This window comes from Delphinapterus leucas, chromosome 13 (assembly GCF_059928025.1).
Source record: "Delphinapterus leucas isolate spDelLeu-1000000601 "Yukka" chromosome 13, BTC_Dleu_Yukka2, whole genome shotgun sequence".
NCBI classification, from domain to species: domain Eukaryota; kingdom Metazoa; phylum Chordata; class Mammalia; order Artiodactyla; family Monodontidae; genus Delphinapterus; species Delphinapterus leucas.
In genome coordinates, this window is record NC_143141.1 from 73,686,631 (window position 1) to 73,755,723 (window position 69,093).

At 52.8% G+C, this 69,093-nt stretch overlaps 1 protein-coding gene across 2 annotated transcripts; it reads right to left on the reverse strand.

Annotated features, from left to right (window-relative positions):
- Positions 1–18,199: 18,199 nt before the first annotated feature.
- KCNK3 (potassium two pore domain channel subfamily K member 3) lies at positions 18,200–56,837 on the reverse strand. 2 transcript variants are annotated; one of them, XM_089923374.1, is made up of 3 exons: positions 56,507–56,837; positions 56,048–56,110; positions 18,200–21,452 (listed from the first exon to the last, which is right to left on the reverse strand). In XM_089923374.1, the coding sequence occupies exons 1-3, from the start codon at positions 56,787–56,789 to the stop codon at positions 20,539–20,541; spliced, it is 1,260 nt and encodes a 419-aa protein (XP_089779500.1). In that variant the 5' UTR covers positions 56,790–56,837; the 3' UTR covers positions 18,200–20,538. The 2 variants fall into 2 exon arrangements, with proteins under 2 accessions (XP_089779500.1, XP_022429966.1); XM_022574258.3 differs by lacking the exon at positions 56,048–56,110.
- Between the last annotated feature and the right edge of the window lie 12,256 nt (positions 56,838–69,093).

Here is a 69,093-nt window from a genome sequence, read left to right on the forward strand (position 1 = left end):
AGTGACGGAGTGGGGGTTTGCTTGCACATTCTTCAGTCTCCGCCAAATCCGTGCCTTCCGCTCAGCGCCTCCACCAATCTCACCCCATTGCTCCTTTCTGCATTCGCCAGATGCTGCTCAGAGGAAGGCAGGAAGACCTCAGCTTATGCGCAGAGGCTTCCAGCTTTTAAAATCCTGCTCCTAGTTTTCAGCTCCCAGCTGCCCTCTGTCCTCATCTCCAGGCCTGTGTCTGCACGCCATGCCATGCGCGGTCACACCACAGGCTGGAGCACAAGGCCTTCAAGGATCTGCTTCAGACCCAGTGAGCACATTTCCCCGTTATTGCAGATCTTGCTGCTGGAGGTGCAGGGGGTAGGGCCTGCCTGCCACCTCCTCCTGCTTGCCCTAAGACTGCCTTGACCTTATGAAAATGACCAGTGTTGAATCACAAAAACTCTCAAGGGGCTGGACCAGGAAGACCTGACAGAGAAGGTGTAGAAGGGAGGTTCTGGACAAAAGTAAGATAGAAGGGGAAGGGCTATCCCAGAAGAGGCAATGGCAGTGCGATGGCACCGAGGTATGAGTGGGTGTGGAGTGCGTCTGGGAGCCGCAGACCATCCGGGAACTTTCCTACACTGTAGTCTATTCTTTTCAGTCAGTGGGGGAGTTGAGAGACGCAGAAAGGTTTCTTCTGAGCTTCTTGTCTTCAACATCACTAGTTTCATGTAAAGGAATTACTTCAGTTATCCAAAAATATTGACTTAGACGTTGAGGCCTGTAGAGATGAGTGAAACACAGCTTCTGTCCCAAGGGGTAGACCAGCCCGGTCCACAGCAGCTGCATAGCCCCATCCCTGTCGGAGCCAGTTCCTACAGCACAGTGACACACTCAGCGGGGCCCTGAACTGTGCTCCCCACGTGTCCAAGCCAAGGACACTGTCTTGAAATAAACATTACTAATGATTAGTGGTGTCACCTGCCTGACATGATGTCACAGTCTTTGTGTGTCTCCATAGCCACATCATAAAATGAATTTTAGTTTATCATGATGTTCTGACCATTCATCCAACTGCTATCTTTGGAGCCCAGGAGACAGAAGGATTTATTGGCAAATACACATGGAGTCCACTAAGTGCCAGGCCTGGAGCCAGGTATGGACCCCCAAAGCCAAGCAGGACAAGGTCTCTGCCCTCAAGGAGTTCGGGATTTTATGGAGGAGAGGAGTGAGCTCACCGGTAACCATGCGGCAGCGTGAGGGTGTGTAAGAGGCAGAGGGAGTTGGGAAAGGGACAGATTCCTCAAGAGGGGTGGGAGTAAGGGCATGACAGTGACAATCAGAGCTGTCCTGGATCAGCCACCCCGTCTGTGCCCGCCTGTGGAGAAGGCGGTTGCTCCAGGCAGAGGCAACCCTGCTGGACGCACGGGAGGTGGTGGCAGCCCCCGCATTGGGGAGTGACCTACACCGAGGTTCCAGGTGTCTGCCAGCCTGGCTAGACTACACTTTCCAGGTGAAAAGTAAGGTTGACATTAGTGTCCCCAGGTAGCAGCAAGGCATGGGGCCTCAGGAGATTGGAATTCTGAGAAAAGTCGAGAGGAATCAGGGTGGATATTGTAGGCAAAGAATGTCACTTGCCATTTCAGTAAACAAAGGATGATGGTCATAAAGCCCTCAGCCACTGCAGCCCCCCAACGGTGCGCCCTGAGGGGATTCAGGATGGAGAAAGCAGGATAGGTAGTTAAGGTGCATATCAAAGGAATAATTTTAATAAGTCCAGATTCTTGCATTGCCCCATACAAAGTAAAGCGCTAAAATCATTACCTTGAGATGTGTGTGTGTGTGTGTGTGTGTGTGTGTGTGTGTGATTAACAGTAATCTTTTGATGTTCAACCACAGGGTTTTTTTTCCAGCAAAAACTCCTCTATATCCTGGCCCCTCCCGTACCTCTTCGGAACAATTCCTCAGAGCTATCTGAGAAGCTGATTCCCGGGCTATAGTCCTCAGTAAGATCATCGAATAAAACATAACTCAGTTTTTAGGTTTTGTGTGGTTTTTTTTTTTCAGTCGACAGTATGTTCATACACTGGCTTTGCTTTTATTTTTGAAATTGTTATTTGATGAAATTCAGGGGTAGAGCTTAAGGTGTATTGTGGATACAAATTTGCCTCATAATTTTGGAAGTGCTGATTTCCTGGGCTAAATAACATGTTCCCAAACATATGTTGTTAATACGTTGTACTTGGCCTGGATCTCTGCCCTTCTAAATTTCTGGGGAGATCTGGTGTCGTTGAGGATGCTGCCCAGGGAAGCCACTGAAGACTTTGGTGGCTGGGGACAGCAGAGACAATGGGTAAGGTGAAGTGGGGCAGGGAGATTTGGGGGCCTCCGGGGCCTCCTCTCTTCCTCTCCGAACCTTTACGAAGTCAAAGGTGGGCCAGCCTTCTTTGGGTGGTGATCTTGTCCATCAGAGGAGCAGTTGTCTTCTAACTGCTCAGTTTTTATTGTCCTGACTAAAGCCTATAGCTTGCCCAGAGATCACTTGGAGTTATATGAAAGGGAGCAAATTTTCAGCAAAGGGAGGAAATTTACTGACCCTTAGGGGTGCCAGAGCCACAGAATCCTCATGTGTGGAGGGGGCGGTAGGTGGAGATAGGAATTTTTTCATGTACCCCTAAGAGGGCAGAATGTCCAGAAGTGGAATGATATCTGTGCAAGTTGTCCCAGGCTAGGGAGGAGAGGGAGGCTGGGTCTGCCACTTAGAGCAAAGTGACCGGGTTCAGTCACTCAACCATTCAGAGCCCTACTTTCCTATCTATAAAATGGGAACAATACAGTCTCAGCTTTTTGTGCAGAGGGAAGGATGGCAGATGTGGAAGTGCAGCGGAGGTGTGGGGGAAGTTAGTACAGCTGCTCTGAGGTCAGGGCAGGTCTAGCTAAGCAGTGCCAAGAAGGATCTCAGGCTGTGTGTTAAAAAGCACTTCTCAGGATTTTCATAAAAGCATGATACGGGCTTTGGGTCTTTTCTCTCAAAGTCTGGGACACTTGAACAAAATTGTGTGCTACCTTCAAGGAGCCTCTAATTTCCAGAATCAAATAAAATGCGTCCCTGCAAACTCCTGCATTTGTACTCAAAGATTACTGCCTGCCTGTGGCTTGTCTGAAAGACTGAACATTCTCCTAATCAATTTAATCACATTTTGGATCAGAAGAGTTATTTTACCCTGGGAAGGACAGTGATTCATTGAGGGACAGGCCAGGTCAGACATGTTTTGGTTTGAACAAGTTTTTTGCTATACGTCCTTGGGCCATTTCCCTCCTGTGTAGACTGCTCCCCTGCTAGAAGGTGCCCTCCTGATGGGCAGGTAACCAAACCTTAGTCAGGCTCCTGAACCTTCTCCTAGGCCCATCTGTGCACTTTCTTATAAAATCCAGTTTTATCAAGAACCCTGCTAAGTTAGTTTAACCAGAACCTGCCCCTCCCCCTGCCCCCGCCCCCGCTCCATATCTGAACATCTTTGTTATCTGATAGAGTTCCTCACCCTCCACCATCCCCCAGGGGATGTCTGATTACCCTGGCCTGTCTTCAGCAAGAATCCTATTATGTCGGTTTAGCCAAATGCCCCTTTACCCTTAGCCAAATGCCCCTTTACCCTGATGTATCCTCTTAGTAACTTTCCATCCTCTGACTGCCTCCCACCCCCACCCCCGACCTGTTACTAGGCTGTAAATTCCCACTTGCCCATGCTGTATTTGGAATTGAGCCTTGTTCTAGGCTGAGGTGTCTTTCCCCCTATTGTAATTCTCCTGAATGAAATCTGTTTTTATCACTCTAACTAGTGTCCGGCTCTGTTTTTTCTTTGACACAGGACTGGGTATCTAGTTGCCCATCTCTCTCGACGGGGTGGGCATTGCAGGGCAGCCATCTGAGACTGTGGCTGGAAAGAGGAGGGAGGGGTTTGGGAGGAGGAGGGCAGGGTCAAGATCTGGCTCCCTCCTGGGGGACACCCTGGAGATGACAGAACCGGGCCTGACAGGACCTAACAGGGAAGGGAAGGTGAATGGTCCATACCGGTGCAGATGGGCTAGATGTTGTTCATGAGCTCTTTCCGGCTGACTTTATGGCTGGTTTCTATGGCGACCAGAGATGATTAGATTAGGCAGCACCTGCTCCTTCCAGCTTCAGGCCCTCATAAGGTCATTCTCAAATCTTTCCTCTTTGCCTTTATTTCATAACATCATCTTTGGCCTGAAGTATTTAAGCTCTTATTATATTGGGTTTGCTGGTGTATGAGACCAAAATGAATCACAGCTGATAATTCCAGCAATGCCACTTCCAGGAATTTATTCTAAAGGATTTTCCGTATGAGTTTGTTAAAGCAGTGGATTGGGAACCACCTAAATGTCTATCGAAAGTATCGTAGTTAAATGGTACCTCCATATACCCCCACAGGGAGGGTAGGGTGGCTTTACAAAGGGACAAGGATGCTCTTTATATGCGGATGTACAGTGATCTCCAAGATGCCTTTTGTTTGTTTGTTTTGTTTTTGTTTTTTTTAATATTTATTTATTTGGCTGTGCCGGGTTAGTTACGGCACACAGGATGTTCGTTGCTGCCTGTGGGATCTTTGTTGTGGTGTGCAGATCTTTAGTTGTGGCATGGGGAATCTTTTAGTTGCTGCATGCAGGTTCTTAGTTGCGGCATGTGTGATCTAGTTCCCTGACCAGGGATTGAACCCCTGGCCCCCTGCATTGGGAGTGCGGTGTCTTAACCGCTGGACCACCAGGGAAGTCCCCAAGATGCCTTGTTAAGTGCCCTGTGCAGGAAAAGTTATCATTTGTGTAAAAAAGTTAAAAAAAAACTTTGTAAATTACAAAGATTACGCTGGACAGACATGTAGAAACTGATAATCCCAGAATTTGGCAGTAGAGGGCTAAAAGACTCACTTTTCATCACATACCCTTTTGCTACCTTTTGGATTTCATACCATATGTACCTTTACCTATTCAAAAATGATAAACAGAATAAAGGATGCATTGCCAGGAAGATGGTGCACCCATGAACCGGACACTTCATTTTCACAACTACCAGAATTGAGACCTTCTCCCAGACACACAGCTTCCCTGAAACTGTGTGGGAAGTTTGGGAAGCACCGTCTTGCTGCCCAAGAGCTGGGTTATGGTCCTGAGGACTGAATACTGACTTGCTGTGTGCTTGTAGGCTGGTCACTTCCCCTCTCTGAACTTCAGTTGGACCACCTGACAACCTAAGGGCCTCCCAGCTCCTGGGCTCTGCCCCTGCAGGTTGGCCAATACGAGGTTCACCACACAGCCACTAGATGGTGTGCTGCCCCTACTGCTAAAGGAGAGATGCTGAGGCTGGGGCCCATCCAGCTTTTTAAAATGTTTGTGAGTCAACGTGAGGAAACTTTAACATCAAAAAGCATCTGCCCCAGGAGTATCTTGGGCATTGTAAGGTAAGTGATTCAGAGAGATGCAGAATAACAAAAAGAGGGGCTGAGGACTCAGCTTCTCTTGGGGTCAAATGGTGGAGGGTGCAGTCAAGTGTCCTCAATCACGATGAGAGAGTGGACTGCTTAAGAGGTTGGCAGGACCCCAGGCCTGGCACAAGGTTTCAGACTCCCTGTCAGTTTAGGGATTCCTTGGCTGGGGCAGACAGCCTTGAAGGGCATGGGCTGTGGAATCAATGGTGGGCAGGTCTGTTGACCTCCCTGAGCCTCTGTTTCCCATTTGCAAAGCAGGTATAATAGTCATAGTTACCCTATAGGGTTGATCTGGCAAATAAACAATTATATGTAGTTCCCTTAGTAGTCTCTGACCTTGACACATCAGAAGAGCTCAGTAAATGTAGCTTTCGTGCATATAAAGAGTGGAGACTCAGCTGCGTCTATGGAGGACACCCCTGGGGACTGATATCCATGACCGAGCCCAGATGGAAGGCAGGAAGGCTTCTCGGAGAAGGAGGTTCCCCATGTGAGGCAGCAGTATTCTGAACTATTTTGCAGATGGAGCTAATCATTGCTGGGCTCAGAAGGCCTTCCCTAGCCATCCAATGTAGACGTTTCCCAGATTTTACTTTTTATGTGGACATTCGAGGAAAGTATTGCCTATCTTTGCTTGAAAGCGGTTCTGTTTAAATGTTATAAAATGTAAACGCTATGGAATAAGAAGGGAGGGTGGCCTTTTGAAGAAGTTTTTGGCCAAAGCCAGCATTTGAAATGGCTGGAAATCAGTAGGACTGTTAATGTGTAATTTTTAGCGACTCCAGGCAAACGACCTTTTCTGCACAGCAGAGATGGGTTTTAGCCTGAGGGGGCAGGCAGGGCAAGTGTGTCAGGGGAGGACATGTTCTCCTGAGGGAGACGTGACCGTGTGGGCGGGGGCATTAGCACCTCCTAGCTCTCTTTCCCGCTGAGCAGCTCCCTCAGCTATGGAGGTGCCTGGAGGAAGGGGCGTCCTTTTTCCCCACACGATGGGGGTGTTTTTCACCACATGAGGTTGTGCCTCCCAGAAGGGGCTCCTTTGATTCCACCAAGGGGAATCGAAACCAGCTTGCTTTAGGCCTGAGAGAGTCGAGTGGAAATAGGTTTTCCTTTCTCCAACATAGAGAGACCTGCGGGAGATCTTTACTGAAAGCAGCAGATCCCATCCTTTCTCACTTTCTTTCTCCAAAACAGTGCTTCCAAAAGGTTCCTGTAAAAATGCAGATTCCCAAGTTGATCGCTTGGAGATTCTCAAAGGGTGGGCCTGGTGAGTTGGTCCTGGCTGGCCTGGGCTGTCTCCACACCATCTGATGAGGGGACTCCTGTGTGAGGGGCCCTGGGGTGGGGGCCGGGGGTCAGCACTGAATGATCCCAGAAGCATGGGCTGGAGAGAGGCAGCCGAAGGACCACAGAGGCCCCATCGCAGGGCTGCTGGCTGAGCAGATGAGCTTGGGCAATTCCTTCTAGAAGCAAAGAGCAGCCTGGCGCAGGCTGAGGGTAGTGAGGTGCGGTGGGAAGGACACTGCATTTTCAGTCTGGGCTTTGCTCCTTCCCACCTGTGTGACCTTGAGCAGATCATTCAACCTCCCTGAATCTGGGCTCATCTGTAAAGTGGGGAGAGTGATTCCTGCCTTGTACAGTGCTGGCATCTGGTAGGTATTCAACAGTCGTGGCTGTTCTTTTCCCTGTAGTAGAGAATTTTCACTTGGCCATGGACCCCTGGGGGACAGGCTTCAGGGTATCTGCGTGTGCTGTGGGAACAGGGGATGGGGTGAGCCTATGCCCCTCGTAACTCTGCCCAAGCACAGCCTCTCCCTGCCAAGGACCCCCTGGGCCAGCCGGTCCGGGCGTCTCCCTGATTCTTATCCTCTCAGTTCAGCGCTCCTGAAAGTACAGATCCCTGTGACCGCCTCCTTGGTCCTTCTCAGGCCTCAGTTTCCTGATGGGTGAAATGAGGCAGGTTGAGCCTTTGGGGTTCCTTCTAACTCTGGTCAAATCTTGTGCAGTGATTAATTCTGCCCTAGGTAGACTGAGGCAGGGAAAGGCAAGCCCCATATGATGCTTTACAGCTCTGCTGAAGACGGGACCTGGGCCTGCGCTGACTCCCCAGCAGCTCCCAGTGCATCCTCGGTGACACGGGACATTGTCCGCATGCGAGAGTCAGATTTTTCCCCATGAACCGACAGGAAGGAAGGGAGAAGTGCTCTCCACAATTGTTAAAACCAGAGAGGCCTTTCAGGCCGAGACTGGCTCTGCCACTTTCCTTGTATGACTATGGACACGTTATTTCAGCAGTGAGTCTCCTCATTTACAAAATTGAAGGGCAGGATAAGGTGGTCCCTTTGGGGCCTCTCTGTAATGGCAGACCCATGAGGCTGGGACAGTTTGGTCCTACCCTGGGCTGTCTGTAAATTTCCTTGTAAAGATCCATCCTGTCCTCATGCTTTCTGGGCCCTTCTTGAGGTTGGCTTGGAAGCTGAAGCTCCCTCCTCCTAGAGGTTTTGGCTGTGGGACTTTAGACAAGTCCACAGGCCTAGCTGAAGCATGCAACCCTTATTTGTGGGGTTTGACCGCTTCACAGGTTCAGGGGGGAGATGAAGGGGTCAACTGTATGGTGATGCGCTGGGTATGGTAGATTACAAGGTTCATCTTAACACCCCAGGCAGCTGCTATTCATTTTTGATGCTTGAATTGAAAACAGGACGACAGCAGTCTGGTCCAGGCAGACAGCTGGCCCAACATCCTGGAAGCCCATTCATTTGCCCACCCCTACTCCCAGCCCAGAGCTGGCCCTGGGGGAGGTGGTCTCTTGGGGGAGGGACTTGGGTCTTCTGAGTTTCCTCAGCTGCTGGGTTGTGGAAGAGCCAAGTGGACATGTGGTACCTGCCTGCCCCTCCTGGCCTCATACACTCCTACAGGCCTGTGTTTCTCCTTCCTGCCCTGGAGGCAGGGCTGCTGGGGCTACTGCTGCCGCTGGAGGATCTGATCTGTGGGTTGGAAGCACCTGTGAAACATGAGGCCGGGGAAAGCCAGGGAGAGTCCATCACAGGGTTTTGAAAATCTTCCCCCTTCCTAGCTGTGCCACAGGCCCTCCTTGGCCTCCCTGGCAGGCAAGGGGAGTAAATTGTTCTCAGCTCTGGAAGCAGCAGCTGGAGCATCCCAGGCCCTCCCAGCTCTTGGAGAAGTGCCTGCTATGTGGCCCCTGCCACTCCCCTGTCCAGGCTGGTATAGAGATGGAGCAGTCCTTCCAGAGAGCAGTTGCATCCATCAGGACAGAGTGGAGGTCCCTGTACTTTGCTGCCAGGCATATTTTCTGAAACTCTAAATTACATGCATTGTTCCTTTGCCCTGGCTCCCTGCTGCTTGTGGAATAATATACCCACACACCCCAGCTTGGTGGATGCATCCAGGGTCCCTCTTCCACTCTCCTCCTCTTTCCCCTCTTCTTTCTCCCTCCACAGGTCCACAACCATCTTTTGATGCCTGTTAAGTGTAGGTACCTGTGAGGCTCCAGAGATATAACCACGAAGAAGATGGACACAGAGCTCCCCTCCTCAGCCCCACGCCCTCCCCATCCCAAGCAGCCCTGGGCTCTTCCCACTGTTCTGGATCCTTCTGAGAGCATTGCCTTGTCTGAGCCTTCATTCAAGCTCCTGTCTCTGCGGTGCCTTTGCCATTTGCTACATCCCAGCCTTCCTTCCAGGCTCTGTCAGGGCCAGCTCTACTCCATGCCCATCCCCTCCCCGGCCCGCATCAGCCCCCTCCCCTCCCCAGCATGTGTGCATACCTGCAAAACCAACAGCACAATCAAGACCGTGAATATACCCCTCACCCCAAATCTTTCCTGTGCCCCTTTTTAAAGTGCCCCTCCTGGCGCTGTAAACCATCGATTTGCTGTCTGTCCCTCTAGACCAGTTTACACTTCCCAGAGTTTTAAATGGATGGACTTCTACAGTGTGTCCTCTCTGTCTGATGTCTGTGATCTTTTGTGACTCATCCATGTTGCACGTATCACTGGTTCATCTCTTCCTGTTGCTGAGTGGTAACTAGTTCTTGGCGTGGAAATGCCCAGTTGGTTTATGCATTTACCTGCTGGTGGACGTCTGGGTTGTTCCTGTGTTTTGCTGTTACAAATAAAGCTCGGCAGCTTGTGCTGATGGGGAAGGAGCACTACTCGGGAGCTGGCAGCCCCCCCGGCTCTGTCACCCACTCCCTGTGTGCAGGACCCTCTCCTCGCCGAGCCTCAGCGTTCGCTTCTGGAACGTAAAGAGGACTCATGGGTCCTAAGGTGCCTCCAGCCCTGACAGCTGCTGTCTTTACGTGTCTGCATTGTCCCGGCTCCCAGTGCCAGCTCCACCCCACTGTGCTTATGGTGATGGGAGGGCCCACGCAGAGTCTGGGCCTGGTTAGGACCAGGGTGCTCTGGGCACAGCGCTGCCCAAGCCTTGCTCCAGAGCCCCGAGGAGGAAGCTCTGGTTCCTCGTCCGTTCCAGTGGCCTCAGGTGAAGGACTTTGGAATTAGAAAGGACTGCCTGACTTGTGCATGAATCCCCTGCAGTGTTCGTCCAGGCTCTGCTCCAGGGACCGGAGTCTTTGCCTCGTGTGGCAACCCCACTCACCGTTGGCAGCAGACAGCGGACCCTCAGGGTCTACCCGCCTTGGAAGCTGGGGGGCCCGGGCAGGGGAGGTGGAGCTAGGTCTGCCCCTGTCCTCCCTGCCCAGCTCACTGGCTCCCTCCCTGCCTCCCAGCAGCCCCAGCAGTGCCCTACTTAGACCCCAGGGAGGGGTCAGCCCCTCTGTTCCGCCAGCGATGGGCTGGAGGGGGCGGGGCAGCAGCAGATTCCTATCGTGTCTGTGGCGCCAGATCTGGAAGATTAATCCCAAATCATTCAGGTCTTGGGAACACTGGACTCGTTTCCCTGCAGCCTGATTTCACCCTCTCCCCCTCTTCCCCCCTCCTTCTCCCTCCTCTTGCCCTCAATGTGCTACTCCCTCCCGGGGGCTCAGGGAGGGCTGTGCTCAGGCTTACCCTGTCTTCCAGAGGCTGCCGAAGCAGCAGCCGGTCCCTAACTGCCTGGGAGGGAATCTGGGAAGGTGAGAAAACAGAGCAGCACAGCTACCCAGAGGGTATGGTGGCCAGTTTGGAAGGTGGAACCACAGCCTCGGGGTCAGAAACTGGTTCTGCCACTTACTGGTTGGTTGGGTGTCTTTAGGCAAATGGTGTGGCCTCCCTCACCTCCTCTCCTCACCCAGGGGGTGGAGACAATTGATGTGATGAGGGTTGTGATGAGGTTCTGGTAACACATCTAGCCCAGCTCCTGGCGCTTGCTTAATACATATTCTGTGCTCCACCCACCCCAGCCCCAGCTGACCTCAGGGTCCTGGACGTCAGCAGCTTCCCGTGGCAGAGCTCAACACTTAAGGTCATCTGAGTACTCCAGTGACTGCCCTCCCGCCCCCCCCCGCCCCCCCCCACACCTCAGGGACAGACCAGTTGCCTGAGAGAGGAGCTGAGTCTGAGCCGGGAAGGGGATGAATGGGCGGTGCTCAGCTCTGGGGCTGGGGCTGGGGTGTGGCTGGGCAGAGCTGAACTAAATGATGATGCCCAAACGAGGCGGTGGAGGGAGGGGGGAAGAGGGTGAAGGCTGAGCTAGGCGGGGAAGCACCTGCTATTTTCAGCAAGTCCAAATCCCCGGCCCAGGTCACTGACATCCCGGGAGACTGGAGAGCTCTGGACTGGAGCCTCATCACCTGTGAGCATTGTTTAAACAGACAGTTTTAGAGCCCAGATAAAAGGAAGTGGTAAGTGGCTGGAGCCAGTAACAGTTCACCAAGAACATGCTGGAATAAATGTCATCCTAAATTAAGGATCCTCTATTCGGTCTTGTTCTCTTTGATATTTTCATCAAAGGCTTGAATAATGGCACAGAAAGCTGGATTATCAAATCTGTGGGTGACACAGAGCTGGGAGAGAGCGGGAGTAGATTTAACAGCGGAACCAGGCTTCAACACCCAGAACATCATCAAAAGCCTGGAACCAACCAGATGAGATTCTAGTAGCGCTAAGTCAGCAAGATCTCGCACCGACATTAGGAAAAGCAGGGCTTCCCTGGTGGCGCAGTGGTTGAGAGTCCGCCTGCCGATGCGGGAGACACGGGTTCGTGCCCCGGGGTTCGTGCCCCGGTCCGGAAGGATCCCACATGCCGCGGAGCGGCTGGGCCCGTGAGCCATGGCCGCTGAGCCTGCGCGTCTGGAGCACACGGGAGAGGCCACAACAGTGAGAGGCCCGTGTACCACAAAAAAAAAAAAAAAAAGAAAAGCAGCTGCTCAGCTACCTCGCAGGAAAGATCTGGCTTGAAAGGTACATAACAGGCATTGACTTTTTCTCTTACCCTGGCATTTGCACACTCAAGGGCAAAGAGATGTCCTCAGTCTTCCCCGGCCTGGATAAATAAGCAGGACATCAGAGAGAGGAGGGAGAATCACTTTAGCTCTGAGTTGTCAATCTGGGGGAAGAGTGCTGTGGTTCCCTCCTCTCCAGCCTAGCCAGGTTGGGGCAGCGGGCTCCCAGGAATCCCTCATTGAAACTACCAGAAGGGGAGACAGCATCTTCTTCCCGGGTCGGATGAAACTTGCTGTTCCATCTTCCGCTTATTTGAACAAGGGTGAAGAGCACTGGGGAGGGGTGGCAGGGGCTCCTGGGGGCCGTCTGTACTCCCGCTGACTGGCATGGTCAGGACGCTCCACCCAAGGCTGCAGGGCCAGAGGAGGCTGCGGGGGGACCCCCACGGGTTAGAGCCTGTGGGGACATTGGGTTGCCCCTCTGTGGGACAGGGTGACAAAGAGGCTCCTGTGTGGGTTCTGAAAACCCCACACCGAGCCCTGGAGAGCCAGCACTGGGAGCCAGGCCACACGGAGGGCTTTCGTTGTCTTTTTTTTTTTTTTTAAGTCTTTATTGAATTTGTTACAATATTGCTTCTGTTTTATGTTTTGGTTTTCTGGCCGTGAGGCATGTGGGATCTGAGCTCCCTTACGAGGAATGGAACCTGCACCCCCTTCACTGGAAGGCAAAATCTTAACCACTGGACCACCAGGGAAGTCCCTCCATTGTCTTTTTTTTTTTTTTTTTTTTGCCGTACGCGGGCCTCTCACTGCCGTGGCCTCTCCCGCCGCGGAGCACAGGCTCCGGACACGCAGGCTCAGCGGCCGTGGCCCACGGGCCCAGCCGCTCTGCGGCACGTGGGATCCTCCCGGACCAGGGCATGAACCCGTGTCCCCTGCATCGGCAGGCGGACCCCCAACCACTGCGCCACCAGGGAAGTTCCTCCATTGTCTTTTTAATTCCTCTCCCCAGCCTGAGACTGTGGAAGGGCCAGAAATAGAAGGAGGGGGCTGGGGAGAAGAGCATGCCTCCTCCCCTTTCTAAGTCCCTTCAGCTGAAGGATGATCTATTCTGGGAACAGGGAGAATATGAGCATTAAAATGGATCTGAGATTAAAGTTTTAAACTGGACTAGACTGGCCTGGACTTCCTTATACCCAAGAGTGACCACAAAGCTCTGGGATTAGCCCCAGGTGATATTTAAGAGACAGGAATGGGAGACTCAAGCCAGTGTTGCTAAAGGCCGTGAAGGGAGGAAGAACAAAGCCATTTCTCCCTTGGGGTCCACCAGGTTCAGACAGTACAATAATCCTGTTGCAGGAGCCTGAGGGCCATGGGGCTTTCAGCTGCCAGTAATGGAAAACCGACCTGGGTCTTACACTTTTTGTCTCCTGTGACGAGACGGCCTGAGGTCAGGGGTTCCAGGGGCCCGCTCACTGTCATAGTGACAAATAAGCTCTCCACCTTCTCCTTCTGCCATCCCCACTGTGCCCATGATGTCTCCTCTCATGGCTGTCACTATTCCAGGCATCACACATAGACCTGGCAAGGTCCAGTCAAGGTAGAGTGGCATTTCCTCCCTTGTGATTTCTTTTAGGAAAGCCTCTCCTAGTAGCCCCCAGCAGACTTCTCTGAAGAACCCATTAACCAGAATGGAACACACTCGTACTAATTCAGTCTTTGGAAAGCTGCTTGAGGTCACCGTGATTGGCTTATTTCCTGGAACAGGCGTTGAGGGAGGGTCAGCACCTGAGGAATGTCTCCCTCTGCCATCAAGGCAGAAGGGCTCAAGGATGGCTCTTGATTAGGTAACCAGTAGTGTCTGTCACAGCGGTTCACACGACAAGCTCCGGGAAAGTTTTGCTGGGCTGCAAGCTTAGCGTGAAGCGGCTGCCCATATGTCAGATGTGCTCTTAGGTGGCGTTAATAGGAAGACCCAGAGCAAGAGAGGGGATGCTCATCACCTCTGTGCAGCTGGACCACACATGTGGGATCAAACTCCTGGGGAAGAAGTAACCTGAAGCTCTTCCAGAGAAGGGCTGGTGAGAGGTCTAGATGTACTGTTTATGGAGGTGTGGCTGAAAGAATAGGACATTTAACCTGGAGAAGACTTAGAGGTACCTGTCCATGTGGGGAGCCATCTTGAATCCTTTAGAGCAATGCCCGAAACAGAGGGAATTACTTCCTGTGGCTCCAGAAGGCACAGCCAGAACTGGAAGCAGTTCTTGTCTCAATAGAAAGGATATGGTCAATGTCTCCATGTGGTCATTAGAGCTGCTTTTCAGTGAATGAAGGGGCGGCCTCAGAGAGCAAGGGTCCTGTAAACCGAGGCTGTATGGCCTGGTAGGGAAGATGTTGAGGCAATTCTTATTTTGTGGGGAGGCTGGACTAGATGTATTCCAGGCACGGATGTGCACTGGAAAGTGCCTGAGCATTAGACCCAGAGGGTCCTGGGTGCAGCTTTGCCACTTACTATCTGTGTGACCTTGGGCAAGTCACTTAACCTCTCTGAGTCTTACCTTTCTCATCTACCAAAATGAGGGTAACAGCACCTGCCTCACAGGGTGGTTGTGAGATTTGTAAAGTCTGTGGCACATAGTAGGTGCTCAATAAGGAACATACCCTTGATTCTCGGGCATGTCCTTTACCTTTGGAGAGAGGCTGGCACAGTACTTCTGGCAGCCAAAAGTTTCCTTAGAAGTTTTGGTGGCCTGAGATAAGGGCAGAATGAGAGTTTTTACGACAAAGGTGAGGCCAAAGCACAACACAGCCCAGGCCAGGCTCCCTGCCCCAACGGCACCCTCAGTCTCCCCAGCTGGACCTGGAAGGACGGTACCTCTCAAACCCTGATGCTGGGTCCAGAACAAGCCAAGGGCTGTGGGCTTTCTTCCTACCACTCTGATCCGGTAGTCAGACCAGAATACTCTGTAGTCAGGGAGGACCTGTTCACGTGTTCCTTCTTCAGGGAGGAAGAGTGTTGACTTAGGGACTTGGCCTGGGTCAAAGTCATGACCTTCTCCCAGGGATCCTGTGGCCCTTCCAGCTGAACCACGGGGGCTGTTATTAAGGGCATTGTGCTGCCCTTAATCCAAAGTCCGTGGCTCTGGACAAAGTTTGCTCAGGGCTCATGGTGAAGTGGGTAAAATGTTCATGACTCCTTGTCTCCTTCTGCTAATAGGTTCTGTGAGTCACATCCACCTGGGCCTCCCCAACCCATGGGAACCAGCCTGGCACACTGTGGGGGACACTTGGGGCCCCGAGGTACTGGGGCACACAGGGAGCCGTGGCCCGGCACAACCATCAACAATACGGAATTGAATGTGGAACAGTGCCGGCTCTCAGGACCTTAAGTCTTTCTTTAGTTCTGTCATCTGTAAAATGGGAGCGTTAATTCTCACCTAAATCACAGAGTTGTCCAACGAACCAACGAGAGAACGAAGTGAGAGGGCTTTGTAAATGGAAAACGCCCTTAGCGTGGATTTTCGGGGAGCTCACGGCCAGAGAAGATCATGGAGTCAATTCCATCACAGCCCCCGTCCTAAGGGTGGCACTACCCACAAGGCCCTCCCCTGCAGCTGGGTGAGTGAGGGGCGGGGCTGTGCGTCTCCTGGTGTATGTCCAGATGTAGATGTGGGAAATTTCCAGCATGAGCGAGAGTGACTCAACCTCAGAGATTAGCAATTAGCAGCTTTCATCTGAAATCAGAGTCAGAGAAGGCTGGGCCCCTGCTCTGTGTGGGTGTGTGGGGAGGGAGTGTGGAAAGTGAGGCTATCGGATGCCAATCCTGGCTACACCGCTATCTTGCCTCTTGACCTTGAGCATCTCACTTCCTCTCTCTGAACCAAAATCCCTTCCTCTGAGAAAGAGGAGCTGGACCAGAAATCTAGAGGAGTGTGTGTGTGCGTGTGTGTGTGATGCTTTGCAAACTTTGACCAAGGTGATGGCAGTGCCTGAGGCTGTTGTTCCAGCATCATTGGGCAAGAGGAGGGGACCGTGTCCACTACAGACTGGGCTGTTCAAAGGCCCCTAGGGAAATGAAGTCTCGGCCTTCTAGGCTGAACCCAGCTTCAGGAGTGACAGGGGGGCTTAAGCTTCATGCTACTCAGTGCAGACGGCGAGGTGTGCCCTGAGGTGGGGCTGTTGCTTTTTTCCTCTGACAGTGTGTCTGTTCTGAAGTTCTTCCCTGGCCCTAGGCATCCCTTCCCTGACCTTGGCTTCCTGAGATAAGTTGTAGTGAAGCTAAAAGAAAGAAAGAGCTGAATGGTCCTATCTATGGGAGTGCGAGGACTGAAGATGGTACAGAATTTCTTGGCTGCATCAGGTTCTGTCATCTTTGAAGGGAGACATTTTTAGGTTATAGGCTCCCCACTCACCAAAATTCTGAATAAGAAATGACACGTCCTAAACAGCTCTGCGACTTCCACCAAACTTTTGCTGAAGACGTGGACCACCTGGGGACAGGACGCAGCAAGGTGGCTGAGAGCTTACGCCTCGGAGCCATCGGGCCTGGGCTCAAATCCCAACTCTGCCACCAGCCCACCGCCTGATCTTGGCAAGTGAGCTACTCCGAGCCTTGGTTTGAGCTGACGTGTAATAGGGAATAAAATATGTATTTCATAATGTCACGGCCTTCAGTTATAGAAGGACTTATAAGCTAAGCTCCTTTTGGAATTTATTGAGGGGGTAGGATCAAACTTCTCTCTTCATCAGACAGGTTTCACTAGATCAGCATTTCCCAAAGCGTGCTCTGTGGGACCCGGGGTGTGAGGAGACATCGTGCAAACAGAAGGGCTGGTGCTGGGAGTGATTTGGGGCAATGCTGTGAGTTTAAGCACAGGTAAACAGCTGGGTCTGCCGTTGGGCTTTTCAGAACCTTCACTGGGCTAAGATGTCTCGGGAAGCTCCACACTTGAGCGATGTGTGCAGTGTTGCCCCAGATTCATCTGACCAAGGAACTCTTTTCGCCACAAGGTATACCATGGGACACATTTTGGGAAGAGTTCCATTGCAGACCTTTTTCTCTTTCAGCTCCCAGGAAGCTTCTGTTTCCATTTGAGGCTGGCACAGAGGAACCACTTCAGTCAGAGTCTTGGTATATTTATACCCCACCCCGCTCTGGGGTGCTGGTTTTCTATTTTTGTTTTGCTGTACATATATTTTTTTAGTGCAGGGTGCCTCAGAGGCTGTGTGGAAGTGAGGAGGGTGGGGATGGCATCACCTGGAGATAAAGAGCCCACGGTAGGACCGAGGGCAATTCTGAGCCATTAGGAGCTGTGGGCAGGGGCTGGGGTTCAGGTCACTGCAGCCACGATTCTGATCACCCTTCGGAAGACTGGGATGACTGCAGCCCCTTGGGGAATTCCTTCGGATTCTGATTATCTCACCCTAGGCAATGAAGAAAGGAGGACAAGTGCCAGCAAGTTTATGTCCTGTAGGAACTGCTTAGGAAAGCCAAAGCGATACTGGACTGGCCACGGCTGACCTCAAAAATGACATCGTTTAACTCAGCTCTTCTAAGAAAGACAGAGGCAGATAGGCCGTGGGCAGGAAGCCCTGGCTTTTGATGAGGTGGTCTTGGGTGCGGTGAGCCAAGGGGAGCTCAGGGCCGGTTGTGCCGTGGCCACCCCAAGGGCCGAAGGCCAATCAGTGTGTCCCAGGGGCCTGCCTGCAGCTGCAAGGAGCAGCCAGGAGCACCGTCACACAAGGCTTGGCCGTGTCCTGCCTCCTGCAGGTGCCACCACTTCTTTCTTTGATCCCTGGATCCCCAGTCTCTCTCTGTATTTTTCAACTGACCTATGTGGGTGGGTGGGAGGACTGGGATAAAGCAGCCTTACCCACACTGCCTTTATTTCTCTAGTGTATTTCAATCTGCAGGGAGCAAACCATTAGTGGGGAGAGAAATCAATTTAGTGGGTTGTGACCAGCATTTTATAACGTGAACTAGAATAGAAAGTATTAGAATGCATTGGCTGTAGTAGGGGTTAGGTATTGTTTCATGAAAGAAAGACAGACGGGGAGATAGGCATGGGTTGTGGTGTCAAAGGCCACTGTGGATTGTGCTCAGTGACATCTGGAAGCCACTGGCTAGCTGATTCCAGGCGCTGGCACCTCTTCAGGATGCATCTGCTTCCGGGTCTATCCTGGGCTCTGGGGCCCAGTTCCAGGCTGTGTTGTCCCTCCACACCCAGAGGAAAATGTACCTGGAAGAGAGGTGCCCGCAATGTATCTCACCCCTGAGCTGTGTCTGCTGGGTGTGTCCTCAGACCCCAGAGGGGGAGTGGCCACTCCCTGGCAGTGCCAAGGGTACGCGATGACAGAGGCAGCTGAGCCTGACCCTGGTCTCCATGGACAGCATTTATTAGGCGCCATTCTCAGTGTGAAGACAGATAGGCAGGAGGGGCTGAAGGGAGGCCGTGGCAGCTGCGGCCTGTGGGGTCCAGGGGCTGCCCGGGGTGAGGGTGTGGGCGCAGGGGCATGTCACCCACACGTATTGCATATTCTGTGGCAGTGTGCCCAGGCATAAGGCATTGGGGAAGCAGAAAGGCTGCCTTCAGTGGGAGGGGGTGAGGGAGAAGCAACACCGGCCTTCCAGTTCCCTAGGAAAGACCTGGCCGGAGACCGAGCAGTCTGCCGTGCTCTGCGAGGGCCATTCGGCCTCCCTCCCCACCATCTCCCTACAACTTTGGTCATGGCTCCCTTGGGACTGACGGGACAGGACCCCTCGAGGGCAGGGTCGCACACCGGACAGAGGCACCCCAACATAAACACAGAGGGCAGCCCCGGGTCCTGGGCCCTGCTCTCTGCGGCGCCTGGGCAGCCAGGATGCTCTACACTGAGATGGCATTCACACACAGGCCAGGCCAGACTTCCCTCCCAGTGGTGCCCAGAGGCCGGAGCGCAGGGTCAGGGTGGGGCTGAGGCTGATCACGCTGGGGGCCTCCACTACAGCTTCCCTGAATGCCAGGGCTGGCCTCGCTCAGCAGTGTTAAGGAGCCGACACGGGAACAGTAAGAGGGGGCAGCTGGAGGGGGAGAGGCCCCTCACCCATCCCTTGATGCTGTCTGAGTCATGGTCCCAGCTCTAGCTCTGGGCCCTGACAGTGAAGCCCAGGGTCTCACCTCCAACTGCTGCTCTGTACCTGGGCTTCTGGGTTGCAGGTGGGGTAGGCAGGGGGTACACCTGGGAGGAGCGTTCCTTGCTGCAGCTATGGCTTATCTCTAGCTACTTGGGACACAGGCACCAACACTGGTTGTGGGGTCAGGGTTCACGTCCCAGGAGGATATGCCTGCCAGGTCTCTAGGCTGCTCTGCCCAATTCCCCAACTCCTAGAGCTCCAGCTCCTGGCCTTTCTGCTGTCAGCCCCAGCTCTGTTTATCTGGCCCTAAGGACTCCCCTGTTTGTAAGTAGGAAGTTCATTGACTGACTGGTCCTACCCTGCTTCAGCAGCCCACTGAGAGCCCTGCCTCGTGGCCAAGCAGAGGAGCGGCTGAGCCCAGCCCTGGCTCAGTCCTGGGCTCTGGTTCTGGTCTAAGGCCCAGTTGCCCACACAATGCCAGGGTGTGCAGGCTGGGAACTTTGCTTTCAAAGAGCGGGAAGAGGAGTCGAAAGAAAGAGCACTTAGGCTCAGAGCAAACAGCCTGGGCTCTTGCTCCACTCTGCCTTTTGCTACCTGTGTCACCTTGGGCAAGTCATGTCACCTGTCTGGGTCTCAGTGTCATCTGTAAAATGGGGATGACAACTCCTGCCCTGGTGACCTAACTGGGGTGTGGTGAGAATCAAACGAATGGGTAGTCAGGACAGGGTTTTCAAACTCATTTCACGGATCTAAGAGTCGGTTATTAGCAGCAGTGGCCAGTGATGGCAAGGAGGAAGTTTTCTGTTTGATTTCAAGGGCAGCGTCTGGAAGGCTGGACTCCCTCTGGCCCCACATGAGGATGTGACTGGAGGCCAGTTAGCTCTCACCTACCAAGGGGACCACCCTGCAGACTGTTGGACCCCTGCCTCCCCCTTCCCTTCTCCACCCCTTCTGCAGCCTGCCTGTCCTTGCTTCCATCTGCCTGCCCTCTGGGGACTAGCTTTAGGGACTGCTGGGTTTCCATTTCCTCCATAACTGCAAAGCCATGCAAAACAACACAAAAGGTAGTGGGAGACTGGGAGACACAGCTGGGGATGAGGAAGGGGAGTGGGACTGAGTGGGGTGACCTCGACAAAGACACCCTGACTTTTGGAGCCAAGGGAACGTGGGAGACCTGGCAGGACAGAGGTATAAATAGAGATGCAAACTTACAGGGAACACGAAGTTCCCTCTGTAAGGGACAGGGGGAGGGGTGATGGTCTGGTTACCAGCAGGGCCTCTGCGAACTGGGGAGCTCCTTATTTTTCCAAAGGGATCGGAGGCTCCCAGCTTCTGCCTTCCCTCCCCGACCCCCCCCCCCCAAAGTTTCACATTTCTCGGAATTTGCAGGGCGCAGATGCGGGCTCCAGGGGTCCTCAGAGCCCCGGCTCCTGCCGGCTGGTGCAAGCAGGCACAGTCGGAGATGGGGGGCGAGGGGGAGGGTGGTAAGGGGTGTAGGGGCGCCAAAGGCAGCTGGGGCGGCCTCTTCGCCGACCCCGCTGCTCCTCCGGGCAGGAGCCCCCCGCCCCGCCCTCGCTCCCAGGTGCTCCAGGCCCCGCAAGGCGTTCACACGGAGCTCCTGCGCTTCATGAGGCTGCGGAAGGTGGACAGGCTGTGCAGGCCCGTGGACACGGAGCTGATGGCGGAGCGCTGCGCCCCGCTGCAGAGGCAGCGGTGCGAGGGCGTGTCGCTGTAGCGGCCGCCCCCTCCCGGGGACGAGTGGCTCTGCTCGACGCACGTGTCGGACGTGGAGAGGTCCCGCGGGATGATCATGGGGATGGAGTACTGCAGCTTCTCGCGGCTCTTGTACCAGAGGCACGAGCACATGGACTGGAAGTGCAGCACCTCGGCGTAGACGTTGCGGAAGCCGCCGCCGCCGCCACCTGCCGCAGCCGTGGACGAGGCGGTGTCCGTGGTGTGCGCGCTGCCTCCCGCGCCGCCGGCGCCGCCGCCCGCCTGCCCGTTGCGCGTGAGCAGCGCGCGGTGCTCGGCGTCGCGCTTCTCGTCCTCGGCGTTCATGGTCATGAAGCGCAGCACCACGAGGTTGAGGAAGGCGCCGATGACCGTGAGGCCCGTGAGGATGTAGACGAAGCTGAAGGCCACGTACTGCGGCTGCGTCTGCAGCGCCTGGTCCTTCTGCAGCGCCACGTAGTCGCCGAAGCCAATAGTGGTGAGCGTGATGAAGCAGTAGTAGTAGGCCTGGAAGAAGGTCCAGTGCTCGTAGTAGGAGAAGGCCGCGGCGCCGATGCACAGCGTGCTTATGCACGAGAAGAAGCCGATGAGCACCATGTTGGCCATGGACACGTCCGCGCGCCGCATGCCCAGCCCCCTCTTGGCGCGGTGCAGCAGGTACTTGACGAAGGTGTTGATGCGCTCGCCCAGGCTCTGGAACATGACCAGTGTGAGCGGGATGCCCAGCAGCGCGTAGAACATGCAGAACACCTTGCCGCCGTCGGTGCTGGGCGCTGCGTGGCCGTAGCCTGGGGGAAAAAGGGGAAGAGGAGATCAAACACGTGCTACGGGGCTGCCCTTCCAGAAACCTGCCTCCCTTCCCCCTACTCTCCCCTGTCCTTCCCCAACCTCGCAGAGTCTGGCCTCTTTTTCCTTTGGCCGAAGAGAAGACGACTCACAGTTTTGGGTGCATCCTTGTCCCTAGGCACTGTGCTAGTTCCTTGCTGATGATTTCTCATTTACTATCATGACCACTCCAGGGGGTAGGTAGGAAGGAAAGAGGAAGCAGGGAGGGTTAAGTGACTTTTCCAGGGTCACACTGTTTGGAGGCAGAGCAACGTGCGTTTGAATTAGAGTCTGTTTGGCTTCAAAGACCCGACCATTTTCTCTACCCAGAATAGGAGCTGACTCGTGCTGCTGTTGGGAACTTAATCTAGAGGCAGCGTGGATAGCGTGAAACAGTACTGGCAAGTCAGTTGGGATACCTGGATTCTAGTTTAGTGTCTGTGGGCTTTGGACTTGTTCCTTGTCCTCTCTGGGCCTCAGTTTCCTTGACTATAAGGGGTGGAGGTTGGACTGAATGAGTCCTGTATCCTGTGATTCAGTGTGAAGGGAGGGACCCTGGGGGTCCTTGATGATTTCCTTGCTTCCAGCCAAAGCTTATGGGGGTAGTTCGCCCCTGGGGCCCACCAGTCTCCCAGAGGCAGCTGGCCCACCCGTGTCAGAGGAGGAGAAAGGAGACAGTGCCCTCCCCCCATGAATCAGTGCTCCAGAGTCCTCATCAAACCCTCTGTGGGGCCCTGGGATCATCCTCTATGCCTGGCCCCAATGTAGGGTCTCTCCTCATGGGGATGCGGCATTGCCTTTGTCAAAGCAAGGGCCCTGGTTGTCCTTCCAGGTGTTACTATCACCAGTCAGACAGTCTCAACCCTATCACACCCTACCATGCCCCTCAGCCCTCACCCAGCCAGGAGCCAGGCAGAGGCAAAGCCTCCCTCTGAGCCAACCATCACATGGCCTAAGTCAAGAGTTCTGCCTGGAGACCTAGAGAGGAAAGGACCCTAGATGGGAACTCAGAAGCCCTAGGCACAAGTCTGGCCCTGTCACTAGTGGCTGTGTGACCTTGAGCAAATTACTCCCCCTCTCTGAGCATGTTTCCTCATTTGTAAAATTATGTCTGCTGGTCCTGGCCCTGCTTCCTTCACTGAGCTATTAAGATATTTATTACTTTTATTAACAGGATTATTATAATAAAGTAATGCTTTCCATTTTTCCCACCTTTTAAAGCCTTATCAGAACTTAACCGAGTGCTTCCCTGGTGGCACAGTGGTTAAGAATCTGCCTGCCAATGCAGGGGCCACGGGTTTGAGCCCTGTTCCAGGAAGATACCACATGCCGCGGAGCAGCTAAGCCTGTGCGCCACCACTACTGAGCCTGCGCTCTAGAGCCCACGAGCCACACTGCTGAGCCCGCATGCCACAACTACTGAAGCCCAAGCACCTAGAGCCCGTGCTCCGCAACAAGAGAAGCCACTGCAACGAGAAGCCCGAGCACTGGAACGAAGAGTAGCCCCTGCTCGCCGCAACTAGAGAAAGCCTGCGCCCAGCAACAAAGACCCAATGCAGCCAAAAATAAAATAAATTTTTAAAAATTAAAAAACCAAAAAAATTAAAAATGCTGCTTCTTCTCTGCAGCCATCCTGGGTTGCTCACAGCTGGAAGTGATCCCTGCTTTGAGTGGCGCTGAGAATGTTCAGCTTTGAAGTCCAGGGCCAGTACTACCACCATCCCCTACTCTGTCACTCAGGTCCCCCAACTGTAAATACATATGTACGCTAAATACTAGCTTGGGGTGGGTGGGGGTGGGCACTGCTGGACTTTGTCATGTTCCTCCCTACCCCCCACCTCACTGCCAGCCATGACCATGGGCTATGCCCAAAATATGTTTGTTGAATTGATGGCAAGGCAGGATACCGTCTGCTTTGGTATGGGACCTGAATTCAAATCCTGACTCTGCCATGGACTGTGTGTTTTCTAAAAAAGAAAACCTCTCTGAGCCTTAGTTTCCACATCTGTAAAATGGAGCTCATAAGTAGCACCTGCATCACAGGACTTTTGGGGAGAAATAAGTGAGATAATGTGCATAACACTTAGCATGGAGTCTGGTACATATCAAGAGCTCAGTAACAGCTCAGTAACAGCTCACAATGAAGTGCCAGGTTTCCCTCACATTTCCAAGAGATCACCTGGGCTGGCAGACAGCTCATTTCCAGTAAACTTGGCATCTCTGTCAGCCTAAAGCCATGTGAATCTTAAAGCTCAGGGAGGTCGGGGGACTGCTGCCGGGGTGTGTGAGGCTGTGGGCCGCCCTTAGAATGGGTTCCCCTGCTCCCTGACCGTGGCATCTAGCTGGTGACTGTGTCACCCTTTGCCAGGGGCCTGGATAGCTGAGCTCTTGAGCTGCCATGCCTGGCCCGTCTGCACCCCAGCAGGGTCAGAACAGATTGTGCCCGCCAGCTCGGCCACAGCAGCCAGACCACAGCTCACCTCGACAGCTGGGCAGGCTCCGAGTCAGAGCAGCTCGTCATCCTGCCCTTCCCTGTCCCCCAGGCCGGCACAGCATAGGATGCGGGGGAGGGCACAGCACTGTGGCCACGGCTGAACAGGGAGAGGGAGGCATGGACCAGCCCCAGCTTGACCACAGGCTGGCTGTGTGACATTGGGCAAATCCGTTCCCCTCTTTGGACCTCTCTTGTCTGCTCTGCACTCTGGGGGGTTGAGCTACAGCTGTTAATCCCCACCCCGGCCACCACTGCCAGAGCTGCTGTCAGAAGTAAAGGAGAGGGAATTCCCTGGCGGTCCAGTGGCTAGGACTCCACACTTCCAATGCCAGGGCCACAGGTTTGATACCTGGTCTGGGAACTAAGATCCTGCAAGCCGCATGGCGCAGCCAAAAAAAAAAAAGGAGTAAAGGAGAGACTGGACGTAAAAGTACTTTGGAACCTGTGGAGTTCACGACAGAAGGAGCAGTGAGGGGACTCACAGGGGAAAGTCGGCCTGAAAGTGCAGTCCTGAGTGGCAGGCAGTCCCTGATGGGGTCAGGCAACTACATCCCAGCGTCAGGGAAAAGGACCCCCTCTCACCACCATTGCACCTCACCTGTGTCTGTTCATAAGCCGTAGCTGCCCCCCAGTCCACCATCCTTTAGGAAAACCCAGTGCCTGCCGGCCTGGCAGCCTCACTACCCGCTGTGGGCTGCCCACAGAGCCCCCCGGCCCCAAGTCTCATGCTCTGCCACGGCCACTGTCCTGTGCAGTGTTGCCCCACCTTTGGGGTCCGGTGCCCTCCAGGGCCCACCCTCACTTCCTACCACACGCTGAGGCTGCAGATCTTATCCTTCAGATACATTTTTTACTTTAATTCTCAAAAACTTGCTGCAAGGTCGTTATTATGACTATCTCCACTTTATAGTTGGAATAATGAAAGCTGGAGGAGCCTCGTGAGTTGGCCAAGGCCACTAGACTTTCTGACTCATCGCTCATTCTGATGCCTCAGAGCCAATTTATCACCCAGGAAGGCAATCAGGATGGGAAACTGAGACTCGAGAGGAGAGCAGTCCATTTGGAGCCTCGTCCTCAGCCACTGCCCTGAGCTGGATGGGGCAGAAATGGCAACAGGGGTGCAATGCCAAGGCATTCAGATGCTTCTCCAAGCATCGCGCCTAGGGTCAGCATGCCCCCGCCCCTTCGCCTGTTCTATTGTCACTGGGTGAAAGGGCGAGGGAGCTGGGAGGACCTGCTGACGTGGGCACCCAGCTTGGAGGGGTGCCAGCTGGGGTGGAGCCACTCCCAGGGGGCCCTGGAACTTCTGGGAAGTAACTGGGAGTTTGGCAAGGCCTGTCTGCCTGCCAGCAGGCCTGCTGCCTGCCCAGTGCTCAGGCTTGGTTTTTACCAGGGAGAGGGGGCAAAGGGAGTCCCCGTTTTCTCCTTCCTGTCCAGCCCTGCGCATCTCAGGATGAGGCGCTCCACCTGTCCTTGTGTGTTGCTGACATACACAGAGGCTACGCTCCGGGGCTGATTCTCTGAGGATCCTCCCTCCTAATACGTGATGGACTGACCAGCCAGAACTCACGCCCTGACCCTGAGACTCTCGACCCTGCCTCTCAGAGAGCTGACTGGGGCTGTTCCTGTCCCCTCTTCTCCCAGCTACCCTTCCTGAATCCACCATATGCTCAGAGCCAGAAAGGTCCTTACTGACCATATGGCCCAGTCCTTATATTGTACAGATGAGGCGATAGAGGCCCAGAGAGGGAGAGTGACCTGCTCAAGATCACACAACTAGTGAATGGAAGAGCCAGGACTATAACCTGGGATATTTCATTCCAAACTCAATGCTCTGTCCTCTGCCCTATGGCTCAGTATAACCAAGGTTGACCTGTTCATTCAACCAGAGCCCAGCAGCCCCTGCTTGGGAGCAACCCAGCTAGGAGATGGCCTAGAAACCTGGCTGGAGCATAGAATTTACCTGAGGAAGCCAAGTAGCTAGATTTAAAAATTATATGGCTGGACATAAATATTAATTATGAATATTTTGAGACAGTAGGAAAAATTAGGTGGGATGGGAGCCCCGGGGCCTTAGTTCTATTTTCCTCCCAATATCACCAAGGGCCTCAGAAACTGGCCAAAGCTCTGTCTTCCAGGGAGATACAGAGGGTTGGGGGCCATCCCTCCCTCTTACTGAACTTTTTCTCTCTGTGGACTATTTCCTTCTAGTCGAAGCACAAATAATCAGTCTGAGCCCTTGGTCGGGGCCTTGGCTGGATTAGACTCAGCTGTCTGTTCCCATTGACCTCACATACCCGCCAGCTTGAGTGCCTGACCTCTTACCCCTGGCCTAGCTGGCCACAAAGTTAGAAAGCTGACCACAGCCTTGGGTGGAAGAAAGAGCTTGGGACTAGGAAGCGGGAGATCTGGGGGTCTGACCTGGCCCTAACCATAACCAGCTTGTGCCTTGGGCAAGTCCCTTTTCCTCTCTGGGGCTCAATTTTCCTCATCTGCGACATGGAAAGACAGGACAAGATAAAGGGTTCCCACCTTTTCCCCCTGCTACGGATGCCTTTTTTGTTTTTTTTGTTCACCCACACCCATTCATACAGGCTAAATTTTTAAATATTTTACATATGAAGCATAATATGTTGATCAGTATAGTGTAGCTACTACCTAGAATAGGCACTGCATAGATAATTGTGAAAAAATGAATTATTTTCCCATCAAAATTAATTAGGAGCTCATTTCCCAGTCCGAACTTCTGATTAGCATGGGATAACTGATTCTGAGACTGAACTGTTATTATTATGCTTTTGAAATACTGAAAATGGATATTTCTGCTTTCCACGGGGATCTCTGCAGTTTAGTGGTATAGGTGAGAGCAGACTCTGGAGTCAGACAGCTTTCAGCTTTGGCCGGGTTACTTCATCTTCTAAGCGCCTCAGTTTCCTCATCTGTAAAATGGGAATAATGATGCACTTACCTCATAGAGTGGCTCTGGGGATTTGATGAGTTAGTTGACTTAAAATGCTTAGGACGTTGGGATCAATAAATATGAATCATTAGTATGAATATTTTGGGGAACATCAAAATTAGATGGTCTTTAAAGTTCCTTTCAGCACTGACATTCTGAGATCAGTGTTTCCCAAAGGTCATTTCCTGGAATACCAATTTCATGGACTATTAATAACTGTTGGATGAGAAAAGTGTTGCTTGGTTAAATGAAATTGCAGGAATGCTGAATTCAACTGCATTTGTTGTCATTTGATTTAAGTGGAGGCTTTATCAGAGCCACAGACGTGTTCAAGAGCAAGGTCAGTTGAAGTTGGGAGAATGTGCTTAAATTTTCCTGCTAGTATGACCTTGGAACACTTCTCTCACAGTGCATATTGCTGGACAAGTGTTCCTTGGAGCACAGTTTGGGAAACGCTCCTCTGTAGCAACAAGAACTCTAAGGTCCTTCTTCCGGGTCTCTGACTTTGAGATTCTCTGGTGTCCCGTCTCTGGTTGGCCCAGCCCTTCTGTAGATTAGAAACACACAGCCCTTGGCAATGCCTAGCTGCAACCTGTTTCTTGGTTTCCCCCGCAGACCTAGTTATCTAATGTAAATATGGCCCTGGCTGGGCTAATGTTTGCCCTGAGAGAAGATGGATGAGGTGACCCGTGGCCAGAGGTACCCAAAGGCTGTGCACTCTGGGTGAAGCTGGGCTGATGCAAAGCTTCACCTGGGGAGGGCGTGTGACCTCAGCATGCTGTCTGGGTCTGGTGGGGCAGCCGGAGAGGACTGGGGGCTTGAGGGAGATAGGGCAGCTCCAGGGGACTGGCTGTGAGACATAGGCACCCCCAAAGGAGGCTGACCTCTCCTGCTGGGCCTGCAGAGGGCACCTCAGAAAGGTCCACGGAGGACCCTGAGGCACAGACAGGGAGCCGCCCCCTTGATCTGGAGGTGGCAGCAGTGAGAAGCCAGGAAGTAGAACCGGAGGCTCCGCAGGGACCTAATTGGTGTGTTAAAGGAGATGAGGCGGAAGGAAGCTGGCCCAGGCCCTGGGAGGGAGGGAAGAAAGAGGCGCCCAGCTTGGTGGAGATGGGGAGGGGAGCGCAGGCCCTCTCCTTCCATCCTGCAGGATCCAGCTCAGACCTTGCCTTTTCCAAGAACCTTGGAGCGCCTCCCCAAAGGTGGAGGGACCCCTCCCTCTGCCTTGCTCTCAGGCCTGGATTTGTGCAGAGGAGCTCTGCAGGGCTCTGAGCCCCCGGAGGGCCTGCAAGTCCCCTGTGTCCGGCACAAGGCCGGGTGGGTGCAGCTGCTCAGATAACGCTGTTCAGCCCAGACAGCCCAGAAGTATGAGATGTGGATGAGAGAAACCTCCCCTAGACACCCAGCAGTCGGCGGCAGGAGGAGTGGGGTGGGGGGGTGGGGAATAAGAGGAGGGCCCTTTGTGACTCATAGCTCCTGCCCTCCCTGTGGCCCCCAGGACTCTGCAAAATGAAATCAGCCTTAGGGCCCAGGAGGAATCCCTTGCTGTCCCTGGCCCTGGCCAAGGCCTGAGCTAGGCCTGGGAAACCACTGGGGCCTCAAGGACCTGGGTTGGCAGGAGGGACCAGTGTGCAGAACTGGGTCTGGAGTTTGTCCCCCTCCAGGCCAGAGCGCCTGGGAAGGACAGCTCAGAGGCACAGCACCGCCCCCCCCCCGGCCCTGCCCCTCTCCAGATCCTCTCTTCCCATCCTCCTGGCTCCTCTTCCAGCTCTTGTCCCCACTCCCCACCATGGTCGTCCCCCTCCCCCTGCCTTCCTCCCCAGCTTCCCACGTGGCGGCCCACTGCCCTCTCCTCTGTCTCTCTTTTAGCTCTCTTCCATCCGCAGGTGCCCCTATGACTCTGGTTCAGGGTTCTCTGATGTAGGACAGCCCCCCTCCTCTGCCCTCCCCAGGCCCACATGGGATTAGGGGGAGCTGAGGGGGGTGGTGCTGGTGTCATGGAAAATCCCCGCGGCAGCCAAGGTCAGTGTTTGCAGACACAGCCTGGCCTGGAGCCAGGCCTGCCTCCCTGGCCAGCTCCCTCTGGCCTATCCCAGAGGCTGGCTTTGCACAGGGGCCCTCGCAGGCACCCCAGGGCTGCTCTGGGTGCCTGGGGCCAGGGGCCGCGGGAGCCATCTATCCTGGAGTATGGGAGACTATGTAGTTCAACTCGTTCATTTTATAGATGGGTAAACTGAAGCCCAGAGAGGGGCAGGGATAGAGCCAGGACTGAAATCCAGGGCGTTCTGCTCTAGCTCAGTCCTCGCTGCAGAGCGGAGCCCTCTGAAGTCTGTTCTGGTAGGACTAGGAATAGTGAAGGCTGTCGTAAACTTCCAGTAAATTAAGGGCTAGCTTGAGGTTGGGCTAGACTTGAGGTGGGTGATGGGGCCAGGGGAGGTAAACCCAGATGATCAAACCACAGTCCTTGACCACAAAACACTTTCCATGTGAAAGGGAATCAGATGAAACATCTCAGTGGAAGCACTTTGAAAACTTCAATGCCCTGCCCAAAGAAGAGGTTGCTATTACACAAATTATTAAGATGCTAGGCAAAGGTAGGAAATGTTTTAGGAAGAATTTAAGACAGCACCTGAGGGAGGGCTAGTGGTGGAGAACTTCAGTTTGAATATGTGGAGGAGGTGGTATTTGCCCTGAGCTCTAAAGAATGGGTGGGAAATGCAGGGTTCTGACGGAGGGGAGCTGTTGAAACAAAGACACAATGCTAGGAAGACACGTGGCATGTTAGGGGCAGAGAAAATTAACCCGAGGCCAACAGGCATGCTCACAAATGAGGGGCGGAGGGGGACGGGCAGACTCTCTCAGGAAGGCAGCTACACGATATGCCTTAAGAGCCTTGAAAATGTGTCTGCCCGTGACCCTGCATTGCCACTTCTAGGAATCTCTCCTGGGAAAATAACCAGAGATCGGAACAAAGATTTATGAACAAGGATGTTTATAGCAGCATTTTCATTGTGAAAAATTGCAAACAGTCCAAATGTTCGCCAATAGGGTTTGGTTAAACATATTAAGGTATATTTATGTGGGGGAATATAGTGTAGCCATTAAAGTGCTGTTCTTATGAGTCTCTTAATTGCATAGAAAACCACCATCGAAGGTTAAATACAAATGGTAGGATACAACCCTTTATGTATAATGGGATCCCACAGTAAATATACAAATATGAAAAATGCAGCTATACACACACACATACACACACATAGAAAGAGAAGCTGGAAGGAAATATACTAAAAACTTCCTAAGAGTTTATCTTTGAATCATGGGCTCATGATTACTTTTAATTTTCTTTTATAGATTTTATATTTTCTACAAAAATCTATTACTAAGTATAAAGAAATGAATTATAAATATTATAAACCTATTTATGAATAGGTTTAAACCTATAGGAATAGGAATAAACCTAATATGAATATTATAAACCTAACAACAAAAGTCCCGGGTTATTTGGAGCAGAAGGTAGTGAAGGCTGGTATGGTGAGCAAGGGCTAAAATGGGAAGAGCGTGGAAGGGGAGCTGCAGGAATCCAAATCTTAACTTGAAGACAGTGAGGAACCATTGACAGCTTCTGAGCAGGGGAGGTACACGCCAGAGAGGTATGGAGATGGATTTTCCTGGCATCCCTATGTGTAGGGGTGGGGATGGCAGTGGGAGATGCCAGGCAGGAGGATGCATCGGGAGGCCTCTGCATGGTCCCATTGTCAAGTGCTCAGGCCTAAAGTAGGTTCAGCAGGGGAGGGGGGAGGGGAGGAAGGGAGGAAAGAGGAGGAAAGGAAAGGAGAGGGGAGAAGGGAAAGCGTAGATACAGTGTGTGAGATGCTCTCGTGTTTGTGGATTTAAACTGTAAGGCCCACGAGGGCAGAGATTTTTGTCTCTTTTGTTACTACCAGATTCCTCACTCTTAGGAGTGCTCGGCACGTAACTGGCATGTAATAAATCTCTGCTGAATGAGTGAATCAAGGAAAGGAGTCATCAAGGATGAGCCTGAGGGTTGAATGGGATGGAGCCAGGGAGGATGGACAGAGCACGAGGCCCAGAACGGGCAGTGTCTCACACAACACAGGGCAGCTTCACTGGGTGAACCCGGGAGGGTACTGACCTGGGGGCTGTGAGGTCTGTTGTAGCCCAGCCACTGCAGCAGGTGGCCATGGCCCAGGCCTGTGGCCTGTCTGTATCCTATGACTAGCTGGATAGAACATGTGTGAGCTTAGAACTTGTAACAGATTGGATCTGGTGGGGTTTTAATTAAATGAATCCACCAGGGACAGTCTGGCATTGAGAAAGGAATTCTACAGCACAATTGAAAGTGGACTTGGCCACCTCAGCAGATGGCTGGGGTGCCAGTCCCCCTACCCCCACCCTTGTGCTTCTTGAAAGGCTGTGTCTGTAGGTCTGGCATCTGGCTGGCCTGAGTCCTACACTTACACTCTCTGGCTCTTCCTGTTTTGCCCACGGAGGAGAAGCAGGCACATGTTGGCATCTCCTTGTCAGACTCCCCCCAAAAGGGACTGAACTGCTCCCAACAGGAAGCCTTGCTGGGTCATGGGGGCAACAGTGGCCAGCCTGGGTGTTCCCTGTTGGCTGCACCGTGTGTCCTGGAGCTGAGCCTGCCCAGAGCCTGGCTGCCTGAAATCGCATCCTGCAGGCAGTGTTACATGCGGCGAGGTGGACCCCAGAGGGCAGGGTACGCACGCACGGAGTTAAAGAACACCCAACCAGGAGTCGGGGGCCTGGCTCCCATCCTCCTTCTGCCACTACCTTGCTGTAGGACAGGACTTGTTGAACTTTTTCCTGTAAATGGCCAGATAGCAAATATTTTAGGCTTGACAGACCTTATGGTCTCCTGCAACCACTCAGCTCTGCCATTGTCTCAAGAAAGCAGCCATAGACAATATGTAAATGAATGGGCATGGCTATGTTCCAAAAAAACTTTATTTACAAAAGCAGGCGGTGGGCCAATTTCGCTCACAGGCTCTAGTTTGCTGAGCCTGCTGTAGGGTCTTTGTTAAGGCATGTCAGCTCCTGAGCCTCTGTTTTCTTACCTATCAAATGGGAAGTTAGATTAGAAGGTTATTTCTTCTCAGACAAGTTATATTTTAGGATTTAATAAATTGCTAGCTCCCCCTGTTCCCCATACCACACACAGGCCCTGAGGATAGGGGTGAGTTCTGAGCAGGGTCTGGAGCCCAAACCTGCACGTGGAATTGGTATCCACAGCTCTTTGGAGGCATGGCTGCATTTTCCCATTTCTGAACACTGTTCATGCTCTTTTTTTGTCCCTGATGGGCTTCTACTCCTCCATCAAATTCCATTTCACAAGTCACCAGCTCTGCAAAGCCTTCCTTGATCCCACCCACCTAAACAAATCAGTGCTCCTGGAGCCCTTTGTTCATCACTCACCAGTCCACAAACATTCATCCATTCAACCAGCAGACGTTTTTTGAGTCCTTAATATACGTAGTGCTCTAAGTTCTAGAATAATAACTATTTCTGTGTTGCACTTAAGCAGCCCTTTGTCATTTACAAAGCAGCTTCTATACATTCTATTGTTTGAGCTCGAACAGCAATCTCTAGAGGAGGTATTTACTATTATTATTTTCTATTTTACGGGTGTGGAAACTGAGGCTCAGTGAGGTAAAGTGTTTTATCTCAGGCTATAAATGTTAGAATCAAACTTGAAATTCAAAGGCTCTTCTCTTTCCATTGTACTTGGTCGCCTCAGGACTCTCCAGGGCCGGATGGAAGTCAGAAGACCGGGGGTCTGCTTCCAGCTGTGCCGCTGTATGGTCACAGGTAAGACCCTGCCCTTCTCTGGGCTTGGGGTTCCTCTTCTGGGAGGTGGAGGAGATGTTCTTGAGGTCCTGTGACATTCTAGGATTCTGGGCTTACAGAGGGGTCACGTTCCCTCCCCTACAAACAATGAAGAAAGCAGTCATCTCGGTGGGACAGTTGGGTCCCCAAAGCAATGGCCCTGAGCCTCCAGGTGCATGTTAGGCCCACAGATGCTGGGGCCCTTTGCAGAGCTGTCCTAGTCAGCACTGAGCAGAGGCTGTGCATAGGGTGAGAACCCTTGGGCTGTCATGGGAAGGGGGAGGGTTGGAGATGGGCTGGTCCCGCTGAAGTAGAGGGGCAGCCAGAGCTGACTCTTCAGAGACAAAATTGTCCTCCCACCTCACCCCCCACACAGCCTCCCAGCACAGGAGGCCACAGAGAGTCAAGCAGGAGATGGCCGCACGTCCCTGCCTGAAGTCTTGTTGGTCCCCAGGTTCTCCCTTCTGACTGCTGAGCGCTAAAGGGGCCCCTAGCCCCGCCCCCATCTAGCCCTAGGGACCAGTCTCTGGAGCCTTTGAGCTTTTACTCCTTTTTGCTTCTTTAGCTGCTTCCTTCTTCCTTCTTTCTTCCTCTTTCCTTCTTCCTTCTTTCCTTTTCCTTCCCTCATCTGCCTGTTCCTCTTCCACCTCCTCCTCCTTTTCGTCTAATTTTGTCCTCTCAGTCTCCTTCTGGACTCTGAGGACAGGGATGGCGTCTTGTATTTCTCAGGAGCTCAGTGCCTGTCACCCAGTAGAGCTAATGGTAATGGTGATAGTGGTGATGTAGTAGCAGCAGTAGTAATAGTAGTAGATCATAAAGCTCACATTTGTGGAGCATCTGTGCACCAGGGACTGTACTCAGTGCTTTACATTATTTCATTTAATCTTCACAAAAACTTTATGGGGTAGATATTATCCCCACTTTGCCTATGAGAAAACCGAGGCACAGAAAGTTTCCCTAACTCATTCAAGACCCCACAGCCAGTGAGTGGCTGAGTCAGGGTACAGATTCAGACCTGCTGCCTCGTGCAGCCTAACCCGTATTAGTTGATTAGATGCTGCATCTGGAAGGCAGGTGCCTTGGTTTTGAGCCGAGGAGACTGAGCTGAGTGGCTGGGTGACAAGGCCACACAGGTGTGTGGCAGAGCCAGGGTGAGTCCTGCTCTCTTTCTTCCACATCCCAGTGGCTTCCGGGGTCTCTGGGCTGGGGTCAGGGATCTGGGTCCATGGCCCATCTAAGTGGGACCTTCATGAATTGCTCTTCTTAAGGTCGTTCTGGAAAAGTAATGGCAGCTTGTCCCCTGTCAAGCACGTGCTTTCCCCAGCTGTGATGCTTCCTCTTTCCAGCCCTTCTCCCAAGAGGCCAGACCCAAGAGTGTGCTGGGTCTCCCCAGAAGACGCCCTCCACTGGCTCCAGCCAGGCAGGAGGTGGTGGGAGAGCTCAGAGTCAGCCCTGGAAACAGCTAACGGGGGGCATCTGGGGAGGCTGAGTGGGCAGGAGGGGCCCCAGGGAGGCTGCAGCACTTGGCTGGTCTCGAAAAATCAGCTGGAAAATCACCAAAGCAAAAATGGCTTTATTCCCTCTTAGCTGCCCTTGATTGATTAATTGAACAGATATTTCTTAAGCACCTACTACTTTGTGCCAGGCACCAAGCTGAGCGCTGGGAGAGGATGCGAAGACGGGGCTGGCTCAGTCTTGCCCTCTGGGAACAGAGACAAGCCAGCGGGCAGGTGAGAGAAGACTGTCTCTGAAGTGAAGAGTTATCGCGGGATGTGGGGAGTCTATGTCAAAGGGGCCCTTCTGCGATGGTGGGACTGCAGGCACCCGGAAGCCAGGAGTCAGAAGGCGCGGCAATGTGGCCAGTGCTCCTGTGGCCGGGAGCAGGGCCTCTGAAGGTGCCCCTGGATATGGGGAAGCATTGCTCAGGGTGGTGTGAACCCCTGGCTGCTGCACAGAGCTGCCTGGCCCTGCCTGTCACTAGAAATTGGATCAAGGTCAGTGTCTGAGGCTGTACTCTCTCTCTCTTCCTACTTCCTCCTTCTCCTCCTCTTTCATCTTCTTCTCCTCCTTCTCCTTCCTCTTCCTTTTCCGTCTCCTCTTCTTTTCTTCCTCCTCCTCCTCCTCCTCCTTCATCTTCTACCATTTACTTTTTTTTTTTGTGGTACGCGGGCCTCTCACTGTTGTGGCCTCTCCTGCTGTGAAGCACAGGCTCCGGACGCGCAGGCTCAGTGGTCATGGCTCACGGGCCCAGCCGCTCCGCGGCATGTGGGATCTTCCCGGACCGGGGCACAAACCCGCGTCCCCTGCATCGGCAGACGGACTCTCAACAACTGTGCCACCAGGGAAGTCCCCCCTGCCTTCCTTTTTAAAACACTCACAGCCTCTGGTGATGCGTTGCTGGCTGCTGTGTTCCCACCCCATCCCCATTGCCTTCTCTCAGGAAGCCTTCTTCCTGTTCTGGGCCACAAGCATCCCCTTCTCTCAGCTCTGCACACAGCATCCATCTCTGCCACTCACTTGGCCTCTTGGCAGACGCTGCCTGGCATATTTACCCACCTCCTTATGCACAGTGATGCCTCTGTGAGCAAACCTGCTTTTAGTCAAGTCTGCCTGTGCAGAGTGAAGGTTGGGGGCGGCTGGCGCGGGGTGGGGCTGGGCCCTGGACAAGGCTTTTGAGAGACAGTCAGGGTCCAGGTCTGGTCCCCTGAGTGGGGACTCGCCTCCTGGCCTCCCCTCTGTGTAGCTGGGTCTGGGGTGGCAGGTGGGGACCGGGAGGGGATGGAGTGTAAGAGGAAGGAAGGGGAGAGAAAGAAGGGACAGTCACAGGCCAGAACAGAGCCTGTGCCTTCGCTGTTCCTAGTGCACCTACTAATAACTGGAACGGTATCAGGAACTCAGCCACCCTTGCAGCAATCTTCTCCAACTCTCACCCTGATTTTCAAGGTGGGCATTATTAACTCCATTTTGATGAGGAAACTAAGGCTCAGGTTAAATACTACCTGTCCAAGGTCATGCAGATAAAAATTGGAAAAGCTGGGATTCAACCTAGATCTTTTCGCCTTCAAAGTCCAGGCACTTTCAGGTGTCCCTGGGACCCTTCACTTTGAGAATAGAACATGGAAAATGTGTCCCGCTGGTCATCATCCTAAGACCACCAGAAGCCCCTCAGGGTAGGATCTGGGTCTTAGAGGCTTAGGGCTCTGCATCCATCCTGATGGCATCCTGCCAAAGGCCCTTTCTTCTGAGCCCCTCCCCTGCTTTCCGCCAGCCTAATGAACCCAGAAGTTGAAAGGCCAGTCCTTTCTGTCCCAGGGAACAGCTCCCTGGAGGTTCTCTTTAGAGATTCCTGGATGCATCAGTCAGGTCCGGAGCCAGACAGAGCAGGAGGTGAGGAGAGGAGAGGAGAGCTGGAGGGCAGGGGCCCAGGGCCCCCAGGGAGGCTGTCTGCGGTGGACATGTCTGGTGTGGCTACCCCCTTCCTGCCTCTTCGGAGCTGTCCTGCAACAACCCTAGTTAAGGATGGGCCCAGGTAGCACCTTTGTACCATGTGGCCCTGCACTACGGATTGGACTAGGGATGCATACCTGATCTAAGAGGACCCGAACTATCAGCTGGGTGGACCAGTCAGGTTGTCTCTTCCAGGGGTTGTGATGAGGGCTGAGTGGCTGGGTAGTTTTGGGGAGCTGAGCTGCAGGGTTACAAAGAATTGGGTCCTAACTGAGACCAGGGTGAACCAAAGCCACATGCAAGTCGGGGTTATTGGGGAAGAGAAGCCAGAGTGAACAGGAACAGCAGAGACAGGGATGGTGTGGCCTGAGAGAGATGGAGAGAGAGGCCTGGGCTTCTGACTGCGGGTCTTTGACACCAGCTAAGTGGTGCTGTTTCCTTTCAGAAGTCCCCTTTTACTCACACAGGTCCAAGGGGGCACGGTACCCTGGCTAAGCTCCAGCCGCTCCAGAAGGAGAAGCCAGGCTCCCAAGCACTGTGTTCCAGGTGTGTCTGGCAGAGTGAGCAGCGCAGCAGGAGGGCCCTGGATGAGTCTGGGGAGACCCATAAGGGCACTGCACACTATAGTGTTTAGGGGCATTCCTGTTGAATCCACGCAGCAGCCCTATGTGGCCCCTGGGCAGGGATGGTCTCCATCCGATGGCTGGGGACATTGAAACCTGGAAAGGTTGGTGTCTCACCCGGAGTTGGACCTGGTACCCAGGCCTCCTGATCGCAGGCCTGCTGCTTCTCCCATAACCCACACTGCCTCTCTGATCCCCTCTCTTATTAGGTAGCTGGGTGACTTTGGGGTTAGAAATACAGTGTGCAAAGTACCTAGTACAAGGCCTGGCATGTGGAAGGTCTCAGGAGGTGGGAGCTGTTGTTAACATTATGTTTTAAAGCACAGCTCTGAGCTGCCACCTACCACTCAGAAGCCTTCCTTAGTTCCCCAAATGCACACAATACATTCTAGGGGTTTCCTGGCCCAGCACGTAGGCTGTGCACAACCTAATGCACCCCCAACCTGGCCTGCTCTCTCCTGGCTCCCCCAACACTTCCAGTCCCCTCCGCGCCTCACCTCTGAGCACTTCCTCATGTTGCTGGGCTGCCTGGAGTTCCCTCCCTCCTCTCTTCTGTCTCCAGGGCTGCCTCTTTTGGGGCACCCTCCCCTGTCTCTCTGTTGGAAGAACGGTACCTTCTTCTGCCCCTGCCATTCTCTGCCAGGTATTAGGTTTTGCGTGGAGGTGGGCGCCTCTCCCACTGGCCCACCTTGCCCGGTGTCTGTGGTGGATTCCCAGCGGATGCATGAAGCTGGTCTGGATGCATGGGTTGGGTTTGGCAGGGAGGCCTTGGGCTTTGGCAGCGTGGCCCCCGTGGGCTCTGTCTCCATCACCTGCTTCCCACTCTCCTTGCTGGTCATGGCTGGTGGCCCAGACAGCTCTGGGCTGGCAGGGAATTTGGGAGTAGATGCCAGGAGATGTGAAGGAGGTTTTTCTTAGGCTCAACACCCTGCCCAGGGCTCAGGAGCTCAGATGGTGTAGGTTGGCACAGTGCCCAGGAGGAGAGGGACTCCAGGCAACAGGGACTTCAGCCTGAAGCCAGCTGCCAGGACCTTCTCTCCCTCTGAGCCAGCCTGTAGACATGGTGTCCTCACCCCTACCACTCACACATGCATGCGTGCACACACACGCACACGCACACACACACACGCTCACTCCAATACCCCGCATGTCCCCCACCGTGGCCTCTTGGCATGACCCTGTCCACCATCCAGGGCAGAGAGTACAAGAACCAGGGGGGCTATAGGGTGGACACACCCAGGAAGCAGGAGAGTCTGCCCTTCGATAAAAGGAGAGGAGCCCCCTACAGGACTTGGCCTCTGGACTCCCCGCTGTTCCTTCAAGGTCCAGGCCCTCAGGGGTCTAAAGAAGCCACCAAACACAGCTCTTCCTCCACACAGGCCTGGACCCAACCGAGAGGCTAAGATTCCACCCCTCTCCATGGAAGCACACTTCACTCAACCCTGGGCCCTGTCGGAAATGCTCCTTAGGTGGAATGAAATGAGGCTCAGGCCACTGCTTCTCAGCTGTCTTCAGTGGAGACACAAGCAGCTGTCCCCATCCTTGGGACACTGCCCTTTACACAGAGACATGGAAGCAGACACTCATCCCCCAAGCCTGCCTCCAGCTGCCTGACTCACCCCGGGCTTGTCACTTCTCCTCTGACCTCTGATTTCCCAACCTTTTCAATTAGCTCTGCCACTCCACCAGCCTTGCAAGTTCTCCATCAACACTGTTGTTCACAGCCCAGAACCGCAGGAGAGCCCGGCCGGGCTGGGGTATAATTGGAGAATGACTTCCTGGCTCCTACGGCCTATAGAGGATGCCTATTCATGCAGGGGTGTCCCGAGCTTGCTTTCTGCGGTGCCTAGAGCTGCAAGCTGCGCAGAGTCCCCTGGACCCAGCCCTCCCCAGCAGCTACAGTGCTGCTGTGCCTTCTCCTCCGTCCACCCCCATGTGGAACCTGGGCGAGCGGGCTTTCTCTGCCCTTGACTTTATTCAAATGATTCAATGACTGTCACTGCTCCCTCCTCCCCAATTCAAAACAGTCTTAGCTGAGCTTTATATAGTGCTTACTATGTGCCACTGCTCTAAGTGAGCTAATATATGTTCCTCTTTTATTCCTCTAACATCCCTATTCTGTAGGTACTACTATTATTCCTATTTAAAGATGCAGGAACTGAGCCACAGAGAAGTTAAGTGACTTGCTCAAGGTCACACAGCAAACACTTGGCAGAGCGAGGCTCTCCCCATACTGCTTCTCCTGCTCTCTCTGAGAGCTTAGCTCTTTTCCTCCAACTCCCATTTCAGAGGTGGTGAGGCCTCCCCTCCCAAGGCTGAACCCCTAACTACATGCTGCCCCGGCCTTGGGCTTTTCTTCCTAAACTTTCTCCTGGAGGCCCCCCATTTGAGGGTATTTTTAAATTGTCCTCTGCTAACTTCTCACTGTTTGCCTCAAGTCTTCAAAAAAGGGAAGGGAGGGAGACAGGGAAGGAGGAAGGGAGGCAGGCCCACCATGCCCCTGTTGCTTCTCCCCTTACCCATCAGGATGCCCCTGCTTCACCCACTAAGACTACTCTCCCCGACAGCATCAGGAATTGCCTGAGTACCAGACCCGGTGCCCTGTGGGCAGGGCTGCCTTAACTACATGGCACTCTGGGACCAATTAGAAAAGAAACGGGCCCCGTCTGGGTGGATGCAGCCCCTGGCAGAGTGCATGGCTTGGTAAGCAGGCCGGACTTCAGCAACCCACACCCATCAGCTGGATTCTTTTGGACAGTCCATAACCTGGACAGTCATACATGGCGGTCTTGGCTGTTGGCATCCTCATTTTCCTTCATATTCTGGCCATGCTCAGCCCTGATGGCCGGTCCTCTTCCTCACTGGATACCCGACCCTCCTGCTTCCCACGGGTCCTTTGCAGTCTCCCCTGCTGCCTCTGCTTCCTTCTCCTGCACCCTGATTTTAAGAGTGGACCAAGATTCTGCCTGGGCGATCTGATTCTGGTTCTAGGGAGGCCACCAAGGCCTCGCCTCCAGCTCTACTGCACACTGTCACCTGGCTGGAGTGTGTGCACGCAAGCCTGGCTGGGCCACCGGAACCCATCCCTCCCACCATGTGGCCTCTCTGTACTGCCTGACTCCTAGTAGTTCCTCAGTCAACCAGGCTGAACACCTTGCCTTCCCCTCTTCTTCTCCCCCCGGACCTAGTCCCAGCCATTCCTCTTTTCCTAGTCCTGCCCTTTCTTTCTGTTCCTATAGCCACCACCTAGGCTCTCATCCTTTCCAGTCTGGACCTGGGGAGCCGATCCTCGGTAACTTCCTAATCTTCCTCACGCCTACTTCCAGATCACGCTCCACTCTGCACTTGTCACTGCTCTGCTCTAAAGAAGATGTGGCACATATATACAATGGAATATTACTCAGCCATAAAAAGAAACGAAATTGAGCTATTTGTAATGAGGTGGATAGACCTAGAGTCTGTCATACAGAGTGAAATAAGTCAGAAAGAGAACGACAAATACCGTATGCTAACACATATATATGGAATTTAAGAAAAAAATGTCATGAAGAACCTAGGGGTAAGACAGGAATAAAGACACAGACCTACTAGAGAATGGACTTGAGGATATGGGGAGGAGGAAGGGTGAGCTGTGACAAAGCGAGAGAGAGGCATGGACATATATACACTACCAAACGTAAGATAGATAGCTAGTGGGAAGCAGCCGCATAGCACAGGGAGATCGGCTCGGTGCTTTGTGACCTCCTGGAGCGGTGGGATAGGGAGGGTGGGAGGGAGGGAGACGCAAGAGAGAAGAGATATGGGAACATATGTATATGTATAACTGATTCACTTTGTTATAAAGCAGAAACTAACACACCATTGTAAAGCAATTATACCCCAATAAAGATGTTTAAAAAAAAAAAAAGATGTTAAAAAAAAAAACCAAAAGCAGGAAGGAAAAAAAACCAAAAAACAACAAACAAACAAACTTCCACGACTCCCCATTGCCTACAGGGAAAGAAGCTCACACTTTCAACCTGCCTTTCAGCGTCCTCCACCATACGTCCCTGACGTTCTTCTCCAGCCTGAGCTGCTGCACCGTACCCTAGGAGAGGGCTTTGGAGCTAACTTTTGGCAGTGCTTTTCCATAGCTAAGCTCTCTGGAAGGCTGCTGGGGGTGGGTGGGTGGGGGTGGGGAGGGGCTGGGGGAGGGGTGGTTCTGCCCTTGTCGCACTTCCCACCACCCCCTGCCCCAGGCCAAGCCTTTTAATGGTCACCAGCAGCCTGACAGCTGCCCTTCATTAGAGTCGGCCTGGATTAGAGTCCAGCCAGGCTGAAAATGTGGAGGCAGGTCTTATGGGGTGGTCAAGGGATGAAAGGAAGAGGAGCCTCTCCCAGCCTGCGAGTCACTCACCCTGGGAGACAGGCGTGGCTTGGAAGCGGTTAGTGGGACAGCGGGGGCAGCATTCTTGCGGGGGGCGTTAATCCCAATACTCCCTTAGATCTGTGCAACATTTCAGTTTATTGCTCACTTTCTGCGTGAGACGCAAGAATCACTATCACGCACCCCACTGAGAAATGAGGAAGCTGAGGCTCGTGCTGGTGAGGTGACTCGGTCAAGGTCACAAGATGTGAAATGTGTGCATCAGAGGCAGGATGGAGTTTCAGGGTGGCGGAGGGTGTCTTTCATGCCAGCCCACTTGCTCACCCCAGGCTGGACCCAGGCTTTCTGCGCAGCAGGAACCTCCCTCGCCGTCCAGGGAGGGGCTGGTTAACTCCGGCACTTGGTGGGGAGCCCTGGGGGAGGGGCTCATCTTGCCCTGCTCCATTCCTGGCCCGAATTGGCACCAGCACCTGGGAAGGGCAGCCGGCCAGCCACGTGCCAGTGTTACTTTAAAAATAAACCAGGGAAGAACGTGGCTTAAAAATAACCCTGGGGATGTGTGAGGAGCTAATTACTGCCGCAGCCCCCGGTCAGGGCTTCGAGGAGCGCGCCTGGACCCGTGGCTCCGTGTGCTGTGTTCCCTCTGCCAACCTCTTCCAGTTGGGGGCTGCGTACCAGGCCCTCCTAGAGCAGCCGGGGGCAGACAGGGCCTCAGAATCCTGAGGGTGGAAGCTGGAGGCGGCTCTGGGCATCCTGGGCGGCCTCCCTCACCTTGGCCAGGACACGGGGAGGCGGGGGAGGGAGGGGAGTACCCAGGCCGGGAGGGAGCTCTGACAAGAGTCTCTGGGCCTCACCCCTGTCTTCCCACTGGAACCAGCCAGGCTCCAAAAGGGACTCTGAAGTCCTGAGCATCCCCTTCTTCTCTGCATGTGGTGTTGGCAGCCAGGTGGCGGGTTTTGCCGATTACATCTCCCTATTTAGGACTCCTGAACCGCACCAATCATTGTAACTGTCTCCTGAGAAGAACTCGGAGGCCCATCTTGGCCCGTCGGGGTAAGAATGCACGGCCCTCCTGGCTGCCCCCTCCTAGTTGCTTCCACAGACATCCCTGGCATGTGAGCTCGTGTCTCTGGACCCTTAGTGCTGAGAGGGCTTGGTCTGCTGCCAGCCAGGCCCGAGGAGCCCCCAGGCTCTTTCCCCAATGGCGGTCAGGGAAGCAGGAGCCACGCTCTCATCCCGCAGCCCAGGTTCCCACAAGGCTCTCAGAAACTCTTGCAGATCCCCTACCTTCAGCACATCCTGAAGCGACAGGGAGGAGGGGACACAGGGCCCAGCAGAGGACGCAGCCGAGGACAGACGTGCAGGATCAAAGAGAAAAAGCAGAGCTTTCCCGGAGGAGGGAGGCAGAGGCCAAGACTGCTGGAAGCTAACAGAAATGATCAAAGGACAAGGATGGATGGGAGGGGCGGGGGAAAGGAGCAGCTGGGAGACACAGGCAGAGCGGCAGTTGGGGGCAGGGGCTTTGGGGTCAGACAGGCCCGGACTCAGGGACCTGGCTGGGTGTCCTGAGCCAGTAATCTTGCTGGGCCTTGGGTCTCATTTGCATAATGGACATAATGATGACTACCTCATGGGCCTCTGCAGGAGGAGGTTTGTAAAGCATTTATGAAAAGGCCTGAAAATGGGGAGCCGGGATATTGTTTGTTCCCTCTCCTGCCTCTACTGGGACCTGGCCCCTCTGTACCATGTCAGGCTGGTCAAATACAAAGGATGCCCTACCACTCTCTTCTCCCCACGCTCCTGGAACAAGCTGTTCAAGTGTTAGTTACACCATGTTTTCACGGTCAATGTCTCCAGTGGTCACCGCACTGCCAAACGCACTGGTTGCTTCTCTGCGGTCATCTGACTTGATCTCCCAGCAGCAGCTGGCCTGGCTAACAGTTCCCTCTCTCTTAAAACAACGCCTCCTGGCCTTGGGACACTGCACTCCCCAGGTTTCCCTCCAGTGTCCTGGCAGGTCCCCTTCCTTGCCTGACCTCCCAGTGCTGGAGGAAAGGCCTGGGCTCTTCTCTCCCATTCTCCCCTCGCCCTGGCTGGTCTCGTCAAGTTGCATGACTCTAAATATTATTGCCATCTGATAACTCTTAAATTTATATCTCAGCTTTGACCTCTCCCTTGAGCTACAGACTTGTCTGTCTAGCTGCCTGCATGGATTTGTAATAAGCATCTCAAAATTAACCTGTATGTCTAAAACAAGAAGTCTGGAATCTCATCTCTTTAACAAACCTTTTACTCTCTGAATTTTAGTTCCCATCTCAGTAAATGCTTACCTTCCATCCAGTTGCTCAGGTCAAAGATTACCACTGATTATTCCCTTCCCCCTACTCCCATAGCCCTATGGCTCCCTCCTTTCCCCCAGCACATACATCCTATCCATCAACAGGTCGGGCCAACTCTGTCTTGAAAACACACCCCCAATCCACCTCTCTCTACAGTCTCTACAGTCTCCACAGTCTCCACCCGAGTCCCATCCACCACCATTCTGTCTTTCAAGTTACTCAACTGCAGCCTGACGGGTCTCCCAGCTTCCCTCTTCTACTACAACCAGCTGACCTCTAGCAGCCAGAGGGAACTGGTAAAAATTTAAGTGATATCACACCACAACCCTGCTTAAAACTTTCCAGTGGCTTCCATCACATGTAGAGTAAAATCCAAATTCTTGACCATGGCCTCCATGGCCCTGCAAGATCCAGTCCTCCCATGCTTCCACCCCTTCGCTCAGCACGTGCTGCAGGCACACTGCCCTTTCTGCTCCTGTCCCTCAAACACGTCAGCTCTGGCCTACCTGGGACTTCACGTTTGCTGTTCCCTTGCTCCGCCCCCACCCCGGAAGGCTCCTCCTTGATCTTTGCATTCCACAGGCCCCCTCCCTGGAAGGCTTTCCCAGATGGCCCATCCCTCCTCTCCATCACTGTCTACCCCATTCTCTTGTTTTACTGACTCCTGGCACTTGTCCCCATTGGGATGATTTCTTTTTTTTTTTTTTTGTGATCACATAATGTAGTTTATCAACTTCCTCTGGAATGTAGGCATCATGAGGACCAGGGCTGAGTCCCTAGGGCCCAGAACAGTGCCCAACACATGGAAGATGCTCAGAAAAAGAAAGAAAATGGAGGAATGACTGTGTGGGTGCTGGGGGAGTGGAAAGAGTCAGGAGGCCTGAGTCTGAGGACTGGCTCTGATATCGCACTGCTGGTGGCTGGGGCAGGCCACGCCCCATCTCCCCCTGCACCCTGCCCTGGTCTCAGTCTCCTCATCTGGAAGAGAGAAGGGTTGGGCTGAATTGGTGATTCTCAAAGAATCTGAAGGACGCCAGGAATTGCAGTAATGCCATCCACTGCCAAGCTGAGCCCTTATACTGCAAGAGCATGCTGGCGTCAGCACCCTGAACTGACCCCATTCCAGCCAAAGGTGGAGCAATGTGATCGTGTGCTCTGCAACACACACATATCGTGTAATGGCCCAAGAACATTTTGAGATATCAAACCATTGTGAGGACCCATGCGGCTAACTCCAGCCGCTCAGAGGTCTAGCATGTCACTGGTCTAGGTGGGATGTTGAAGGTTGGTCCACGAGCAGGACCTTAGCTCCCAGGACCCTGGAAGCCTCTGAGCTAGCCGAGGGCCTGGATTGTAGGAACAGCCACCAGTGCACTCATCCCAGGCCAGCTCAGGTCCAGGGGCAACCTGGGAAGAAAGGCTGTCTGCAGCCTCTCTCCTGGCTACCCTCCTGCCTGCAAGTGCTGGCTGGGGTCAGCAGGCTCTCAGCACCACTGCTCCTCCCACACCCCATCCGCAGACTACTGTGGGAGCTGCCAGCTGTTAGGGGGCCCCCCTTTCTGGGCGGGAGTCTCCCGCATTCCAGCTGTCCCAGGGGTTGGGGCAGTGGACTCGCTCTGCTGATAAGCAAGGCTGCGGCCACAGTCAGAAATGCTCTTTCCAGAAAGGGGTGACTTGGAGGTCCTGGACAAGGCTCTATTCTTGGGACTGGACACAGAGGAAGTCCCTCCAGGGCTCAGCCATCATGCGGTGAAGTGGAGAGATTGTAACCCTGGGTAGCGAGCATCTCAGGAGGGGCTGGAAGCAGAGGCCAGGATTAGGTCCTGGCTGAGTTGGAGTAGAGACGGTCCGAGCTGTAAGGGGCTCAGACATCACCAGCCCAGTCCCTTGCAGACAAGGCCAGCGTGGGATGTGACTTGCTGTGGGTCTCACAGCCAGGCAGGAGCAGAGAAACAGCAGAAGGGTCTGTGTCCCCCACTTTCCTTAGCTCAGCTGTGCTACAACACCAGTCACAGCTCTGAGAAATGACACGTAGCCCACTGACGATCCTAAGGGGAAGATAGGGGACGTCAGGGCCTCTTTGGTGCCCAGGGAAGACAAGTGCTTAGGAGTCTGGGGCACTGAGCTGGGCACCCAAGGGAAGGAGGTCTGCCACTGAGTTTACGTCCAGGTTTCTCTTTCTCTGGCCCCACCTGGAGGTAGACCAAGGACCAAGAGTAGCCCCGGAGGGTCTTCCTCTGTCTAGCCCTCATGGTGGAAAATCCACGATGCAAGGTCATGCTGAAGAGGGGCCACGCTGGCTCAGCCAGGCTAGAGGTCCCCACTTTGTTCCCAGGTGAGTGATACTCACACAGCTAAGGGGGCTGACCCCCTTCCCTGGGGTCACTTGAGAGCTAAGCCATGGAGGAGCCACCTCCTGTACCATGACCCCCACTGAGACCCTCTCGGTCCCCTTCTCCTCTGGGAAGAGTAGGACCTGCCCTTCTCCTGGGGCCACCCGCTGTCTCCTGGGGTCTCTGCTACCTGGCTCACCCCAGGAGCTTTGGCTTGTGAACTCCAAAGATTCTTCCTCAGCTGCCCCTTGACTGTTTCTCAAGTCCCAAGGAAACCCAGAAAGAAAATGCTAGCTGCTGGCTGGCAAGTGGCCCAGCCTCCCAAGTACAGAACGCTGATTCGAATAAGCTCTCTTCTTTCCTGTGCTTCCCAAACCTGGCTGCAGATTCCCCTCATCAGGGGAGTTTTTAAAACTCACAGACTCCTGGGCTTAGCTCAGGCCCGGACACCCATTGCTCTGGCTCCAAATAACTACTGCTATGGGGACCAGCGTCCGACTCAGCATGCAGGGGCCATCTTCCCTGCCCTCCCCGCTGCACGCCGGGGAGGAGGTGAGTTGCCAAGTCACCCCCAACCAGGCCCTTCTCTCACTCACTGGCTGTTCTTAAGAACCATCACTCTATTCTCATTTCTAGTCTCAGGTTTCCCTCCTGTTCAAATGCGTGGAACTAAGGCCACTCCATGACGACTGCCACCCCCTGCCCCCCAGCACCATCCTCTTCACCCTCCATAGGCCAACACCCACTTCTACGATGCCCCAACATCCGGACCATCCAACCCACTTTCAGCTACAGGGTGCCAGAGCACTCCTCGGGGGAGAGCTTGGTCTTGGGGTTGGAAGGTCTGGACTTGACTCTTGCCTCCACATTCACTGGCTCTGTGTCACGGGAAGTGATCTTATGTTCTCAAGTCCAGTTTCTTCATTGACACCTACACCTCTGGGTTGTTATGAGGTTCAGGAGAGATACTGTGTGACCAAGCGTTTTATAAAGCGAGTGCTGGGCCTGCTTTACACACCCCTGCTCTGCTGATTGCCAGCAGCGCACCTGTGCGGGCCTGCCCTGGCCCCTCGGAGCCTCAGGGTCCCCCTCTGTAAAATGGGAATAGTAATAGTGTCATCTTCATAGGGTGGCTCTGAAGATTAAATGAGGTAATACATGTAACGGGCTCAGCCCAGAGAAACCTCCCAGTGAATGGCAGCCTTGGTTCATGACCGTGGAAACTGAGGCAGGCTCTGTGGGGTGTGGCGGCTTCATGTCAGGTCTAAGATCTGGACAGAATAGGTCCAAGTGAGAACGGATCTGTTGTGTCAATCTGAGACTTGCTCCTGCCTGGAACCACCCAGCCCTGCCTGCCCTGGTGGGAGGACAGCACCGTCCTGGGGGAGAGGGCTGCCTCCTGTCTGAAGCCTGGCATCACCCTCTTGGGGCTGTTCAACCAGGGCCTGACAGTTCGGGTCTCTGGAGAGAGCCTCCCAGATGGTCCTGTGGCCAGCGGGCTGGAATGCGCCTCTCCGGATGTTTCTGCGATGGTTATTTCTGCATCGGAGCTGTGGTCAGGAGAGGCCCTGCACATTCCTGAAGAGGGACACTGAGTCCATGCCAAGCCGTGCAGCAGGGGCCTGGCGTTGTCTATGCAGAAAATGTCCACACAGCAGTGGGGGACAGTATCGTCTCCTTCAGCTCAGTGCTGTCCCAGGGCCTCCTGAACACCATCCATAAGCCTGAGTTTGGTCTAGGCTCCAGAGTGGATCTTTGGTCCAGAAAAGGAATCATGGAGAGGGGAGGAAGTGAAAGCACTTCCTGGGGGCTGGCTGAGGTCTGCTGGGTGAGCAGGGTGGGGCTGAAGCTAGATAATCAGGATTCAGGTTGCCATTACCCTCTGGTTCAACTGGGGTCATGAGGCACCCACTAGTTCAACTGAGGTGACCCACTGGTTCACCTGGCATGATGGAGGCAGCTGGTGGTTCAATTGGGGTCATAGGGGCATTCCATCCTGATCCCTGGTCAGGATCCAGGCAGGAGAACACAGGTTGGAGTCTATCACTTCCCTCCTCCAGTTCTTGTCAAATTAAGTCCACCTGCCAGAGTCTAGCACTCAGCCCCCTCCAAGGTTGGCTCCACCCACCTTTCCTTGGGCAGACTTATGGCCCCAGCCTAATTCATGCCGCTCCCTTACCCCGGAAAGCTCTCACTGCCAATCCTCACTTACTGGAGTTCTCATTCTTCATTTAGGCCTTCTTCAGGTACTACCTGCTCCAGGAAGCCTTCTCAGATCCTTATTCTGAGTTACTCCACTAGGATTTAGCATATATACCATTCAACTTGTGGTTTCAGGATTCCACCAGACCGGGGGCTCCTTGGGGAAGGATCTGGATCTTAGTTTTCTATTCTCTTGGTGCCTGGTAGAGTGTCTGGCACTCAGAAGATCTCAATGATTTTTAGTAAACTGAAAATGAAGTCTGGTAAACCTGAAATGAAGGCTAAAGTCAGTACTATTTGGAAGGTGACCCAGAGGGTCTGGGGGTCCCCAGGACGTAGATGAGTCCCACTCTGGGTGCTCTAAGTCTCTAGGCTGCCTCTCTGAAGATCAAGAATCTAAGTATCTCAGGGTTGGTAAGAACCTTAAAAGTCACTTATTGAGGTCCCCAGTGTGATATATGGGTAGCGTGATGATCTTTTTGATGTGTCAACTTGGCTAGGCTAAAGCTCTGAGTTATCCAATTGAGCACTGATCCAGGGGTTGCTATGAAGGCATTTTGTAGATGTGATTAAAGTCCGTAATCAGTTGACTTTAAGTAAGGGAGATTATCCTGGATCACTGGGTGGACCTGAATCAATCAGTTGAAAGACCTTAAGAGGTGAGCCAAGGCTTCCCTGAAGAAGAAGAAACTCTGCCTATGAACAGCAGCTTCAGCCCAAGCTGGAGAGAGTTCCAGACTGTCCTTCCTGATGTCCTGCTGTATAGATTTCACTCACCTAGCCAGCAACTACCATCACGTAAGTCAAGACACATAAGTCTATCTATCTATCTATCGATATATATATCCAGCTGGTTGTGTTTCTCTGATTGAACCCAGGTTACCTCTGCATCTACTTCCTCTGGGGCAAACCAAAGCCCTGCCCCAGCCTCAGAGGAGGGTCCACCAGCTCTGAGGCCATTGGCTCTGACACTCCATGACCAGATTCCTAAGGACCTTTCCAGCTCTACACAATCTTGTTCTTAAAACCACAGTCCCCACCTCAGGTCTGTTCTCAGAAGTCAGGTCTCCAGGTTATTTAGATCCTTGCTACTCAAAGTGTAAACCACAGATCAACAGCATCGGTGTCCCTTGGGGGCCTTGTGAGAATTATAGACTCTCAGGCCCCATCCCAGACCTACTGGTTCAGAATCTGCATTTAAACAAGATCAACCAAATCGTCAGAGGTGACCAAGGGAGAAGTACTAATGTAGAGAATTCCATATTGCTCAGTTAGCCTTCTCTAGTTTCCCCTGGGGAACACCTCCTTTGTACAAATGGGGAGACTGAAGCCCAGCAGGGTAGTGCCTATGCCTCTCATGAGTAGGGGGAAAGCAGAGAGAGAGAGAGAGAGAGAGAATGATTTGTCTAAGGGGAGAGAAAGAACCCAGTTTCTAGCTCCCAGCCCAGGCTCCTGCCTTATATTCCCTGCATCCATACAGTCTCTTCACAAAGGCGACCCTGTGTGTCACTGGAAGAGGCGGGAGTGGGAAGCAGGTGGTAAGGAGCTGGCTTTGGTGAAGGGGGAGCGTGGGAAGTCGACCCCAGCGTGGTGGGGATCCCAGGGGCCACAGAACCAGGAGGACCAAAGCTGTCGGCTCCAGGTGGTAGCTGAAGCCAGCTCTGGAAATGGGAAAGTGAAGGCGTGACTGCAGCAGTAGGGGCTCGGGGTGGCTCCAGGTGAGGGGCAGGTCTCCGGGAGCCACCTGGGAGCTGCCTGAGCATGGGCAGTTTCTGGACCACGGGGAAGTGTGGACAGGCTGGGAGGTGGCCGTATCAGCTGGGCCGGTGACCTTCGCTTCACGACAAGCATTTGTCACGTGCTGAGGACCAGAGCCTAACAAAGGGGTGAGGAGGGGGCCCCAGGCAAGCAGGACAGGCCGGCTGGTAGTCTGCTTTCTTCTCTATGAGCCTGGGGGTGGGGTGGTGAACAACACGGAAGGAGGCATCAGTAAACAGGGTTCCCTTCTTCTCCAATCAGAATTTTAGTTTCCACACTGTAAAATGAGAGAGGTGGAGCTAACTAATTTCTCTTTGGGCTAAATGCTCTACCCATAGTCCTGAGGATGTGATATCCTGAAGCTGAGGTCACAGCTGAGTGCCCTGCATGACCCTGATACCCATCCTCCATTGTCTGTGACATTCATACGAGAGGGACAGCAGAGCCTCCGTGGGGAGCAGGACGCTGCACGACTCCATGAAAAGATACTTCCTACAGCCCTGGGTGTAAAGCCCTGTTACTGTCATTTTATACTTGTAGGGTCCTGGGCCAATGTTTGAACCTCTCTGAGCTTTCTTTTCCTTGACCATAACAGGATGATAAATGCCTGCCCTCCCAGGGCAGTTGTGGGAATGCAGGAGGTGAGAAGTGCCTCGGACAGAGTCTGACGTGTTATAGACACGTCCGTTCCCTGCATCCAAGGCAGGGGTGGGGCGGGAGGGAGGGAGTGCCCATCCTGGGTCTCTGCTGAGGTTTGCCTAAACTCATCATGATCTCAGTCAGAGCTGGGTCTCTTCCCTTGCTGCTGGCTGACGGCAGGGAAATCGTTTTTACTTTTTTTTATTACAAAATCAACTCACAGATTTACCGTTTGTGCTGCCAGCTGAAAGCTGTTTCTAGGGGTGATTTGCACTACATTCATCTGTGCTTGTTTATGTTTTCTTTGAAAATACTTATTGTGTTTGTCCTGTCCCCACTGTGGCCAGGCATGTGTCTGCTATTTCTGTCCTATTCTGGCCCCCATTCCCTCCATGTCTCTAGCCCCGAATCATGACGTGTGGGAACTGGACGTGCAGGCAGGAGGCATGGCAGCCAGAAGGACCTCTGATCAAATACGTCCACTCTGTAGATGAAGAAACTGGTGGTCATAGAGGACCAGCAGCTAAGCTAAGTGGAACTGGAACTTTTGTCCTCTTGCTCCAATCCAGGATGGGTTCTACCACTGCGCACCTCACTCTCCCTGATTGGTTTGCTGCAGGGTCTGCCTGCTCAGAGGAGGGAGCATTGCCCCTGAGCCTGGATGTCAGGCAGACTCTAGGCATGAGTGAGGATCTGGGAAGCCTGGGACGGGGGAGTGAGATTAGGAGGATAGAGGGAAGGGTGTGGCAGCCCCTGGTCCCCAATCCTACTGTCCCCACCTGTTAGGAAGGAGTAGAGAGGTGCTGTGGTCATAGTAATCCTTGGGAAACAGAGCAGTTCCCTTCTGTAGGGAAAGTGATAATACATGAGAAATGATAACACTTAAAATTGTAGGTACTGTTTATTAAGTACATACTCTGTACCAGGCACTTCTTTCACATTATCCTATTTAATCCTAGGAGGTAGATATTATTCTCCCATATAGTAAATGACAAAGCAAGTTCAGAGAGACTAAGTAACTTGTCCAAAGTGACACAACTAGTAGCAGGCGGTGGAGGTGGCGAGCGGAGAGGGGATTGAATGATGAAGCCAGGCACTCGGGCTTCTAAGCCAGCACCCGTGTTCATATGCCGCCCTCAGGAAAGGCTGTACAGTTGAAGCAGAGGGGTGGCCTGTGGGCAGCGAGGAAGGAAATACTGACTGAGAGTGGACAGTGGGGCCGTTTCAGGCTGCGCTGCCCCTCCATCCCCCGGGAAGTCAAGAGAGTACTGGGAACAGCTGAGTGATAAGCGGACGGAGGCCCTGGTGCTAAGAGCAAAGTGGGGGTCGTGAGGAAAACAGGCTGGGGTGATGGTGAGATCTTTAGTCTAGGCACCCAAAGGGTTGTACCTGCGACTTGCTGTGTGAATTTGGGCAAGTCACTCACCTCTCTGGATGTCTGGATGACTGCTACTGTCTCCTTTCACTTTTTTATTTGAGGACTCTGGGATTTTGGTGTGTGGCAGGTCACTCCTATACTTTCCTCCTTCTTAGAAAGATGTAAGAAGTACAGGTTCCCTCATGAACTACCTGCTTGAATTCACAATCTAAGGATTCCCAGGCCACGTGGTGGGCGATGGGAGCCTGTGCTCTGCTGGAAGCTGGGGAGAAAGCAGAACAGAAGGTTTTCTGTCCCAGCTCCATCAGCTTAATCAATCACCTGGCCTCTTGTTGCCTTAGAGCCACAAGGAATCCAGGGACCTGCGGTGGGAGAACGGGCACCTGTGAGCCCATGGCAGTCTCCGGGAGGGCCTGGTGCTGGGCACAGTTGTGGCACGTGGTCTGGGTTGGTCAGGGGCCAGTGTGCAGGGGAGCAGAGGCTGGCTGTAGCTTGTTGGAGCCAGAGGCCCTCTCTTTCTGGGGAGGATTTTGCCAGAGGAAGAGACAAGCCTTGGCTACGTGGCGTCCCCAAAGTACAAGGGTCTGGGCTGGGTTCTTTAAGTAGAGAAAGAAATGGTAAAAAAATACAGGGCATGGGACTCAGAGAGGCTCCACTGAATCTATACTTTCAAGTCACAAGGCCATGTTGAGTCATTTACACTCAGAGCCTTAGGTTCCACCCCTGAAAAATGGGAATAATAATGCCCATCTTGAAGGGTTGGGGAGAGAACTGAACGGGAATATAAATGAAGTGTCTTGTATACAGGCTGCCCGAGCGTAGTTAACAAATGGTGGCTGCCATCAGTATTGTTGTCGTTGCTGTTAATAATAATAATAAATAAAGAAGCAGTCTGCACAAGCGGAAGGAGCGGGGGCCTGCGAGTCAGGTTTGACTACCCTATTCCCATCACCTCTTTGCTTCCTTCTCGGTAAGAGGAGGGGGTGGCACCAGCTGATCTCAAGGCCCTTTCCTGCTCTGACAGCCTCCAGGCTATGAATAGATGTGGCTGGGGCCCCAGAGGAGCCTAATGACTCAACAGCTAGAGAGGTTAAGCTTTCCCAAAAAAGAGTTTCCCTTTGCATTTGATGAACTTAGGGCCCAACAAAGGAAGGGTTTCCTGTCTGGGAGACTAGGGACGAGGGAGCTGGAGGAATCCTCGCAGTTCGTGGTGACTGTGACTAACCAGGTGAATGACTAACTCAGACCCTGTTGACCCTCAACCAATCGGGGCTGCCCATGAGCGCCCTGCAAGCCGGCATGATTGAGCACGTCATGGCCATGCCAATCCTGGCTGGCTTTGGGCTTCACAGCATATGGAGGCAGAGGAAGCGGCCAAGAAACCAGCAGGGGAAGGAACACTGGGCTTAGAGTCAGGAGTCCCTGCTTCTCGCTCTAAGTAACTCCGCTGCTCAGCAGCTGCGTGACTTTGAGGGAGTCCCTTCCCCTTCCTGAGCCTCCATGCCTTCATCTGTGCAAGGGAGCTAACAGTACCTGCCCTGGCAACTCCCCTGAGCTATGAAGGCTGAGACTCAAGAAATGAGATGAAAGTGCATTGTGATCACTAAGGCACTGAATGAATGGGAAATGTTGTCATTATTCTATCCCAAAGGGACTCCCAGTCTCTCAGGAGACCCATTTGTGTCCCCAAAGGGGTCAGGTGGACACAGACTGCTGCCTTTGGGTCAAGATCAGTCTAATATAGGGCCCTTTCCAACCATCTGATCACAGCCCAGAGAGCTGTTTCTTAGATCTGAGCCCATATGGATAGCTCCCAGCCAGGTATCATAGCCAGAGTGAGAGGTGACAAAAAGCCAGTGATGGTTGGGTGGGGCAGAGTGGGCAGTGACAGTCTAGGGCCCCCACAGAACTAGGGTGTTCTTTTATGCTCTCTTTCCTCTTGCCAAGCTCCTTATAAATAAAAAAAATCAGGGTTTCCCTGGTGGCGCAGTGGTTGAGAGTCCGCCTGCCAATGCAGGGGACGCGGGTTCGTGCCCGGGTCCGGGAAGATCCCACATGTCGTGGAGCGGCTGGGCCTGTGAGCCATGGCTGCTGAGCCTGCGCATCTGGAGCCTGTGCTCCGCAACGGGAGAGGCCACAACAGTGAGAGGCTCACACACCGCAAAAACAAACAAACAAACAAAAAATCATCAGAACCACACTCTGTCTGCCTCTACCCCCAGCTTTTAGCATCTCTCTTGGTGAGGACTACAAACACTTTGGGAAACGGCAGGGATGGAGGGGAAGGATGATGCCGTCTCACTTCTGCACACCTTAAACCCATCAGTAGCATTCTCTGAGTGCTCCTGTGTATTGCTGGGTACTGTGCCGGCACTGCGAGCACAGAGATGGGAACCACAGGGCCCTGCCCCCATGGAGGTTAATTACACCCCCTGTGGCTAAAGAGACCAAATACACCCCCTGAAATGTAAACAGCTGTGCAAAACAGCCTACACTGTGTCACTCAGCTGGTCTTGACAGTAAGTCCTGCAGTCATCCAGAGCCAGTGGCCTGGGATGGTCTGGAAGACTTCAAGGAGGAGATGGGATTTGAACCGGACCTGGAAGGTTAGCTTGGACAAGATAAATAGAAGACAGAGAAAAAGGCATGCCAGATAGGCCCACTTCAGGTGTTCTCAAGGGACAGTTGGGCTGCAGTGGAGAGATCATGTCAGTAAGAAGTGAGAAATTAAGTTGGACATAGAGATTGCAGCCAGGTATGAGGTCCTGAAAATTTGGGATGAGGAGTATGGATTTATGGATTACATGGGCAGCAGGGGGGCATTGAGGGCTTCTGAGAAGGGTATTGGTATGGTCAGAGCTGTGCTTTGGGGAGATTCTTTCTGGCAGCATTATCCTCAGGAGCTTGCCCTAAAGGGGAATGAGGCTGGAGGCAAGGAGGTCAGTTGGGTGGTTACTGTGGAGCTGGGGACCAGGGTACTGAGAAAGATGGGGCACACACCAACGTGCTCCTGAAACCCTGGCAGGTGGCAGGGAGGTGGGAGAGGGGAGGAGACGCCAGACAAAACCCAGTCTGGTCCTTCCCAGGAAAGCAGGCTCCTCTTTGGGCAGGCCTGAGTCTGACCATCCTGCACTAAACTCACAGCATCAGCAGGACCCAGAGGTGCCCCCACTTGGGCCACATCCACTCCTGGGGTCCTTTTCATCATCTTCCAGAAACCACATAGCATAGCTCCCTGCGGTCTCCAGAGAGCAGCGGAATCTCGGGACAGTCCTGCAGTGGACAAACGGCAGGGACGGCGTCCAGTACTGCCTTTTACCCCTCTCGGCTCCTGTTGACTCCCAGGAAAACACTGCCATCTTGTCATGGGCTATGCCAAATGGCAATGAGCCCGTGGGAGCTCAGCCAAGGCTAGGAGGAGGACCAGGGAGAGGAGAAGGAATGGGAAAGATGGAGGAAACAGCTCCTGGACGCATCCTAGTGAGCTCTGGGGGAAGGTGGGCTGGGAGCACATCAGGACCCGGAGGAGCCCTGGAGATCATTTCGGCCAAACCCTCATTGTCTGGAGGTGAACTTGAGACTCGGGCAGGGGAAGGGACTTGCCCAAGGTCATACAATGGGACAAGTAATGGAGCTGGGCTGGAATTATAGTCTTGGGAGTGGGTAAGGTGTTTATCCCTGTTTGGACACCTGAATAGCACATCAAGGGCCTCACTGGAGATTCTTTCTTGGATACCCACTTGTGCGCCTTGTGTGTGTGCCCGTGTATGTCCTGTGTGAGCTTGCGTGTGTGCCTGTGTGTGCACCTTGCCTATACTGTGAGAGAGTCTGGGTGTGTGTGGCCTCCTACACTGAGGTCTGCCCTGGCTGGAAGAAGAGAACTGGGGCGATTCCTGTGAGGTGACTGTTTTCCTGGGACAGCAGTAAAGAAGGCAGACAGGGCTGGGTCTGGCTTCCAGCACCAGCTCTGCTGCCCTAAGAAAATTAAAGGCACTGGCTGGCAGAGCCTAAACTCCTGGCGCTGGGCACACACGTGCACGCAGACACGCACACACACACACACACACACACACACCCCAAGAAGTACTCATAGCCACAGTTATGGAGTGTTCCAGGCACCCAGAGCGTCCCCGTGTGCCTCAGAGTGCCAAGTACCTGCATCCACACGTCTCCCTGAAGCCCCAGTCGGTGTAGACACGCTGGGGTCCGGGAGCCGATCTGCAAGGACACGGAGGAGTCGAGCGTTCCCCACCACTTACACTCGGCGCCCTGCTCCAGGGCCTGGCGCGGCCACACCCCTCCTCCCCAGCCGCCGCCCGTCGCTCCTGCCCCTCTCACACACTTCAGAGTCCCCTGGGGCCCTCTCGCAGCCTGGCAGGGACAAGTTAGGGCTGGCCCTGCTGGAGAGTCAAGTCCGGAGCCAGGATTCGACGCCTCCCCCGAGCCCTGTCCCTACGGAGCAGACACGTCAGGCTGAACTCGGGTTTCTGGGAGCGCGGGGTTCGGCGCCTAGACTCTCTCCGGGGGAACCCCCCAGCCCCAGCCGGCTCCGGACTACCCCATAACCCGGCGCCCAGCCCCCGGGTCCCCGCCCCCCGCCCGGCGAGTAGTTACCGATGGTGGTGATGACGGTGATGGCGAAGTAGAAGGAGCCGGCGAAGCGCCACTGCACGCCGGCCTTGTGCGGCTTGAGGCGCAGCACGACGCGCTCCAGCTCCTCGTAGCCGCCCTGGCTGAGGTTGTAGCGCGCCCGCAGCTCCTGCTGCCGCAGCTCCAGCCGCTGCCGCTCGATCATCTCTGGCTCCGACTCGAGCGCGTCGAAGACCGCGGCGCCCACCAGCAGGTAGGTGAATGTGCACACGATGAGCGCCAGCGTGCGCACGTTCTGCCGCTTCATCGTCCCGCCCGGGCCGCCGCCGGCCCCCCGGCGCCCCCGGCCCGCGCCCCGGCCCCGGCCGCCGCTGCTGCTGCCCCGGAGGCGGCCTGGGGCATGGCTGCGCTCGCTGCTCCGCGCGCCGGGCACCCACTCCGCGCCCCGGGGCCGCAGCCGCCAACGCCGCCGCCGCCGCCGCCGCCGCCGCCGCCGCGGAGCTGTCCCTTCAGCACCACCCACCGCCCTCCTCCGCCCGGCCCCGCTCCCGCCCCCCGCCCCCCGCCCGCAGGCCGCCTCCTCCCGCCAGCCCTCCCGCCCAGCCAAATAAGGACTGGGGAGACGCGCCGAGGGAGGGAGGAGGGGGGGCTGCCGGAGGGGGAGGGGAGGGGGAGCGACGGGAGAGCAGCGGAGAGACCGGGCAGGACAGAGAGCGAGAGAGAGGGAGAGACCCAGAGAAAGATAAGTAGGCAGAGAAACGCATATAACTACAGAGGAAGAGAGAGAGAAGAGTCAGAAGGGGGTGTGACAGACAAGGAGATAAAACCAGAGGTAGACTCATAGACACAGAAAAAAGAAGAGGCAGGCAGAAAAATACAGAGCGAGAGAGGCACAGAGCGAAAGATGGAAACAGAAAGAGCCGCAGGCGAGAGACAGAGAGACCTGGATAGCTGGAGATAAACCGACGACACAGAAAAAGAGAAGCAAGGAAGGGGAAAGGAACTGGGCCAGTCAGGCCTCTGGGCCACCCCACCTTCATCCCTCCACCAAAATCACAACAGGCTCTAGCTGGACGGGACCTCGGGCCTTGCTGTCCTGCCCTTTACTATGTAGATGAGGAACCTGAGGCACAGAGAGGTCCAGTGCCGTGCAAGGGCACACAGTGAGTTAGTGTCAGCACTCGGACTCAGCCAAGCTTTCCCTCCTCCCAGGCCCTAGTCCCTCCCCTGTGCCAGTCTGCTGGCTGTCTCAGAAATAGGAGGGCACAGCTGTGGACCGGGCACACATAGGCCAACACCCAAGGGAAAGTCCTGCTCTCGTGAAATGTGTCCCTTCCTAGGTCAGCACAGCTCCTGGAACTGGCTGAGAAAGCACAGGCTGGTAGCCTAGGCCACTACCACCCAGTCCTAGGGTCTCCTGCTCTGCTCCCCAGGGGACTTCGAGGACAGGCCTGACACCTATGGCCCCTGACCTGCACCAGCTGGCCAGGCTGGGCTTGCGCCGGGCTGCCAGGGATAGTACTGGACACCACCACGGGGCATCCCAATAGAACTGGGATCTAACTGAAATAGGGTGGGGGGGGAGGGGTCCAGATCAGGAGCCTCGCTGACAAATTGGAGGAGCCAGCAGACCTCCTCCTACACCTCAGTTTCTTCATTTGTCAACATGGTGCAGTGGTGGCGAGGACGGCAGGCTGTGGGACTTCAGGCGAGGAGTCATCGCCCCCTCGGAGTCTTGCTTCCTTATCTCCTCGATGAGGTGCCACGGCAGATGATCCCACAGGCCCTGCTTAGCTCCAAACAACTCCAGACTTGGATGGGCTGAGTGAGCAGAATGACTGGAATGCAAATCCCACTGCCAAGGAGGGTCAAAAAGTCTTTCACAGGACCCTGGCGTGGGCCATGAGGAGAGACATGCGAGAGGCCCCAAGACCTCTGAGGGTGGGCTCAGGAGGCAGCCAGCCAGAAGCGGGAGTACCATCTGTCCACATCCTGGGCTGACCTGTCACTGCCGGTCACTACACTGCTTCTCCCAGGAGTGCCCCCAACTCATCCCTTTCTTCCACCATTCATGCAACAAGTATGTATCAAACATCTGCCTTGTATCAGGCGAGGCACGTTACATTCATTATCTCTAGTCTTTACCATGATCCTGAAAGGAAGGGATGGTTATGTCCATTTTATAGATGTAGAAACTGAGGCTAAAGGCAATGCAGAGAATCCCCCAAGGGCATTCTGCTGGGAAGAGACTTCCATCTGCCTTCCAAGCCCGTCCTCTTCTCCGTAATGACTCCTGGAGCCTTCATTTATTTTCACTGTAAATGGAATAGCTAATCACACTAGCTCTTGAACAGATTGTTGTAAGGGATCAAAGGGGATGATCTACATGTAAATCAGACAATATGAGGTTCTATAACAACTTCTTCTCCCCTAAGACTCAGGTCTTTGACCAGAGCCTGCTGGGAAGGCCTTGATTGGTGGCTCTTTGTCCCCTCCCCCTCCCCTCAAAGGTCTTTGGGTTGTGTCAGACGCTTTGATCCGCCACAAACTTCTGGTCCTGCCCCTTTGGCCATGAACTCATCCTGTTGCAGGCTTTCCCTCTTGGCATCTTGCAGCTCTTTGGAAGAAAAGCACTGCCTTTCCTGGCTTCCCAGGGGTGCAGGCTCAAGTTAGGTTCTGTGTTCCTGGCCACAATCACCCCAGAAGCCAGTTCCCCCGAAGCCAGTCTAGGGGAGCAAGTGTCTCACTAGCCTGGTTTTCAGTGTGAAAGCCTATGTATGTGTCCAAGGTCTGTTCACCTCTGGCTACCAGACCAGACTGCTGTGCAGATGAAAGGTGATATTATGAGTGAAAGAGCTTTGGAAAAGGGAAAAAGCTCTCTTTAGGGGCAGGGCATTTATTATTAATAATGATAATGCTTGTTCTCACAGCACTTCAGAACTGAAAGGACATTTAGAGATCATCTAGCCCAACCTTCTCACATTACAGATGAGGAAACTGAGGCCCAAAGAGTAAGAAGGGTGTTGCCCAAGGTCACAAAGCGAGTGGGAAGTCCAGGACTCACGTGCCATGGCTGGGGTCTTTCCTATTATCTCTCATTATGTCTGAGGTCAGGACACCCACCAGCAGGGGAGCACAGTGCCCTTGGAGCCCAGGAGGGCAGCCTGGGTCTCCTCCTCCTGCCCCTCCTCCTTCCCTTCTTTTAAGGAGGGGGGACCAGTGGGTGTAATTGCACTGGCGCCACTCGCGTTTTCTGAGTAACCCCCAGGACCTATAGGCAGGAATCGCATTGGCCAGCCCTCGACCTGGGTGGGATGGTGCCAAAGGCCTGGAAGCCTATTCTGCTCCCTTCTGTCCAGGACTTCCAGGACCTGCCTGTGCCTCACCACCACCCCCGCCCCCCCATGGGGATGCCCCACCCTCTGCCCAAGGCCAAGTGTCAGAAAGCACCTCTGTCAACCCTGTCCGTTATAAACGATAAAAACTGCTCAGCTGTGGCTTCTCCAAACCTTGTATTTTTTTTAATCCATTGGTGACTCCAGGGGAGGAAGCTTTGGGCCAGTAAGAGAGAGATTTTTTTACATCCTTCAAATCATTATACTGGTCAGCATTCCGTGCGAGGATTTTCTGAAATCCTGTCCGGTACAGAGAACACAGGGTGGAGAGTTGGGAGGCCTGGGCTGGGGTCCTGGCTCTGCCACCGCTCTGCCACCTGCTTGCTGTGGGCCAGTCACTCCTCCCGGGGCCTCGGTTTGCACAGCCATAAATGGAGGGGTTTGGATCAGGGCATGTCTGTTCCCTTCATTTATAACATCCCATGACCTTCCCGGCCTGCTTCTGCTTCCCTAGTTCTTCCAAGAATCAGGTGAAAAGAGAGTATAGTCACTGCTTTTAAGACTTTAGTTTGTGAGGAAAAGGACACAGTCTGAGTCAGGATAAATGGTACAGAATTTAATTCTCACTAGTTGCTCCATATTATTACGTACGAAGCATCATACACATAAGATTTTACAGGTTTTTTAAAATTGGAGTAGAGTTGATTTACAATGTTGTATTAGTTTCAGGTGTACAGCAAAGTGAATCAGTTATACATATACATATATCCACTCTTTTTTACATTTTTTTCCCATATAGGCCATTACGGAGTATTGAGTAGAGTTCCCTGTGCTTATTTTCCAGTTTTATATTCCACTCCATTCCTCTCTAAGCTCTAGACACATCCAAGTACTTTTGTGCTTCACTCCTGGCTCATGTGGCTCCCATCAGCTGGGATGCTGATACCTCCTCAACCTCTCCATTTTCTATCTATCGAACTCCTATTCAGGCTTCAAGACCCAACTCAAAGGCCACACCCTCAATGAAGCATTCCCCAGTTGCCTCCAATCAGAATCACTGGCTCCTTTGGGCTTCCACAGCACCCTGTCCAAGCTTCAACTCAGTAGACACTCCCCCTGCCTCGCTGACCCTTTAATATTTGTCTTCCTCCCCGGCTCATTATTTTCTCCGGGCAGAGACCCTTCTTACTCATGGTACACCTCCCGCAGTGGGAGCACCGTGCTTTGCACATCAGAGTCGCCCCACGTGTTTCCTTGGGTACTCAGTACACAGTGAAGACCTTAAAGCATCCTCACCTGCTGGGATAGAGACCAGCAGCGTCAGTGAGGCCAGGGACCCAGACAGCAGAGCCTGTGGGCAGAAAAACCCGGACAATCTTTTTCTGTGACACTTTGCAGGTACTTCAAAGGCTGGAGCAAGCCCTGCCTCGTTTAGAAGAAGAGGATAAAGATAAATTTGAGAGTTTGAAGGCCTGAGAAAGTCAGTGGGGAGAGCACTGAACTGGGAGTCCAGGTCCAGGAGCTTTGGTCCCGGTGCTGCTGCCAACTACCAGCTAGCTGGTGGACTCAAGGAGTCACTTTGTCTTTCTGTGCCTCGATTTCCTTTTCTATAGGATGAAAGGGTGGATTATCTTGAAAAGTCTCTTCTCACTCTGACATTCCGTGATGTTAATGACAGGCCTAGCCTTGTGATTAGCAATGCTCATTCTACAACAGCCAAGAATATGGTCTGACAGATGAGGGGCACAGAGGCCTCTCTGTCCCTCACTTTCTAGCCCCCCTTTATTGGCCAGTTTGGCTGGAAGATGGTGGCAGGAGGTGGTGAGGTAGGGGGAGAAAGGGCTGACCCCTAGTCAGACAAGCTGGGGTTCAAATCCTGATTCTATCAATTACTAGTTGGACCAGAGCCTGCCGTGAAATTCTGGTCCATCCTGGCTGGATGAGCCCATAAGCTCCTGGAGGGCAGGGATAGGGCCTTAGTCATCTCCACGCTCCACAACGCTTGATACAGCACCGGGCACAGAAGGTGCTCTGGAAACACTCCTCCATTCATTCCAGTAGCCCTGGCTGGGCTAGGTGGGTTGGCAGGGCCTGGAGCCCCTGGTTTGCTGTAGGAAGGAGTGTCCAGGGCCATCTCAACATCAAGCCAGGGGCAGGCCTGAGAGGGGGGAGGGTCCTGTGGGCCCAGGAGCTGCAGCAGAGAGGGAAGTGACTGACACGGAGAGTTGCCCCAGGGATCCTGGCCTCCGAGGGCAGGTTGATTGGATTCAGGGCACTTAGGGTATGACTGTGGTGTTTCTTGGTGTGCCTCTGTAGGGAGAGACATGGAGGATTAGTCTGGATTTACAGAGCATAACCAGTCCAGTGCAGCCGGCTTGCGTTTGTCAAGAGACACTATTTGTTTAACATCTCAAGCCCAAACCAAACACAAAAGGCAGCTGTTCACAAAGGAGAGGCTCTGAGAGCTGTTGGGGGAAGAGCGCTACCCCTGGAGGTGGACACCTGGCTCTGTTCTCAGTCCTGCCCTGATGGGCTGGGGGACAAGCTCAGAACACAGACTTGGGTGTCCCGCTAGGGAGAGTGAGAACCAACCGGTCTTCATAGAGTTGCCATAGGGAACGGGCTTGCTCCCTTCGTTAGCAGAAGGCCTTAGTCCAAAGTCTGCACCTAGCTACCACATTGGACGGATCCCTTCCCATAGAGACGATCTCCTTGGTGGCCTCCCTCTCTGACTCTGAATACTGCGTGGAGATGAGCATCCTCGTGTGTGTCCTTAAGGACCTGCAGGGAATTTCCACTGGGACGCATACCCAGAAGTGTCACCGTACTTACGCCCACTGCATGGCACTAAACACCGCGGGGCTGTCCTCAGCGTGGCTGTCTTGGTTTTCACTCTCCTTGGCAGTGCATGAGTTGGTCTGCTTGCTCCTCACTGACACTGGTATGATCCACTTTTCTATTTTTGCCACTTGTGTGTTTCACTATTTCCTACTAATTTCCCCCTTTCTCTCCCTTTCCCCTCTCCTACATTACTGGGGTCTTAGGCAGGCCAGCAGGTGATGACAAAGCCAGATCTGGGAGAAAACCAGTTGCTGTTCTCCAGCCCGGTGTGTGTGTGTGTGTGTGTGTGTGTGTGTGTGTCTAAAGGAGGCTGTGAGCCTGAGACTTTCAGTTTCAGGTCTGATCTTTTTTTCCCCCTCTCTATCGGCCAACCCTTGTCAGTTTCCCTTCCACTCACATTCTCCTCTGTGTTTGGCCAAGCTCACAGAATAATTAAAACTAGAGGAAACCTTAGGCCAGGCAGTGCCCATGAGGAAACTGAGGCTTGGCAAGGGGAGTCTGCATCTCCAGGCCTCAGGGCTTGCTGGGCCAGAGCTGGGATTTGAGCCTAGCTATCCTGACCTCTAGGGCAAGGTAAGTGCCCTAGACTTTCCCCCCTCACATCACTAGAACTAAGTCCCTTAAGCCTGTCCTCAGTAGAGATTCTGGAGCCGCCATGACCTGTATTCTCTGACAAACGTGTTGCTGCTAAGGAAAAAAATGAGCCTGGAGATCTAGTCAACAGCCTCACAAATCTTGAAATCCTTCTTTGCAGGTTTATGGCTTCTGAGAAGCAAGCAGAGGCAGCCGGTTCTCAGCAACAAACACAATAATTATAATAGCACTTGTAATGATTAATCAGGCAGGGAGTATTGAGTGGTGCCTGTGAGCATGCGTGGCAGCGTGTGTGTGTGTGTCCATCCGGGTGGGGGAGAGGGCAAGGGGGGTGACTTTATTCCCAGTGAGCAGGTTTTAGGTGTCCTTCCCTCAGTTGAGGGGCTGGGTCACAACCGTGGCACTCCCTGGGTAGAGTTGTGATCTGGCTAGAGCTGCAGCTGTTTCTGCCGGGAGAGGAGTCCTATCCTGTCGTCCTGGACGTTGGGGTCCTGACCGTATACTGGGAGAGAGGAACTGATGAACAGAAGCCAGTTCTAGACCTGTCAACCAGATTAACATGGGACTTCACCAACGTGATGTACATGGCAAAACCAAGGAACTTGGCATATTCAGCCTGGAAAAAAGATGCAGAGGACATGTGAGCTGTCACACGGAGGAGGGATTCGCTTTGTTCTGGGTGGCCTAGGAGGGGCCAGTGATCTGTGTGGAAATGCTCCAGTAAAAGAGCTTTCAGCTTAAAATAGATGGAGCATTCTCTCTGCCTCTGCAGAAGCAATGGGCCCAGATGTAATGAGCTCCTGGTCAATGAAGTTATGCAAGCACAGCCTGATTGATCGCTTGGGTTCAAGCTGTCTTGTTTTTTTTTTTCATCTTTTTTTCCTTCCAGTTTTATTGAGATATAATTGACATACCACCCTATATAAGTTTAAGGTGTACACCGTAATGATTTGACTTACATATATCATGAAATGATTACCACATTGAGTTTGGTCAACATTCATCATCTCGTATAGATACAAAATTCAAGGAAAAAAGATCTTTTTCCTTGTGATGAGAACTCTTAGGATTTATTCTCTTAACAATTTTCCTAGACAACGTACAGCAGTGTTCACTGTGTTCATCATGTTGCATGCTGCATCCCTAGTACTTATTTATCTTAGACCCAACTGGGAGTTTGTACCTTTGACTGCTTTCATCCGATACCCTCCCCCCCACCTCTGGTAACCACAAATCTGATCTCTTTTTCTACGGATTTGTCTGTTTGTTTGTGAAGTATAATTGACCTACAACACTTTGTTAGTTCCTGGTGTGCAACAAAGTGATTTGATATTTCTGTGCATTACAACATGACCACCACGATAAGTCTAGTTACCATCTGTCACCATACAAAGGTATTACATTATTATTGACTATGTTCCACACACTGTACATTTCATACCCATGACTCACTTATTTTGTAACTGGAAGTTTGTACCTCTTAATCTCCCTCGCCTCTTTGGGGTTGAGGCTATTTTAGAAGGATCCAAAGAGCTAGTACAGTGCCTGGCACAGAGCATCTGCAAGAAATGCCTTCTGACATGATTGCTAAAAGTACTGAGTTTGGGGGCTGGACTAGATGAACTCTGTGGTTCATTCATGGAGCATTTCCTCTGTGCCGGGCCCTTTGACCCTCCTGGAAATGCTATATAATCCTCCGGCCCCAGGAAGGGCTGTACCTGGAGTCCTTGCCGAGCCCTCACAGCACTGCTTTCTCCCAGCTCCCCCATCCCCACCCACCCGAGGTCCCCACACGTATACCCTACACCTCACTGCTTGCAGAAGCCCAACACTCACAGGTTGGAGTAAGGGCCTAAAGGCCCTAGGGCTCCAGCAAGGGAAATGAGCCTCCAGCAGGCTAATTACTGGGAGCTGATTCTATTAAGTGGATAGCTTACTCTAGGCAAAGCAATTACAGCTAATCAGCCCCTTGCAGCAGTCCAAAGGGACAGCCGTTTGAGCGAGACACATGCGTGACTAGGAGCGTCAAAGCAGTCTGAGGCTCAGGCCTGGGCAGATTTGTCTCAGGCCAAAGGCTGCTCTGAAAGTGGTACCCCAGCCCCTTCCCTGGGCTGCCCAGATCTCAGGCCACTGCGGTGCTGCAGCTCCATGGAAGCAGCACTGAATGGAAACTCAAAGACCCGTGTTGAGACTTGGCTCTGCCACCAAGGAGCTGAATTTCACTGGGGAGAGTGCCTCTCTGACCTGAGCCTCAGTTTCCCTGTCGGTCAAATGAGTAGGATGGATTAGGGAAGAATCTAGTCCAAGCTTGAAACTGGAGTCTATCTCGATATTGTACTGTATACTTAGAAATGTCTAAGAGGGAAGATCTAACATTGTGTTCTTATAAAAAATAACAACAACAGGGGACTTCCCTGGTGGTCAAGTGATAAAGAATCCACCTTCCAATGCAGGGGACTCGGGTTTGATCCCTGGTCAGGGAACTAAGATCCCACATGCTGCAGGGCAACTAAGCCCGCACGCCACAACTACTGAGCTCGCGTGCCTCAACTAGAGAGCCTGCGTGCTGCAAACTACAGATCCCACGCCCTCTGGAGCCCGCCTGCCACAACTAGAGAGAGAAAAACCTGCACGCCACAATGAAAGATCCCACATGCCTCAACTAAGACCCGACACAGCCAAAAATAAAAATAAATAAATAAAATTAAAATAAAAAATAAATAAAATCTGTTAAAAATAATAATAGCAATAATAAATAAAGAGGTAGGAAGAAACTTTTGGAGGCGATGGATATGCTTACAACATAAATTGTCTTGATGGTTTCATAGGTGTATGTATACTTATCTCCAAATGCAACAAGTTTTATACATTAAATATGTACAGCTTTTTGTATGTCAGTCATGTCTCAATGAAATGGTTTTAATTTAAAAAACACAAAAACAGAGATGTTGGTCTATCTAGTCCATCTGGTTTGGATTCTACTCCAGGCTAAAATGACCTGACCAGCTAGAGAAGAACTTTTTGAAATCCTCAAACATGGAAATATATGCTGCAGGATCTAATTATTCAGGCTATTAAAAAAAACTGAAATAATGTATTTTTAAAAATTACGAATGCCCTCCTGGAATTTTTTTCCTCTAGAAATTTAATGAAATGTGTGTTCCCTAAAAAACAGACAAGATTTTTTTGACCATGATTTAGTGACTTACAGATTCTTTGAGGAAGTTGGGTCATGTTAGCGGGGGAAGGAACGAGAGAGGAGGTCCCTGGAAGTGAGGGGGTAATGAGCCAGATGGAGACAGGAGAGTCACTGGGCCGTGGCAGTGTCTGTTCTGCCTGTGCTGGTTCCTTTCCCAGAGGAAGAACTCCCTGAAAGATCCCCGGGTGCTGTCAGAACGCTAAGGAGTAATTTATTTCTTTATTCATTTATTAAAAAATTTTTTTATTTTATATTGAAGTGTAGTTGATCAACAATGTTGTGTTAGTTTCAGGTGTACAGCAGAGTGATTCAGTGATACATATACATGTATCTATTCTTTTTCAAATTCTTTTCCCATTTAGGGTATTACAGAATATCTAGCAGAGTTCCCTGTGCTATACGCTAGGTCCTTGTTGGTTTTCTATTTTAAATATAGTAGTGTGTACATGTCAATCCCAAACTCCCAGTTTATCCCTCCCCCACCACCTTTCCCCTTTGGTAACCATAAGCTTGTTTTCTAAATCTGTGAATCTGTTTCTGTTTTGTAAATAAGTTCATTTGTAGCAATTTTTTTAGATTCTGCATAAAAGTGATATATCATATTTGTCTTTGTCTGACTTACTTCACTTAGTATGATAATCTCCAGGTCCATCCATGTTGCTGCAAATGGCCTTATTTCATTCTTTTTAATGGCTAAGTAATATTCCATTGTGTATACGACCACATCTTCTTTATCCATTCGTCTGTCAATGGACATTTAGGTTGCTTCCATGTCTTAGCTATTGTCAATATAGGGGTGCATGTATCTTTTCAAACCACAGTTTTCCCTGGGTATATGCCCAGGAGTGGAATTACTGGATCATATACTAGCTCTATTTTTAGTTTATAAAGGAGCCTCCATACTGGCTGTACCAATTTACATTTCCACCAACAGTGTAGGAGGGTTCCCTTTTCTCCACACCCTCTCTAAGACCACTGAAGAGGAATTTAAACATCAGTCCCTCCCAGCACTGAAATTCTAAGATTCTGGGTTGGTATGAAGCAAATGACGTGACCCAAACTCACCATGTGGGCAGCCTAGTGGAGGAGACCAGAAGCCAGCAGACCTCAGCAGCAACCAGCTGTGAGAGCTGGGCAAGCCATGGCCCCTCTGTGAGCCTCAGCTTCCTCCTGTGCAGCATAGAAGGATGAGAGCCATCTCCACTGTAGCCTCCCTCACACAGTGGTTGAGGGATTCCAAGTGAGATGATGAATGTGAAACTAAGACTAATTAAGTAATTCTATTAAAAGGTGAGAATGTAAACTATTAAAAAGCTTCTGTACAGCAAAGGAAACCATCAATAAAATGAAAAGGCAACCTACAAAACAAGAGAAGATATTTGCAAATCATATATCTGATAAGGGGTCAATGCTCAAAATAGTTAAAGAACTCATACAACTCAATAAAAAAGACCAAACCATTTAATTAAAATATAGGCAGAGGATCTGAATAGACATTATTCCAAAGAAGACCTACAAAGGGTCAACAGGCACATGAAAAGATGCTCAACATCACTAATCACCAGGGAAATGCAAATCAAACCCACAGTGACCTATCACCTCACACCTGTTAGAACGACTATTATCAAAAAGACAAGCGATAATGAGTGTTGGTGAGGATGTAGAGAAAAGGGAACTCTTGTGCACTGTTGGCAGGAATGTAAATTGGTGCAGCCACTATGGAAAAACTGTATGGAGCCTCCTCAAAAACATTAAAATAGAACTGCCATATGATCCAGCAATTCCACTTCTGGGTACTAATCTGGGGGAAATAGAATCACTATCTCAAAAGAGTATCTGCAAACCCATATTCACTGCAGCATTATTTACAATAGCCAAGATTTGGAAACCGACTAAGCGTCCATCGATGGATAAAGGGATAGAGAAAATGTGGTATATGTGCAATGGAATATTATTCAGATATTAAAAAGAAGGAAACCCTGCCATTTGTGGCAACATGGACAGACCTTGAGAGCATTATGCTAAGTGAAATAAGCCAGACAGTGAAAGACAAATACTGTATGACCTCACTTACATGTAGAATCTTACAAAAACTGAACTCGTAGATACAGAGAACAGATTGGTGGTTGTCCAAGGCAGGGGGTGGGAGGTGGGTGAAATGGGTGAAGTGGTCAGAGGGTATAAACTTCCCGTTATGAGTCCTGCGGGTCTAATGTACCTCGTGGTGACTATAGTTAACAACACCCTACTGTATATTTGAAAGTTGTTAAGAGAGTAGATATTAAAAGTTCTTATAACAAGGAAAAAAATTATAACTATGTATGGTGATGGGTGTCAACAAAACTTATTTAATAATATGTACACATATAAAATCATTATATGTAATACGTTATTACATGTCAATTATATCTCAATTTTTAAAAAAAAGAAAAAAAGTGTGTTCTTATTAACAACAGCTGGGACCCAGGTCTCCCTCTCTAATCCAGCCCTTCTCTCTTTTGATTTTCATGACTGTAGCTTTCAGAGCAGGGTGGCCTTGCTGGAGCAGAGCGTGGGGGCCACCTGACTGCCAGCTTTCCCTGACCTTGGTGATCTCAGATGGCTGGAGCCCATGTAATCAGACCAAAGCCTTGGTCTGTCCT

Coding starts and splice junctions, on each gene's coding strand:
- KCNK3 (XM_089923374.1), bottom strand. CDS start 56,789: ATGAAGCGGCAGAACGTGCGCACGCTGGCGCTCATCGTGTGCACATTC. Junction 56,111..56,506: donor CACCGTCATCACCACCATCG/GTAACTACTCGC, acceptor GTGTCCTTGCAG/ATCGGCTCCCGGACCCCAGC. Junction 21,453..56,047: donor AGGGAGACGTGTGGATGCAG/GTACTTGGCACT, acceptor TTTTTCCCCCAG/GCTACGGCCACGCAGCGCCC.